At 40.4% G+C, this 65,148-nt stretch overlaps 2 protein-coding genes across 5 annotated transcripts; both read left to right on the top strand.

Moving 5' to 3' along the window:
• The first annotated feature begins 7,940 nt into the window (after positions 1-7,940).
• On the top strand, positions 7,941-21,739 carry LOC143850393 (cinnamoyl-CoA reductase 2-like). Its single transcript, XM_077359652.1, has 6 exons — positions 7,941-8,142; positions 16,502-16,671; positions 16,860-17,045; positions 17,772-17,943; positions 21,144-21,333; positions 21,419-21,739. Exons 1-6 carry the CDS (start codon positions 8,031-8,033, stop codon positions 21,555-21,557), a joined length of 969 nt encoding a protein of 322 aa, XP_077215767.1. The 5' UTR covers positions 7,941-8,030; the 3' UTR covers positions 21,558-21,739.
• A 1,311-nt stretch (positions 21,740-23,050) lies between these two features.
• On the top strand, positions 23,051-63,116 carry LOC143850379 (cinnamoyl-CoA reductase 2-like). Of its 4 annotated transcripts, none has more exons than XM_077359639.1 (3): positions 23,051-23,212; positions 27,350-27,522; positions 62,874-63,116. In XM_077359639.1, the coding sequence occupies exons 1-3, from the start codon at positions 23,101-23,103 to the stop codon at positions 63,057-63,059; spliced, it is 471 nt and encodes a 156-aa protein (XP_077215754.1). In that variant the 5' UTR covers positions 23,051-23,100; the 3' UTR covers positions 63,060-63,116. The 4 variants fall into 4 exon arrangements, 3 of the variants coding, with proteins under 3 accessions (XP_077215754.1, XP_077215760.1, XP_077215750.1); XM_077359645.1 differs by lacking the exon at positions 62,874-63,116 and adding an exon at positions 46,742-47,473; XM_077359635.1 differs by lacking the exon at positions 62,874-63,116 and adding an exon at positions 45,332-45,807.
• Positions 63,117-65,148: the final 2,032 nt, after the last annotated feature.

Below are 65,148 nucleotides of genomic sequence, written 5' to 3'. Positions count from 1 at the left end.
GTAGGATGAAAGAGACAAGTGGATGATGGTGATTGAAAGATGATGGCATAGCTTTAGAGAATTCTAAAGCAAAAAGGCCATCTAGGTCATTGATGGTAAATGGACGGCGCGGATCAATTTTCCTACTTAGGATTATATAAAAACCCAAAATGCAATTAAAAGAGGGGACTTCTAAGGTTTGGAAGGAGAAGCAACAGAGAGGAGAAAGGAAGAGACCAAGACAACATCTCCGGCATTCCTTGGTCCCCCAACCTCCACCAAAATCCACTGCCGCCCCTCTCCTCTACCTTCTCACGGCCACCTCCATCACCGCCAGTCACCTCCATCTCTAACCCAAACCCCATCTCCATCCCCATTTCTCTTCATCTTCTACCATCAGCACTCCTACTTCCCATGTTCAAAATAGCCCAAACCCATTCCATCATATACAAAAAATAAAAAAAATAAAAATCTAAAGACCACTACCAACACCATCATCCATCTCTCTCTCTCTCTCTCTTATGCCTTTGTTTTAAAAGGAAGAAGAGGATCTCATATATTTTAGGGTTTGAGAGTTAATTTTGAATAGAGAATGTAGAGGTCTGGTTTTAGGGTTTGGAAAATTCATTCGAGGAGTAAGAAGGAGAAGAAAGATAAAGTCCTGCAATAAAATGTTCGAATTTACCGGATAAGTGGATACGAATAATATCTGAATTCGAACATTATCCACTGGAATCGAATTTGGTAATAGATATTAAAATATCCGTCGAATCCGAATCCGAATTCGGATAGTGTATACTTTAATCAAATTCGGATATAGCCATATCCGCTTCGAATTCGATCCGTTTACACCTCTAGTCTTGGATGATGAGAACCAACCGAGTCTTAGGCCATGTTCGCTTAAGATTATGACAACCGATTGTGAGTGAGGTCCAAACCAATTATTGGACTCAAATTTAAAGGTAATTTTGAGCCCAATAATCAGTTTGGCACTCACAATCGGCTGTCATAATCCGTTTGATTGCTAAAGTTACTGGTTAGGCTCCTAACAAACAGGGTCTTAGACTACTGAAGTTACTAGTTAGGCCCCATTTGTTTTGGATTCTGAGAGAGAGAGAGAGGTGTAAGAATATTCCATGGAAATCTTTTTCACTGTTGCCAAACATGCCCAAAATGTATTTCCATCAGTAATCAAAATCTGCTAAAATCAACTGCTTATAATCTAAAGTTTGAAAAAGCATTATTGGTTAAGCGGTAAGGATCAACCAATGGACTTAACTGTTGGGTATATAATATAACCCATGTATGTTCTAATATAAGCCCAATAGGTAATGGACCAGGTGTAGTGGGCCCATTTGGGCTGGAGCCCATTAACCTCTTATAACCCTAGTGTATCTCTATATATAGGGGCTGGAGGCAACAAACTTGGTATTCCAAACTAGATACCTTGGGTGTAATGCTTTAAGCATCCTTGCTTAAACCCTAATACACTAACAATCTTAAAGCATTAAAATTTTAGGGGTTTCTCCGTTTGGTTTTTTGGGAAACATCGAAGCATCACAATTTGGGCGTGGGATTATACGAACACAAGAATCGGTTTGGGCGTTAAAAAATTCTTCTCCCAAAAGCTGCTGATCTTACCTTCTTTCTCAGGCGTGTGGGTTTTTTGCTCCTTCCCAGCAACAAGAACCAACAAGGGCAATTTTGCTCTCTTGAAATCTTTTGATTCACATCATATTTGCTTGGAGGGCAGCATGGGATCTCCGTCTTCCTTTCCTCTGAGAAATTTGTTTCTCTGCAATCGAAGGTCTGAATTATAAACCCTCGTTCTCTTTTGAAGTGGGTTTTATCTATTGAAGTGGGTTTGGATTAAAAAAAACGCTGTTAGATCCGAGAAGTGGAGGGTTGATTCCATTCGTTGGAATCAAGAAGAGAAGCAAAGAACCAATCAACAACGACTTGCTGAAACCCATACGATCTGCTGTTCGATTGCTTTGGGCGGATTTCTCAACCGATTTGGGTTTTTCTCTTCGATTCTTGGCTTTACCACGGCGGTGAAATTCGGTTCAACTTCTTCTTCACGGCTGTTCTTGGTACAATAATTTGGTGAATCAACTGCAAACCCAAAAATCCTTGGCCGAAACCCTATTTCAGGTTACATCCTTGGCCGGAACTCTTCTATTGCTGAAACAGGGTAATAATAATAATAATAAAAAAGAGGATTCGATTTGACCAAGGTTTGAAGGTGTGGGTTTCACTCCCACAGAACCGAGTTGGAAATTGGACAGGGTTCAAATTGGTTTAATATTTTCCGTCCCTTGTGGCTGATTCTAGGCTAGTGGCCGGTTCTTGTGGTCGTTGGTTTTCACACACCGCCGATTGGGATAATTTTCACAAGCCAGTTCTTGGGTGGTGTTGCCGCCGCCGTTTCACACCAGTTAACCCGACCGGTTCACGTGGTTCGGGTCTTGGCTTTGATTCTCGTGATTCAGTTCTTGATTTTCGTCAATCAGGTGCACTCTTTCTAATTTTTAATTTCACCTAAATATTACAATGGAAAAGAGTTATCTTCCGTTTGAGATGGTCAAACTTCAATCATTTGGAGGATCTGAGTTTACCTCATGGAAGCGAAAGACTCAATTCAGTCTAAAATACATGAACTGTTTTTACACTGTTTTGAGTACCTTTGCTGAGACGGATGAAGACGTTGATGAATCTTAATGGCTTAGAGATGAGGATTTCTGCAAAGACTACTTGTTGAATTGTCTTTCAGATCGTCTTGCAGAAACCTATAGTAAATTTAACATTGCTAAAGCAATCTGTGACAACTTAGATGCTCAATTCAAGAAGGCGGAGGAATTGTCCAAGACCCATCTGGTGGACAAATTCATGGATTTCAAGTTTCAAGAAGACAAGGAAATCACTCCTCAAGTTACTGATCTAGAGAATTTGAGATCTAAGTTGAATAATGAAAAAATAGTTGTCTGTGATTCATTTATTGTGGGTGCAATTATATATAAATTACCATCTGCATGGCATTCTTTCAAAACCGAGATGTATCGGAAAAAGGTGCAAGTGGGACTGGATGATCTCAAATGATTCATTCGAATCGAAGATGAGAATCGAGCTAGGAATAACTTGGAGATGGTTAGACAGCAACAGTCTGCTGCTAACGTGGTAACATATCCCAAGAAATTTTCTCGAAAATCCAAGTCACTTAAAAGTGACTATCCCAAGTTGGAGGCCAAAAAGACTATCTTTCAGAAAAACAAGGGCAAGTGCCACAACTGTGGGAAATGGGGTCACTTTGCTGCAGAGTGTAAACAACCTAAGAAGGCTAAATCTGACACACCACAAAAGGAAGCTCATGATGGTGGGCAGTGCTGCGCCTAAGAGTTTTATTGCCATGTTAGGCAATGGTAAGGCCAGTACTTCTTCAGACTGGTGGTTAGATACAGGAACCACCTGCCATGTTTGCAACTCGAAGAAACTACTTACGGATGCTGTTGGCGTGAAAGAGACCGTTACAGCGGCTAGTGGAGCTGAGGCAAAGGTGACTCACACTGGAACTGCGAACCTGGTCCTTTCTTCCGGTAAAATACTAACTTTAAAAAATGTTAAAGTAGTTCCTGCTATTCAAAAGAATTTAATTTCTATTAGTCTTTTAGACAATGCTGGCATGTGTTCATCTTTTTTGGGTGGTAGAGTAACTTTAACTGTTAACTCTTATTATTTTGGCTGTGCTTTCTTAATCGATGGTATGTATAGACTGAGTTTAGCAAATGAAACCGTTAGTCAGGTTAGTTCCACTTTGATTGATCCTAAGTTGTTACACACTAGATTGGGACATGTGAACTATAGAAAAATGGTCAAACTTGCTAACACTTATAATATACCTTTAGATACATCGATTAGATTTGACAGATATGAAATGTGTGCACAAACCAAGATCACTAGAAAACCTTTTCGTTCGGTTTCTAGGAGCACACAACTTCTTGAGTTAATACATTCTGACCTCTGTGACTTTAAAAGTTTCACTACTCGAGGTGGTCGGAAGTATTTAATCACATTTATAGATAATTTTTCTAGATATTGTCATATTTATCTCCTAAAATCGAAAGATGAAGCTTTTGATAAATTTAAAATTTTCAAGAATCGTATTGAAAATCAATTGAACTTGAAAATTAAGCGATTTAGGAATGATAGAGGAGGAGAATACACTTTGACAGAGTTCAAGGAATTCTGTGCCTCTCAGGGCATAATACTTGAAACTACTGCTCCTTACTCACCTCAATCTAATGGCATAGCTGAACGTAAGAACCGGACGTTAACTGAAATATTAAACTCTATGTTATTGACAGCTGGCATGCCTACTAGCTATTGCGGAGAAGCAGCTTTAACTGCAAATCACATCCTGAATAGAGTACCACACTCTAAGTTGCCCTCTACTCCTTATGAGTTATGACATAAACATCCTTGTAGATATGACACTCTTAAGACTTGGGGCTGTATTGCTTATGTGAGGATACAAGGCCCTAGGAGACCTAGAACCAACACTTGTGTTTATCTAGGTGGTGCAGAAGATAGTGCTGCTGATCGGTTTTTGATCTATCTACCAATTTGGTTATAGAATCTAGAGATGCAGTATTCTTTGAGAATAAATTTCTCAGAGATCATGGTTTGAACCTACCTGGCGATACTGAGATGGTTACAGAATCGCATGTAGAGTTTGAACAACATATTTCTGACACCGGTCCTAAACTGATTTCTACATCAGAACCTTTAACAGTTTCTACAAGAGATAGAGTACCCAAGACCTTTGGTGAGGACTTTGTGACCTACCATGTAGAGAATGATCCATCAACCTATAAGGAAGCGATGAGATCTAGGGACTCTTTGTTGTGGGCAGAAGCCATTGATGATGAAATGAGCTCTCTGTTACAAAATCAAACTTGGCAGCTAGTCGATTTGCCAAAAGGGGCTAAGACTGTGGGCTGTAAGTGGATTTTGAAGAAAAAACTTAATCCTGATGGATCCATAGCTCGGTATAAAGCACGTTTAGTAGCTAAGGGCTATACTAAAGTCAGTGGGATAGACTACTTTGATGTTTACTCACCGGTCTGTCATTTGGCAACGATAAGAATTCTTCTTGCTTTGACTTCTATTGAGAAGTATGTTGTGCATCAAATGGATGTAAAAACGGCTTTCCTTAATGGAAACCTCATAGAAGAAATCTACATGAACCAACCTGAAGGGTTTGTCATGGAGGGTTTCGAGAACAGAGTTTGTAAGTTACACAAATCTTTGTATGGTCTTAAACAAGCACCTAAATTGTGGCATCAAAAATTTGACAAGGTAGTAAAGAGCTTTGGTTTTCAGACCAGTTACTCAGATAAATTCCTTTACTATCGTTCTGTGTCGAATAAGGTTGCGATTATTTGTTTGTATGTAGACGATATGTTGATTCTTGGTTCCGATCTCTCTGTAGTGAGTGACGTGAAAACCACTTTGGCTCAAGAATTCGACATGAAAGATCTTGGTGTCGTTGACACCATTCTTGGTATGAAAATAAGTTTTGAAAGGCAAGGGATTACTCTTAGCCAAGCCCATTATATTGAAAAACTACTTTCTACATGGGGATACAGTGAGTGCAAACCGATTGAGGCACCATTTGATTATACCAAGAAGCTGATCTCTAATGACGGAGACAGTGTGAATCAGTTAGATTACTCTAAACTGATTGGTAGTCTCATGTATGCTATGAGTTGCACTAGGCCAGACATAGCCTTTACAGTTGGCATGCTGAGTCGTTTCACTAGTAATCCTAGCCATGCGCACTGGGATGCCCTTATGAGGTTGATGAGATACCTTAAGGGTACTCAAGGATATGCTCTATGTTATACTGGCCATCCTCCTATCCTGGAAGGGTATTCTGATGCATCATGGGGCTCAGAATTAGGAGACAGTAAATCTACTTGTGGTTATGTTTTTACACTGGGTGGAGCCGCTGTTGCATGGAAGTCAAAGAGACAGACTTGTATTGCTCTGTCATCTATGGAATCGGAACTTTATGCTTTAGCTTCTACAGGAGATGAAGTAGAGTGGCTAAGAGATTTGATCCTGGACATTCCATTGACCCATTTAAAGATTAACTCTTTAAGTTTGTTCTGTGATAATCAAGCTACAATTACGATTGTGAAAAACTCACTCTTTAATGGTAAGAGGAGACATGTCAGGCTAAAACATGCAACGCTGAATTGTCTTCTAGAACACGGTATTATCACTTTGGTTGATGTGCGATCAAAGGATAATATGGCCGATGCTCTTACGAAGGGACTGAACAAAGATCGAATATTCAAAACTGTGGGGGAGATGGGGTTAAAGACTGTGTAGACGTGTCTTAACTTACATTCATATTATTTTGAATTTTTCGAATCTCCCTATCTTGGCCAAGATAAGCACTTGATATGTTTCAATGATGTTTACAGTTATCTTTATGTCATTCCACATTTGATGACATGTCCTTCTTGGGAAAGGTTGTTTCATTCCAAACTTGATGATACAGCTTAACTCAATTTGGATATGATGCATGTAACATTCCAAATGGAAACATGGAATGGTTCTTTGTAAAGAAACTGTTTAGGTCTGGTTCTTGATTGAAACTTGACATTGATGCTTATTGATATTGATATTTATTTTTCAACCATTATGAAATTGTACTAAGTTCTTCTGGTAGAACTAGATACTTTTAGTAAAATACACAAATGATTGGATTCATTTTTTAATGAAATTCATATTTGATAATTTACAGGAATTGGCGAAAATGGAGGAGATTGCCTCAATTTGGATCTTGATGAGGATGACTTACTTGATGAGTGAATCCTTATAGCGCAGTGGAACTATTATTTCTTTTCCGTTGATTAAATAGTTCACCTACATATAAAACTGCTTATGTTTGAGTTTAGATTATTTCTAAAACTCTTGGTTATTCTTTAAAGTATTTTTGTTTTCAGTTGGATTACAAATCTTTATTGATATGGTGATATGGATGATTCAATAATTTTGTTTGGACATCACATTATCTATCTATTGGATTGTGCTATATGTAGAACATAGGAGGAGATTGTTGGGTTTATAATATAACCCATGTATGTTCTAACATAAGCCCAATAGATAATGGACCAGGTGTAGTGGGCCCATTTGGGCTTGAGCCCATTAACCTCTTATAATCCTAGTGTATCTCTATATATAGGGGCTGGAGGCAACAAACTTGGTATTCCAAACTAGATACCTTGGGTGTAATGCTTTAAGCATCCTTGCTTAAACCCTAATACACTAACATTAACTTCGTGTACCCCGACGACCAAAGTTGACCACGTATGTGTACAAAAAAAAATCACTTTCTGATGACTTTCCCATTTAAGTTTAAGCTGTTCTTGGGGGCTGCTGTGACAAAAACTAATTTGCTCAGTTTCCTTACTGGTTATAAAACTAATTTCCCTAGAGTTACTCTTTTTTTAACTCTCATCCCATGTGCCAAATATCAGCTCACTATGAGTCTTTAAAGCAAGCTTTACAACCATCCCAATAGCAGCATTTCTGGGAATGACCAGTCAGAATAAGGCCTAACAAATGAATAATTTATATACCCACATGTACTATTTTTGCTTCCTTCCATCTATAATGTAGGATTTGCTAGGCAATTTTGAGGAGAATTATTTCGCATCTGGTGTGGCTCTCAATCTCCACACAAAGCCCATGCATAGGGTAGGGACCACCATTTCACACCTGATGTTTGGATTTCATGGGCCAAGAATGCTAGTACTTTCTTTGTGCCATTCTAGCGTCCTATTACATAAAGTTCAACATAAAAGCCAAGACCTTATCCTCTTTGTATTCCACGTGGTGGGATATAAACACACTGAAAAGTCTATAAATAAGCCAAAGCATGGTGATATCTATGATCTATCACTTATTTCAAGAGTCTGGTTTAGAGAGAGAGAGAGAGAGAGAGAGAGAGAGAGAGAGAGAGAGAGAGAAGGGCCATTGAAATGGAGAAGGGAAGAGTGTGTGTAACAGGAGCAGGAGGATATGTGGCTTCATGGGTGGTGAAGCTTTTTCTTTCTGAGGGTTACATAGTGCATGGAACTGTTAGAGATCCAGGTACCTGTTTTGTTACTATTAGCCTTTAGACTACCAAAGTTGCATAACTCTCAGCATGTGCTCACTTGTATGATGACTAAGTAAAACTGGTAATCTAAATTACTTCTCCTATAGCAGCCTATAATCCAATTGGTTGTCTCAACTAATAAATTTTTAGACCATTTATTTTACACCTAAAAGTTCTCTTAGTTTTCAACTAAACTGGTTGAGATTGAACTTGGGTTTGTTCTTGATGAGCTTTTGCTATAAAAAATTGAGCTGGATTCAGCTCGAATCTTATCTGATTTCAAGTAGAAGCTCAAACAAATTTCAAAAATCAACCCCAGATGCTTGTAAAGGGAGATGATATCTACACTCTTATTTCGATAGCACTCACCTCCTTATTTGATACCTTTACTTTTCTGGGTGCCTGTTAAATTTGAAGGAAATTGATTTAAGGGAGTCCTAGTAGAGCTGTTGATACGGTTGTGGAGAGTCAAAGATGAAAGCAGCTCTGTAGAACATGCCAGTAGAATTTGATTAATTAAGATTTTCTACAATAGGGTTTATTTTCTTGTTGATTTCGGGAAACGATTTGGTTTGGGGGAGAAAGGGGTTAGATCGGCAGATTTATGCCTAGGGTCCATTTGGATGTACTTAGGTCCTGTTAGGATTGCAGGGATTTCTGAAAAAGTTTGGAAAGGAAAAATATTTCTTAAACTCCCTGCCTTTTTTACACACAAAAAAAAGATCATTTAAACCAACCCTATTCAATTTTTAATGGAAAAAATATTAAACATACTTATACTGTGAACAAAGGGTACGGATTTTAAATTTATAAAAGAGGGGCTATTCGGTATGAAATTTTGGGTTTTAGGATAAATATACCCCCTTGCTTTTCCCACCACTTTTTGAGCTCTAATCCCTATGTATTCTCACCTACCCATTTGACCTTTTTGTTTTCTTCTTCCCTAAGCTTTTCCAACGTGAAAACTCCATTGGCAAGTTATCCAAGCTCCATTGCCATTGTAGTTTCCAAAAAAAAACTCAATTGCCAACGTTTCCAAGATCCATTGCCATTGTAATGTTGAAAAAAAACTCAATTTGCAACATGATAAAGCTCCATTGCCATTGTTGTTTTGGAAAAAAAACTCCATTGCCACCGTGATAAAGCTCCGGTTTCCGTTGGATTTCTGACGTTTGTTTCGAACTTCCGACTCGGAAGTCTGAACCAACCTTCGGATTTCCGACGGAAACCAATTGATTTGTCATTTCTACTGGCTTCCATTCGGAAGTTCGACCATTGGTTCAGACTTCCGACTCGGAGTTTAAGGCAGGGTTCCCTAGTGGTTCCGGGGTATAAAATGTGGTTCCATAGTGGTTCTGGGGTAGAAAATGTGGTTCCCTTTTGGTTCTGGGGTAGAAAATGCCGTTCCCTAGTGGTTCCGGGGTAGAAAATGTGGTTCCCTAGTAGTTCCGGGGTATAAAATGTGGTTCCCTAGTGGTTTCGAGATATAAGATGTGGTTCCCTAGTGATTCTGGGGTATAAGATGTGGTTCCATAGTGGTTTCGGAGTATAAAATGTGGTTCCATAGTGGTTCCGGGGTATAAAATGTGGTTCCCTAGTGGTTCCGGGGTAGAAAATATGGTTCTCTAGTGGTTCCGTGGTATAAGATGTGGTTCCCTAGTGGTTCCGGGGCAGAAAATGCAGTTCCTTAGTGGTTCCGGAGTAGAAAAAGTGGTTCCCTATTGGTTCCGGGATATAAAATGCGGTTCCCTAGTGGTTCCGAGGTAGAAAATGTGGTTCCCTAGTGCTTTCGGGGTATAAAATGTGGTTCCCTAGTGGTTCTGTGGTATAAGATGTGGTTCAGGGGTATAAAATGTGGTTCCCTAGTGGTTTCGGGGTATAAAATGTGGTTCCCTACTGGTTCCATGGCATAAGATGTGGTTCCCTAGTGGTTCCGGGGTATAAAATGTGGTTCTCTACTGGTTCTGGGGTAGAAAATATGGTTCCCTAGTGGTTTCGTGGTATAAGATGTGGTTCCCTAGTGGTTCTGGGGTATAAAATGTGGTTCCCTAGTGGTTACGAGGTATGAAATGTGGTTCCCTAGTGGTTCTGAGGTATAAAATGTGGTTCCCTGGTAGTTCTGGGGTATAATATGTGGTTCAGAAGTCCCCGTCGGACTTCCGAATATTTATTCGGACTTCCGAATATAATCCAGAAGCATAATCCATTCTACTGTCTCCATTCGGACTTCCGAATTCTGGTACGAAAGTCTGGCTCGGACTTCCGAACAATTATTCGGACTTCCGAATTTAAGCTAGAAGGATACCCCATTGTTCTGTCTCAGTTCGGACTTCCGAAATTCGGTTCGGAAGTCCGAGTCCGACTTCCGAAATTTGGTTCGAAAGTCCGAGTTGGACTTCCGAACAATGATTCAGATTTCCGAATCAAAGCAAGAAGAATACCCAATTCAACTGTTTCCCTTCGGACTTCCGAAACTATATTCGGACTTCCGAGCGAGTTCAAAAATGGCAAAAAATAATTCCCATGTGCTTAAAAAACCAATGACATAGTCATGAGCACTTTTACAACCTGAACCACAAGTAGCACTCTTGGAACCATAATTTAGACTCTTGGAACCACTTAACACCTCAGAACAACTATAATATAGTTCTGAAGTAGTTCCGGGGCCAATGTAATGGTTCCAAAAGGTTTAAAACACTCATGATCAGTTTCAAAACCAATGTCATACTATTAGAATGTCCCAACCACAAGTAGCACTCTTGGAACCATCATTTAGACTCTTGGAACTACTTAACAACTCAGAACAACTATAATATGGTTCCGAAGTGGTTCCGGAACCTATGTAATGGTTCCAAAAGGTTTAAAACACTCATGATCAGTTTCAAAATACTATTAGAATGTCCCAATCACAAGTAGCACTCTTGGAACCACTTAACACCTCGGAACAACTATAATATGGTTCCCAAGTGGTTCTGGAACCTATGTAATGGTTCCAAAATATTTTAAACACTCATGATCAGTTTCAAAACCAATTTCATACTAATAGAATTGTCCCCATCACAAGTACCACTCTTGGAACCATAATTTAGACTCTTGGAACCACTTAACACCTCGGAACAACTATAATATGGTTCCCAAGTGGTTCCGGAGACTATGTAATTTTTCCAAAATGTTTAAAATACTCATGATCAGTTTTAAAACCAATTTCATACTATTATAATGTCCAATCACAAGTAGCACTCTTGGAACCATAATTTAGACTCTTCGAACCACTTAACACCTCGGAACAACTATAATATGGTTCCCTAGTGGTTCCGGGGCTTGTGTAATGGTTCCAAAGGTTTAAAACACTCATGATCAGTTTCAAAACCAATTTCATACTATTAGAATGTCCCCATCACAAGTACCACTCTTGGAACTATAATTTAGACTTACTTTGAGCTATGTTTATCACCCAAGTAGTTTAATAACTAATGGTATTTTTTTTTCCAAAGAACAATGGTTGTTTTTTACGTTGGCAATAGCTGTTTTTCATCAACTCAGGTATTGGCAATGGCTGTTTCTCACGTTGGAACTTGCTTGGTGAAGAAGAAAGAAAAGAAAAGGTGGTAGGTGAAATAGTTTAGGGATTAGAACCTACATAGTTGGTGGGAAAAAACAAGGGGGGTATTTTCGTACCTGACAACCCTTTTTTTATAGATTTGAAATGTCCACCCTTTGTTCACAATTTAGCATAAACTTTGCATTTTTTTTTAATGATTTTCCCATTTTTAACTGGGAGACCTTCAATTTATTATAACATCCCTTTAAATCAACCATAATCATATCATTTGCCTCTAAATCGTGGAAAAAAAAACCCAAGAAATTTTTTTCATCAGAAATGTTTTTCTTGCAATCCAAACAGTAAGTAAATGGAAAGGTACATAGAAGATTCCCATTTCATTTTGTTTGAATGCTAAAGATTCCAATTTCATTACTTTCCTTTTCCTCCTGATTTGAGAGGAAATTCAAGCAGTGAAAAGGATTTGCATTTGGAAAAATTACACCCGATAAGGATTGTCATGTGAATAGTGTTAGAGAAATTGAGGGTACTGTTGTTGATAGAAAACAGAAACTTGTTGCTTCAAGGCGTGATATCACTTTCTTTAAGACAAGATTCGCCCCCACCAGTAGTGTGCAAAGGGGATCCACGAATTGTCTCCAAGATACAATGAAGCCTAGTAGGGAAGCCCTACTAACGTTTGATGGCGCCTCGCACTAGCGAAATCAAACCTGAAATGCCCTTCTGAAAATTCAAGCCTTAGAGAATTTTCCAGATACTGTTTCTGCAGAAGAACAGTATCTAGAATAATAAAATAAAAGAAAACAGTATGTAGAAATACTTGGGGAATTTGTAAGAATGTAGAAGAGAGTTTAAAATCTGTCAGAATAGCAGAAGGAAATTGGTAATTCGATTCTCTAATGAAATGACCAAATTCTGCATATTTTACAGACCACCAGGTGTCTTTTCAGTGTGTAAAACACCTCTATAGGGCACCTTTCCAGAATGATTGAAATCTGATCATTAGATCGCACCCAATTGATATTGAACGGTCCTGATCGATCTTAGAGATACCAAGTGCAAGTGCGCCTAAAAAAGCGTCACTATGCGCCCTATAGCGCATTGCCCACGCCGCACGCGCGCATGTACGAACGGTGGGTTACACCGTCCCGCGGGTACAACTATGAGTTCAACCCAATGTGTAACCAAACAAGTAGTAGAAAAGTGTAGTGCTTTATAAGCTCTTCTCTTTCATTTCTCTCATTCGGTACGGGACTATCTTTTCAACTACATTTCTACATCCTTATGTAAAAGCAAATCTTTCCAAAAAAACATTTTCTTTTTCCCAAACGCTTTTGATAAAATATTTTCCAAAACACCAAAACATGCAAAATATATGATTTTGAAAATCCAAAATCACTAACAAATAGTAAGCAACCAAACAATGATAGGAAAAGGAAATGTGTCCTTTTACTTTGATTTTTCTTTTCCAATGTAAACGGACCCTTAGAGAAGTTCAAAACAAAAAGAAATGAAGATATGAAAAAAAATTGAATGCATATATATCATTCTCGTGGGTAAATGAAGATAAATTAATTTATTAAATATACTCAGTACATATCATATTTTAGTTAGGGCGCTGATATTCCCTCCGCCCCCTTGTAGGCTATTCCCCCCCCCCCCCCCCCCCCCGACGGCTGGCTAACGTTAAACGTTAGGATATAACGTATGTGTCACTTTCCCACCATTTGACATTTTGACCTCTTACTTTCCCACCATTTGACATTTTGACCTCTCTCTCTCTCTCTCCACACACACACACAGCAGGAACAGTTGGTGGGCCCAACCGAAATCGTTGGTGGAATGGTGGGCTCATCTTTGAAGAACGTAGGCCCCGCCCATACCACACCATAGGATAATCCAAACCGTCCATTTGATGGGCCATAAACGTAAATAGGTTGCGTCCCAAAATATCATTTCCATAGGCTGATCCTAGCCCTCCGATCTAAATACAAACTACATCTTATGCAACCTCTATAGATTGTAGGGTTGTGATCATCCTATGGAAATGATTTTTGGGGCACTACCTATTTACATTGTGGCCCATCAAATGAATGGTTTGGATCATTCTATGGAGTTGGTCGTAAAGTAACATTAAGGCGCCCGTCCACAACATAGGACGATCCAAGCCGTCCATGGTTTGGATAATCCTATGTAGTTGGTCGTACAGTAACATTAAGGCCCAATCGTAGGCCCCATCGATATTTTTTCATTTCAAATTGAAGCATACCGTCCACAACATAGGATGATTCAAGCCGTCCATGGTTTGGATCATCCTATGGTGTGATTCGTACAGTAACATTAAGGCCCAATTTAGGCCCCACCCATATTTTTGAAAATGAAGTGTACCCTCCAGACCTTAGGATGATCCGAGCCGTCCATTTGATGGGCCATAACGTAAATGGGTTGTGCCCCCAAAAGGGTTGGCCCATCAAATGAATGGTTTGGATCATCCTGTGGTCGTACAGTAACAATAAGTCCCGTCCACAACATAGGATGATCCAAGCCGTCCATGGTTTGGATAATCCTATGGAGTTGGTTGTACACTAACATTAAGGCCCAATCGTAGGCCCCACCGATATTTTTCAATTTGAATCGTACCGTCCACAACATAGGATGATCCAAGCCATCCATGGTTTGGATCATCCTATGGTGTGGTTTGTACCAATTTAGGCCCCACCCATATTTTTGAAAATGAAGTGTACCGTCCAGACCAAAGGATGATCCGAGCCGTCCATTTGATGGGCCACAATGTAAATAGGTTGTGCCCCAAAAATCATTTCCGTAGGATGATCACAACCCTACAATCTATAGAGGTTGCATAAGATGTAGTTTCTATTTGGATCAGAGGGCTAGGATCAGCCTATGGAAATAATATTTTGGGACGCAACCTATTTACGTTTATGGCCCATCAAATGGACGGTTTGGATTATCCTATGGTGTGGTATGGACGGGGCCTACTGAGAGAGAGAGAGAGAGAGAGAGAGAGAGAGAGAGAGAGAGAGAGAGACCGGTCAAATGGTGGGAAAACGTTAGCGCCGTCAGGCGGGGAGGAGGAATATGAGCCCCCATTAGTTATTAGTAATAAAAACTAAACGGCAGTAGGATTCAAAATTTATGATATCTTTGGTATATGACCTTATACGAAATTGGGTTTGAAGTACCATATGATTATTTACAAGTAATGGTTATAATCATTTCAGAAATGATATAGTTTCTAGCTTCTAAATCGGGGTGTCAACAGGCTGGATTCAGATCGAATCCACCAATGTCCAAGTCACAATAAGCTTGGTTCCTAATTAGATAACTCCTTTTTTGAAGCAGGAGGAATTTTTTAGATAACTCCATAGATCCTGTTTGATTTTGAATCCAATTTCATTCTAAATGAGTCTAGGAATGATAGGTACCTTAACAATACCCCATAGGCTAGAGAGCTGATGGAAAGTGTTAGGCAAGGCCCTTTAAACATGTCCCATACCAAGTTGGGTTCCACCTAGTCCCATACCTAAGCGCCCCCCACCCCAGGACCGTAACAAGGAACCAACAACAAAACAAAAAACTATTTTACTATCATTACAAAAATGATGCAAATTATATATATATATATATATATATATATATATTTGAATGGTTGATGCAAATTATATGACTACGGCCTAGTGCAAGAAGCAAACTCTCGGGAAAGTTGCCTTGTTTCCCACCAATAACTATTTTCACAGGAAGGCAAAATAGAAACTTCAGGTTTTAGGAATACCTAAAGTATAAAATGCCTTGAAGCTCACTAGCTTGGGTGTGGGGGCTAGGGCTTTTGGGAGTGAGAAAAAGAGAGAGAGAAAGAGACGAGGGAAAAAGAGAAGAAGAGTAAGGGGTTTTTCTTGGGGTTTTCCCTTTTGGGTTCTTCCTCGTAGATCGTGCTCTCGCCCATGGATGTAGGCATCTTGGCCAAACCACGTAAATCTTGGTGTTCATCTTGTAGTTTGTGTTTATTTTACCTTTTCGTTAATTTTGCACGATCGGATCGGATTTGCCTAGCTGATTTTCTCAACATGAATAATTTAGATATTTTCTATAAAAAATTTACAAACCCGAATCAATTCGCAATGGATTTGATCTTCTTAGAGGGAAGGTCAGGCTCTTAATCCACTTCGAGGGAAGGATCGGTCCTCCTTTGTGCACAAATACACAATTTTTCTTCATTCTTTTCTAAAGAGTGAATACATGTTATTTATAAAGAGAATACTCACTTACCACTTCCTCTAAAACTCTTACCCTAGCTAATCCAGAAGCCCTAATCTTTATCTTTAAGACTCCTCCACATACCAGACACTACAAAGCAAATCCTATGAATTGCTAAGACCTAAACTAATTTATTCCACCACAAGTGGGTCCCATCTAGGCACGTAACAAAAGCAATTATTAAAATATCCTTATAATTTATATTATATTATCATATCACTAAAATATCCTTGTAATTTGTAATTTGTCTGACCCTAATTAGGTTTTTGAACATGTCCGAAAGATCCCAAATATGGATCCATAATTTTCACATATGTCCGACGATCCGGGTCCATTCGGGCTTCTACTTTCACAGAGGCTTTCATATTCCATTTGCAAAATAATGTGACTACTAAATTCATTTATCTTTAAAAACATGTATTTGGAAATATTTTTAATTGACAATCCATATCAGTTTCTTCCGCCTCAGATTTTGTTCAATAACACCTCTCCAATTCCACCAAAATCTTTGTCAGATAATGCGAAAAATGCCCATCTGAAGAAGCTAGACAAGGCGGCAGAGAACCTACAACTCTTCAAAGCAGAACTGCTAGACTATGATTCTATATATGCTGCCATTGCCGGATGTAATGGTGTCATCCATGTTGCATGTCCAGTTCCGTCTCCCAATGTTCCCAGTAAAGAGGCAAGATTATATCGGAATTAGGCCATTCAATTAATTATGATGGAGATTGAATGCAGCTCATAATTCAACCTGTTATTTATATGAACTACTATTCCTTTGCATAGAGGTTTTTAACATATTATAGTGCAGAAAGAGCATTTATTTGAGAAATTTCTTGCATCAATGTGCTCACATTGACTGTCTTGCAGATTGATTTTGTAGAGCCTTCTGTCACGGGTACACAGAATGTTCTCAAGGCATGTTCCGCGGCAAGAGTAAAACGGGTCGTAGTTGTGTCTTCTATTGCTACTGTTATGATGAATCCAAATTGGCCACGGGATAGAGTCATGGACGAGAATTGTTGGTCTGACATGGAATATTGTAAGAAAATTGAGGTAACTATTCTTTGCACAAAATCTACCATTAAATGGCTTTAGTTTGCTAAAACTTAGTAGTTTACTACTAAATTTGAAATGCTTATATGATCCTCATGAAGGCTCACTACATATATTAATAGAATCTTCTAGATGATTACTGAAACAAGTGCTTGAGTTCTTGTTCAATAAATATTTTGCATTTATGCCACAACATATGAAAAAATAAATATCTTTCAAAAATTAAATATTTTTGCATTTATGTTACAACATATGAAAAAATTTGAATTCAGAACTATATGAAAAAAGGTGTTGATAGATGTCTACTCCTTTAAGGGGCATGCTTGTAGTTATCTCTTTCTATGTGTTAGTCGTATGCGATGAGGAATATATGTATTTCATCTCCTTATTTGTGTGATTGTATACATCAGGGAGAATTGATCATTTCTATTTCTAGGTAATGGCATAATTTTCTTCATCAGGAAAAGTTGGATATGTTATTTTGGGATTTTTGAAGAATTCTTCAAAAAAATTCATTTTTTTTTCCATTTCATGATTTTCTTAGAAAATATTTTACAAAATAGGGATTGCAGGCAAAATCCTTTTATTAAAGAAAACTCACATTGTATGGATGGCCTATATAATATGGTTCAACATCCTTTTAACTCACGAATTTATTTTGATGTACTGGTTATGTGAAGAGTATCTCTGTGTAAAAGCTAAGCTCCCCATTTCATTTTATTCCAGAATGCGTTTGGCTGGTACTGCCTTGCCAAAACAGCAGCAGAAAGAGAGGCTTTGGAGTATGGAGAGAAAAGTGAGCTCGAAGTTGTAACAGTTTGTCCAGCCTTGATTTTTGGGCCACTGCTACAACCGAACATGAATTACAGCAGCATGATATTCACCGATCTATTGAAAGGTTACTCATACTAAAGCATTCCATTTTCTTGACTTTAATAACATGGTAATGAAATTAATTATTAAGTATCGCTTGGCAAGTGTTGTGGAAAAGAAAATTGTGGATCTAAATGCATTTATGTTGTTTTCCTCTTTCTTGTTATGCATTTGATGTAGTTATTAGTAGGAGTGGACATGGTTCCCGTTCGAACCGAGGAACCGAACCGAACCGGCACATATGGTTCGGTTCGGTTCGGTTCTATATGTATATGGTTCGGTTCCGGTTCCGAAATACGGGAACCGGTGCAGATTCGGTTCGGTTCTGGGTTTCGGATTCCGGAACCGAAAACCGAACCGAGAACCGACCCTCACCTTAAGTTCTTAAAATCACCCCCCGCCAATTTGATAAAATCACCCCACTATCTATATAAAGTTATAAACACTCTGGACTGCCAGAAAAATGGAAAATGGTACAATAAAAAAGTGCATGAGAGGCCTGATATGCGCCCACCCATGTCAGATACTGTGATCTGAACCCTTTATTTGGTAGAGATATTAAGCTTGTTCACAACATAATGGTGATGGTTGGTTGTGAGTCCTTCAGTGAGATATCTTTATGTTTTTCTCTTGAGTTGTGTAATATAGCTTGGTCCTTGCGTGAAACTTGTAACAGCTTGATGGCTCTTTGGTTGTCACAAGATGTGAGCATCTGAGCTCTAGTGAAGCTCTTCTGGGAGGTCCCATAGCCATGTAAGATTGGTTGTAGTCAATTAGTCATGACCATCGCTCTATATACAGCTCTTATACTCAACTTGGAGATTGTCTTCTATTTCTTACTATTCCAGGGGATCAAATAATCATTTGTCGATACAAATCAGAGTAACCACTCACTTTTGACTGCCTTTTCTTCGGAAACTGTATAGAACAATCCAAATCCACAGTCCCTCTCAAATGCCTCAAAATACATATAGCAGCATGTTGCCATTCTTTTCAAGGATCATGTAAATGCTGGCAAACTTGCTTCACCACAGTCCCTCTCAAATGCCTCAGTGCTTCGTTGTGTATGTGGATCGTTGATTTTATTGCTTCCTTTCCACTGAAATTCCTATTGTCAATAGTGGAAGGATCCCACGTGGGATCTGGTTGAGTTGCCAAAAACCAAACATGTGTTTGGGTGTAACTAGGTATACAGTATCGAGCAAAAGACTAATGGATCAATACAGCAATACAATACCCAACTGGTAGCAAAAGGGTTCGTACAACTATATTAAATCGACTATTCAGAGACATTCTCTCCCATAGCTAAGTTCAGCTCTACGGCAACCTTCTTTCCTTAGCCGACAACAATGAGTAGCCTCTTCATTAGTTAGATGTCTAAAATGCCTTAATGGTAATCTGTAGGAATAAGTCTTCATGGATCTTCCATATTTTTTTTAAGCTAAGACGGAGAAAGAAAAAGTGTGTATGCTAAAGAAAGTTGTATGCACTCTAAATAAATTAGGTCGAGTATGGCTTGACAGAGTCATTTCGGCAATGGCTCAAAGCAGGTGCAAGCATGGTTTGAAATTTCGACCCAAATCCGAAATTTCGGGTTTCGGTCGAGACCGAAATCGAAATGGGGTAAAACCCGAAATGGTCTAAAATTTCGACCAAAATTTCGTTTTTCCTGAAATTTCAGACCAAAAAAATCTGGAATTCATCTATTATTTAATATTATCCCAAAATTTCAGCTCTACTGAAATTTCAGTCAAAATTTCGGTAATTTTGGCCAAAATTCTGTATGACATAAAATTCTTTCTTAATTGATTTCGTCTGATTTCAGCAAAAATTTTGGTTTCGGCGAGGACCGAAACGCATTCCGAAACCGAAATTTGAAACCATGGGTGCGAGAGATGTGCAAATATTTTCATTTTCATCAGATGAGTTGGAGGGAATAACACTACCATGGATGATCAATGACAATAAGGCCATTCAAGCTCTGAAATATCATTTTGGGTGGGCATTTGACATCAAAGATCTTGGTCCTCTCAAATATTTTATAATGATTAAAGTAATTGTTTCTAAGAGTGGTATCTTCATATCAAAGAAAGATAAGTTGGGAATGTTATTTATTTTACCATTACTCACCCAGAAACTGTCTTCCTTGAGACTATGGTTAGCAGATTTATGCATTCTTCTCAAACTGCACATCTAGAAGGTGTTCAGAGCATCGTATGCTAGCTTAACAAAATACCAGGGAAAGATATTATATATGTTAGGAGGGGTCATTTGACTATAGAGGGATACACCGATGTTGATTGGACAGGCTCATATACTAATGGATGATTATTTTTTTTTTGAAAAGTGACAATTTTATTGATACCATGGAAATTGCAATGGGGACCAGGGGTCCCAACTTGCAATACTAATGGAAGATATGTAAGCGGTCATTTCACCTTGTTGGGGGTAATCTAGTCTCGTGAAAAAAACAAAAGAGAAAAGCTAGTAACGTGAAAGAGCAAGAAATGGGCTATGATGGAGAGATCTAGTGTTTGAGGCTGAATACAGGGCTCTTGCTAATGCAACTTATAAGCTTTTGTGGCTTAAGATACTCCTCACATATAACCAGGTGGACATTCCCACGAAGCTCTATTGTGATAACCACATGAAGCTCTATTGCTATAACCAAACACTTGTTCACGTCATAACCAAGATTTCCATAAAAATCAAAGCATATAGAAGTCGATTGTCACTTTCTGAGAGAATAGGTTAAGGTCAAGATCTTTACTGTCTTGTATGGCACATCAAAGGATCAGCTTGCTAGCATACTCACCAAAATTATTCTGCCTACAAAGGATTATTGGCAAGCTAGACATATTCGACATTCACAATCCAGCTTGAGGGGGAGTGTTGAAATATAAAGATTTTAAGATCTATTTTCATCTTGCACCATGTAGCTAATACATTTCATCGCTAGCTTGAATAACTTCTATTTTGGGATAGTAAATCTACGGACAGCTGTGTTCTATTCCAAATCAATCCTAACAGTTATGCCTTTAGCTTTTTGTGATGTTACGCTAATATTTAGATGTTTTTTTTATGGCTGATATGTTAAGAAAATCAGCTGCTATCCATCTTTTGTTTATTTTTCTTTAAATGCTCATGATTATTCCACATGATATGCTACGGGAAAGGTTTTTTTTTTTTTTTCAATGATTATCTCGCATAACTATGTAACAACAGGATTTGAGGAAGTCGAAAACGATTTCCGGGGGTTGATAGTCGATGTCCGCGACGTAGCTGAAGCCTTGCTTCTGGTATATGAGAAACAAAAAGCATCTGGACGATACATATGTTTAGCTCATTCGATTGGAGTCCGCGATCTGGTTGAAAAGTTGAGGAGCATGTACCCTAACTACAATTATCCCAAGAAGTAAGTTTCTTTAGTACAATAGTTCAGCATAATACCTCTTATCCCCACTTATACTATACCCATTTATTTATTTTTCTACTGGCAGTTATATGGAGGCAGAGAAAGAATTGAAGATGAGTTCAGAGAAATTGAAAAGATTGGGTTGGAAATACAGGTCATTAGAAGAGACCCTTGCTGACACTGTTGGATACTTTCAAGAGGCAGGTCTTCTGGATAAGGATTAGAGTACTTTCAACTATCTTGATTGTCTTCTATAGCCAACATATGTAACTTATTCTCAATTCCAATATGCAAAACTTTGATCCTTATTTGAATTTTTCAAGTGGGGAGTAATGCATGCTCTAGATTGCAAGTATTAAGTATAGATATTTGAAACTTATTATTTGATAGTAACCATTAGCAATTACAGATCGATGTGGTTTCTTGCATGTGGGATCAATTACATAATACCAATGTTGTGATATTACATGGTTGTATTTTACTGCTGCTGAATTTTGTTCCGGTACTTGGAGATCACAATTTACCGCAAGCTTACAATAAAACTGCTTGAATAGTGTACTCCATAAAAGACCATTTGATTATAATGGTGATTTTTGGACAAAATTTTCATTTTTTGCAGTAAAACAATGTTCACTATAATTGCATATTTATTAATTGAATCAACTAGCAAAGAATATGACTATTTACTAACAAATCTTACTCTTGAGACTTGCAAGAAATACACTCGTTGGTACGTCGCCAAAAGGTGTAAATCCATCGCTATATTTTTAGCAACTGATATTGTTCCGGCCCAACAAATGGCGTTGCTAAATGGATATGGGAATGGATTTTGTGATGGTAAAAAATCCGCCACTTTATTTTTTGGAAGCTCGACAGAATCCGTCGCTACTTCCATTTTAATGGAAAAAAACAAATAAAAGTGGTTGTTTTACTTTTGGATTATGAGAACCAATCGAGTCTTAGGCCATGTTCGTTTAAGATTATGACAACCGATTGTGAGTGAGTGCCAAACCAATTATTGGACTCAAATTAAAAGGTAATTTTGAGCCCAAAAATCGGTTTGGCACTCACAATCGGCTTTCATAATCTAAAGCCAACAGGGCGTTTGACTACTAAAGTTACTGGTTAGGCTCCTATGAAACAGGGTCTTAGACTACTGAAGTTACTAGTTAGGCCCCATTTGTTTTGGATTATGAGAGAGAGAGAGAGAGAGAGAGAGAGAGAGAGAGAGAGGTGGTGTGGTGAGTGAGGCGAGCATTTGATGGGGTGGAAAATGAGGAAAATAAAAACCTAATCTAAACAAGGAAAATTTATTTGCTCAGTTTCCTTACTGGTTATAAAACTAATTTCCCTAGAGTTACTCTTTTTTTTAACTCTCAACCCATGTGCCAACTATCAGCTCACTGTGAGTCTTTAAAGCAAGCCTAGAAAGCCTAGCAAGCTTTACAACCATCCAAATGCAAGGATTTCTGGGAATGACCAGTCAGAGTAAGGCCTAACAAATGAATAATTTGGACACCCACATGTTCTCTCCTCCAGCTCATTCTTGGAGGAGAGAACACCCACCTCACATGAAGTAAATTAATAAGACAAAATCGGCTAAAAAGTAATAAGACAAAATCTGCTAAAAAGTGAGCCTATGTGGCTGTTCTCCCCTTCAAAAAGTGAGCCTATATGATCTATCATTTATTTAGAGAGTCTGGTTTTGAGAGAAAGAGAGAGAGAGAGACAGAGAGAGAGAGAGAGAGAGAGAGAAGGGCCATTGAAATGGAGAAGGGAAGAGTGTGTGTAACAGGAGCAGGAGGATATGTGGCTTCATGGGTGGTGAAGCTTTTTCTCTCAGAGGGTTACATAGTGCATGGAACTGTTAGAGATCCAGGTACCCTTTTTGTTACTATTAGCCTTTAGACTACCAAAGTTGTAAACTCTCAGCATGTGCTCACTTGTATGATGACTAAGTAAAACTGGTAATCTGGAAACTACTTCTCCTATAGCAGCCTATAATCCAATTGGTTGTCTGATTGTCTCAACTATTAAATTTTGAGACCATTTGTTTACACCGAAAAGTTCTCTTAGTTTTCAACTAAACTGGTTGAGATTCAACTTGGGTTTGTTCTTGATGAGCTTTTGCTAAAAAATTGAGCTGGATTCAGCTCGAATCTTATCTGATTTCAAGTAGAAGCACAAACAAATTTCAAAAATCAACCCAGATGCTTGTAAAGGGAGATGATATCTACACTCTTATTTCGATAGCAGTCACCTCCTTATTTGATACCTTTACTTTTCTGGGTGCCTGTTAAATTTGAAAAAAATTGATTTAAGGGAGTCCTAGTAGAGCTGTTGATACGATTGTGGAGAGTCAAAGATGAAAGCAGCTCTGTAGAACATGCCAATAGATTTTGATTTCTGGGAAACGATTTGGTTTGGGGGAGAAAGGGGTTAGATCGGCAGATTTATGCCTAGGGTCCATTTGGATGTGCTTAGGTCCTGTTAGGATTGCAGGGATTTTCTGAAAAAGTTTGGAAAGGAAAAATATTCTTAAACTCCCTGCCTTTTTTACACACAAAAAAAAAAGATAATTTAAACCAACCCTATTCAATTTTTAATTGGGAGACCTTCAATTTATTATAATATCCCTTTAAATCAACCATAATCATATCATTTCCCTCTAAATCGTGGAAAGAAAAAAAAACCCTAGAAATTTTTTTCATCAGAAATGTTTTTCTTGCAATCCAAACAGTAAGTAAATGGAAAGGTACATAGAAGATTCCCATTTCATTTTTTTTGAATGCTAAAGATTCCAATTTCATTACTTTCCTTTTCCACCTGATTTGAGAGGAAATTCAAGCAGTGAAAAAGATTTGCATTTGGAAAAATTACAGCCGACCAGGATTGTCATGTGAATAGTAAGCAACCAAACAATGATAGGAAAAGGAAATGTGTCCTTTTACTTTGATTTTTCTTTTCCAATTTAAACGGACCCTTAGAGAAGTTCAAAACAAAAAGAAATGAAGATATGGAAAAAAATTGAATGGCAAATGAAGATAAATAGGTTGTGCCCCAAAAATCATTTCCGTAGGATGATCACAACCCTACAATCTATAGAGATTGCATAAGATGTAGTTTCTATTTGGATCGGAGGGCTAGGATCAGCCTATGGAAATAATATTTTGGGACACAACCTATTTACGTTTATGGCCCATCAAATGGACGGTTTGGATTATCCTATGGTGTGGTATGGGCGGGGCCTACGTTGTTCAAGATGGGCCCACCATTCCACCAACGGTTTCTGTTGGGCCCACCAACTGTTCCTGTTGTGTGTGTGGGGAGAGAGAGAGAGAGAGAGAGAAAGGTCAAATGGTGGGAAAACGTTAGCCAGCCGTCAGGGGGGGAGAGGAATATGAGCCCCCTTTAGTTATTAGTAATAAAAACTAAGAGGCAGTAGGATTCAGACTTTATGATATCTTTGGTATATGACCTTATACGAAATTGGGTTTGAAGTTCCATATGATTATTTACAAGTAATGGTTATAATCATTTCAGAAATGATATAGTTTCTAGCTTCTAAATTGGGGTGTCAACAGCCTGGATTCAGATCGAATCCACCAATGTCCAAGTCACGATAAGCTTATTTCCTAATTAGATAACTCCTTTTTTGAAGCAAGAGGAGGAATTTTTTAGATAACTCCTCAGATCCTGTTTGATTTTGAATCTAATTTCATTCTAAATGAGTCTAGGAATGTTAGGTACCTTACCAATACACCATTGGCTAGAGAGCTGATGGAAAGTGTTAGGCAAGGCCCTTTCAACATGTCCCATACCAAGCTGGGTTCCACCTAGTCCCATACCTAGGCGCCCCCCCCCCCCCCCAGGACCGTAACAAGGAACCAACAACAAAATAAAAAACTATTTTACTATCATTACAAAAATGATGCAAATTATATATATATATATATATATATATATATATATATATATATAGAGAGAGAGAGAGAGAGAGAGAGAGAGAGAGAACGGTTCCTACACATATGTGTAGAGAGTTCTCTACACACTAGCTTAAAATACAGTGGGGGCCCAAATTATTTGGGTGATCCAAGCCATCCATTTTAAAGCCCTCACATAGATAGGGTGTCTACAAAAAATCAGATCCATAGGATCATCCCAACCCTACGATTTGTGGAGGTAAAATAGATGTCTTTAAACCTTCACAAATTAGTCCATTTTTTGTCTCCACAGTTCGAATGGTCAGGATGATCCTATGGATCTGATTTTTTGTGGACACCCTATCTATGTGAGGGCCTTAAAAATGTGGCCCCCACTGTATTTTAAGCTAGTGTGTAGATAACTTATCTACACATGTGTAGGAACCGTATATATATATATATATATATATATATATATATATATATATATATATATATATATATATATTATTATTTTATTTTTTTTTGAATGGTTGATGCAAATTATATTACTACCTAGGCCTAGTGCAAGAAGCAGACTGTCGGGAAAGTTGCCTTGTTTCCCACCAATAACTATTTTCACAGAAAGGCAAAATAGAAACTTTAGGTTTTAGGAATACCTAAAGTATAAAATGTCTTGAAGCTCACTAGCTTGCGTGTGGGGGCTAGGGCTTTTGGGAGTGAGAAAAAGAGAAAGAGAAAGAGAGGAGGGACAAAGAGAAGAAGAATAAGGGGTTTTTCTTGGGGTTTTCCCTTTTGGGTTCTTCCTCGTAGATCGTGCTCTCGCCCATGGATGTAGGCATCTTGGCCGAACCACGTAAATCTTGGTGTTCATCTTGTAGTTTGTGTTTATTTTACTTTTTCGTTAATTTTGCACGGTCGGATCGGATTTGCTTAGCTGATTTTCTCAACATGAATAATTTAGATATTTTCTATAAAAAATTTACGAACCCGAATCAATTCGCAACGGATTTGATCTTCTTAGAGGGAAGATCAGCCTCTTAATCCACTTCGAGGGAAGGATCGGTCCTCCTTTGTGCACAAATACACAATTTTTCTTCATTCTTTTCTAAAGAGTGAATACATGTTATTTATAAAGAGAATACTCACTTACCACTTCCTCTAAAACTCTTACCCTAACTAATCCAGAAACCCTAATCTTTATCTTTAAGACTCCTCCACATACCAGACACTACAAAGCAAATCCTATGAATTGCTAAGACCGAAACTAATTTATTCCACCACAAGTGGGTCCCATCTAGGCACGTAACAAAAGCAATTATTAAAATATCCTTATAATTTATATTATATTATCATATCACTAAAATATCCTTGTAATTTGTAATTTGTCTGACCCTAATTAGGTTTTTGAACATGTCCGGAAGATCCCAAATATGGATCCATAATTTTCACATATGTCCTACGATCCGGGTCCATATATTGGGGCTTCTACTTACAGAGAAGCTTTCATATTCCATTTGCAAAATAATGTGACTACTAAATTCATTTATCTTTAAAAACATGTATTTGGAAATATTTTTAATTGACAATCCATATCAGTTTGTTCCGCCTCAGATTTTGTTCAATAACACCTCTCCAATTCCACCAAAATCTTTGTCAGATAATGCGAAAAATGCCCATTTGAAGAAGCTAGACAAGGCGCCAGAGAACCTACAACTCTTCAAAGCAGAACTGCTAGACTATTATTCTATATATGCTGCCATTGCCGGATGTAATGGAGTCATCCGGATGTAATGGAGTCATCCATGTTGCATGTCCAGTTCCGTCTCCCAATGATCCCTGTAAAGAGGCAAGATTATATCAGAATTAGGCCATTCAATTAATTATGATGGAGATTGAATGCAGCTCATAATTCAACATGTCATTTATATGAACTACTATTCCTTTGCATAGAGGTTTTTAACATATTATAGTGCAGAAAGATTCCTTTGCATAGAGGTTTTTAACATATTATAGTGCAGAAAGAGCATTTATTTGAGAAATTTCTTGCATCAATGTGCTCACATTGACTGTCTTGCATATTGATTTTGTAGAGCCTTCTGTCACGGGTACACAGAATGTACTCAAGGCATGTTCCGCGGCAAGAGTAAAACGGGTCGTAGTTGTGTCTTCTATTGCCACTGTTATGATGAATCCAAATTGGCCACAGGATAGAGTCATGGACGAGAATTGTTGGTCTGACATGGAATATTGTAAGAAAATTGAGGTAACTATTCTTTGCACAAAATCTACCATTAAATGGCTTTAGTTTGCTAAAATTTAGTAGTTTACTACTAAATTGGAACTGCTTATATGATCCTCATGAAGGCTCACTACATATATTAATAGAATCTTCTAGATGATTACTGAAACAAGTGCTTGAGTTGTTGTTCAATAAATATTTTCCATTTATGCCACAACATATGAAAAAACAAATATCTTTCAAAAATTAAATATTTTTGCATTTATGTTACAACATATGAAAAAATTTGAATTCAGAACAATATGAAAAAAGGTGTTGATAGATGTTTACTCCTTTAAGGGGCATGCTTTGTTAGAGGAATTAGGTCAAGCAAGAGGTTGCTTGAAGCATTACACCCAAGGTATCTAATTTGGAATACCAAGTTTGTTGCCTCCAGCCCCTATATATAGAGAAACACTAGGGTTATAAGAGGTTAATGGGCTCCAGCCCAAATGGGCCCACTACACCTGATCCATTACCTATTGGGCTTATATTAGAACATACATGGGTTATATCCCTGAGAGGCACATAATTCCTTGATCTCTGTCAAAGTGTATTCTCCTCCTCGATCACTCCTAAATCGCTTAATTTTCAAGTTCAATTGATTTTCAACACGATTCTTGAAAATTTTAAATTTATCAAAAGCTTCATCTTTCGATTTTAGGAGATAAATATGACAATATCTAGAAAAATCGTCTATAAATGTGATTAAATACTTCCGATCACCTCGAGTAGTGAAACTTTTAAACTCACAGAGGTCAGAATGTATTAACTCAAGAAGTTGTGTGCTCCTAGAAACCGAACGAAAAGGTTTTCTAGTGATCTTGGTTTGTGCACACACTTCACATCTGTCAAATCTAATCGATGTATCTAAAGGTATATTATAAGTTTTAGCAAGTTTGACCATTTTTCTATAGTTCACATGTCCCAATGTAGTGTGTAACAACTTAGGATCAATCAAAGTGGAACTAACCTGACTAACGGTTTCATTTGCTAAACTCAGTCTATACATACCATCGATTAAGAAAGCACAGCCAAAATAATAAGAGTTAACAGTTAAAGTTACTCTACCACCCAAAAAAGATAAACACATGCCAGCATTGTCTAAAAGACTAATAGAAATTTCTTTTGAATAGCAGGAACTACTTTAACATTTTTTAAAGTTAGTATTTTACCGGAAGAAAGGACCAGGTTCGCAGTTCCAGTGTGAGTCACCTTTGCCTCAGCTCCACTAGCCGCTGTAACGGTCTCGTTCACACCAACAGCATCCGTAAGTAGTTTCTTCGAGTTGCAAACATGGCAGGTGGTTCCTGTATCTAACCACCAGTCTGAAAAAGTACTGGCCTTGCCATTGCCTAACATGGCAATAAAATTCTTAGGCGCAGCACTGCCACCATCATATGAGCTTCCTTTTGTGGTATATCAGATTTAGCCTTCTTAGGTTGTTTACACTCTGCAGCAAAGTGACCCCATTTCCCACAGTTGTTGCACTTGCCCTTCTTTTTCTGAAAGATAGTCTTTTTGGCCTCCAACTTGGGATGTTCACTTTTAGGTGACTTGGATTTCCGAGGAAATTTCTTGGGATATATTACCTCGTTAGCAACATATTGTTGCTATCTAACCATCTCCAAGTTATTCCTAGCCCGATTCTCATCTTCGATTCGAATGAATCGTTTGAGATCATCCAGTCCCACTTGCACCTTTTTTCGATACATCTCGGTTTTGAAAGAATGCCATGCAGATGGCAACTTATATATAATTGAACCCTGTGGACCCCGATCCTGAGGACGGTGCCGAGGGACGCGAGCTCCCTCCTGCAATCCTCTAAGATCTCCACAAAGTGAAGGAGAGCTCTGCCAAGGAAGGCTGTGTGTCCTAAGGAAAACAATGTGATCACTAACGCATCCTAGACCTAGTCATCAGTCGGCGATGTGAATCGCCAACTGACCGGACGGAGGCGCTCCTAGCTAGGACAAACTCCTAACTCTAACACAAACACACAACAAAAGACAAACTCCTAACTCTAAAACAACATAAACAAGCACACAACAAATAAAAGACAAACTCCTAACTCTAACACTCTCTATCTAGGACAAATTCCTAACTCTAGAGGAAGATCTTGTTGAAAACAAGGTTTTGAAGAAAAAGGGTTAAAACATTTATTTACAAAGTTTGGCTGGACTTGAGATAAGAATCTCAAGCTGCACTACGTACCTCGTGGAAGAGGATCAAGCCAACGTAGTTCGAAACGAACTCTCAAACTACGCTTCTAAAAGAAACACTCAACACTTTAGATTTTTTTTAAGGTTTTTTATATTTTCAAATGTTTTTTTGATATTTTTAAAGTTTTCAAATGTTTTTTTGGATTTTAAAGCTTTTCCAATGCTCAGAATCTTTAAATGTTTTCAATCTTAAAGGGAACACGCAAGAACAACCATAAACTAGGGCAAAGCCCTAAATCCAAAAGGGGAAACCCCGAATAAGCAACTAACGCCTCAAAGAGACGAACCACAACAAGAAAGATAGTGTCCCAAAAAGAGAGAAAACGATCCAAGATCCCAAGCAAGCAAAGCTCTAATAAGACTGAGTTAGTCTCCAATAAGAGCGAAGTAATCAACAACTCTAAAGGAGAAACTCCGAACTAACAACACTAAAGGGGGGGAACAAATGAGTCAGAGACTCTCTAATAACACTACCGAGTTAAAGACTCAACTCTAAAAGGAGAGGCCACTCTAACATGAGGCTAGGTAAGCCTCCTAAAGGGGAAACTCTCTATATGAGACGAGGCTTGTCTCCGAGACACAAATGACGTAAAAAGGAATAAGAGACCCTGTGCATATTTGGCAAAGGTAAAACACCCAGCCGGGCCGGACAGCTACCTAGCCCTAGGGTGCAACAAATGTGCAACCCAATACCCATAAGGGTAGGGGTATGAAGCCAAGCCGAGTAGGATGTTCTCCCAAAACCAAACGGCGCACAAAGAGGAGGTTTAACAAGAGAATGAGACCGGGCGGGTCTAAAAGGAATAAGAGACCTTGTGCATATTTAGCAAAGGTGAAACACCCAGCCGGGCCGGACAGCTACCTAGCCGTAGGGTGCAACAAATGTGCAACCCAATACCCATAAGGGTAGGGGTATGAAGCCAAGCCGAGTAGGGTGTTCCCCAAAACCAAACGGCACACAAAGAGGACTAACGAGAGAATGAGACCGGGCGGGTCTCCCAAACACACACAAAAATGGGCTCCAAGTAACCTTATCATTGCCCTTGCAAAGGGGGAAGCAAGGCTAAGACTCACCCTTATTTTAAATAAAATACCACTCTTCACTCAAATTTTTGAAAACCTTTGATCCAATGTCCGATCCGATCTGACAGTTATTTTACTCTATTCAAGTAGAACATCGTATTAAATTTTGGGACGAAACGGATTTGAAACACTCATGCAGATCGTGATTTTAAGCATACACATTTAATAATGAATTAAAATCATTTAAATGCTTAAAAATCATGCAAAAATCTAAAGAAAATGATGATGTCCTTTTTATCTCTTTGAATACAAGCGGGCCCCACATTAGCGGGTCCCACACGAGCGGGTCCCACACCAGCGGACCCCACACAAATGGGTCCCACATCAGCGGGCCCCACGCAAGCGGGTCCCACATAAACGGGTCCCACACACAGCGGGTCCCACATCAGCGGGCCCTACATAAACAGGTCCCACACAAACGGGTCCCACACAAACGGGTCCCACATCAGCGGACCCCACATCAACGGGCCCCACACAAGCGGGTCCTACATAAACGGGTCCCACACACAGCGGGTCCCACATCAGCGGGCCCTACATAAACAGGTCCCACACAAACGGGTCCCACACACAGCGGGTCCCACATCAGCGTAAACGGGTCCCACACAAACGGGCCCTCATAACTAGAAATATCAAAATCTCAGAAAATCCAGCGAAGACTTCCTTTCACAGTAGTTTTTTTCTCTTATTATTATTATTATTATTTTTTAACCAAATTGTTAGGAACATCCATTAAAACAACGAAAGCAGATTCCTATTCAAATCTACTCAAATACAATCAACTGAAACATAAACTTTGTATATAAAAAAAAAATCACACAGGAAAAGCTAACATCCAGAGAAAACATGATTTAAATTTCCAGTTCTAAGCATAAGCATTGAAAGTATATAAAAATAAAATGAGAAGAATTATGAAGGGAAATACCTTCTTTTACAAAGATCGGAGAAGACGATCGGAGCTAAGGTTTGGATCGGAAATGAATCGGAGATGGATCGGAGAAGTATCAGAGAAGGATCTCAGATCGGAGCTTAGATCGGAAAAAATGAATCTCAGATTTGCAGAAAAGGCCGGAGGAAAATGGGGGAAGACGATCAGAACACGGCCGGAGAAAATGGAAGCCGTAGGATTGGAGGTGTAGAGGTTGCCGGAGAAGGCGGTGGTGGCGGCCGTTGAGGGAAGAGGAGATGAAGGTTGGATCTCCGGCGGATTTGCCGGAGATGATGAGCTCTCTCCCTCTGCAATTCTCTCTTTCTCTCCCTCTTTCTTTTTTTTTCTTTTTTTTCTTTTTTTTCTTTTCCTTGGTCTTTCTCTGGTTTTTTTCACTGTCCTCTCTCTCGTTCTCCCTTCTTTTCTTTTCTTTTTTTTGGTTTCTTCTGCCTCTTTTTTTTTCTGGTTTTTCTTCTTCGCGAGAGAAGACCCATCACGAGTCATCATGAGGGGAGAAATGAGAATTTTTTTGTCCCCCTCTTGTCTCCCCAAATTCCCTTATATTTTTGCAAAAAAAATAAAAAACAATAATCAAATGCATTGGATGCCATAAAAAAAATCAAAACATACTCATTACATGCAATTTAAAAACAAGGGAAATGATGACCGTCCTTATTCTCTCTTTGACCATAAGCGGGTCCCACATCAGCGGGCCCCACACCAGCGGGCCCCACACGAGCGGGTCCCACATCAGCGGGCCCCACACAAGCGGGTTCCACACAAGCGGGCCCCACACAAGCGGGTCCCATATCAGCGGGTCCCACATCAGCGGACCCCACATCAGCGGGCCCCACACAAATGGGTCCCACATCAACGGGCCCCACATTCATTCATTTTCCGTCTGACCTCGGGATTTCATTCGAATACGCGGGTTTAGGGTCCTGCCAAAATGGGGTGTCTACACTTAGCTCGTTCGCTAGGCAAACGTGGTCGGATCTTGACGAAATTTCACAGGGACCTTGGTGGGACCCTAAGCTAGCTCAGGGTGCAATTTGGGACCCCAACTCACTGATTTGACGAGACTCGCACAGACAACGCAAACTTGGGTCTGGTCAAAATGGGGTGTCTACAGATGCCCCTCTTTGGCAGAGCGTGTGTAACACGCGAATGGCAAAGCTGAACAGACAACGCATTTTGATCGACCCGAAAACAAAAGAAATTTTTTTGGGATTTTTCGGTTCTAAGAACGATACTTACAAGGATAAAATGGATTTTGGTTTTGAAATTCAACACTCAACATGACTTATGAGTAATTTGGTAAAAGGCGGGACACATAACTCGGCAATCAAAACATAAGAGAAACTCTCACCATACATAACATAGTAACATACCAAAGAAACAAACGCAGGCATACCTAAATCCACACGTGGGTGGCGGCGGTATACTGCAGAACAACGAATCATGTAAAACATGACCCAGGCTTTCATTACGAACAACAAAAATAACAAGATAGAGTTGCGGTCCAACTTTTTACCAAACTAGACAAGAAAGAACAACAGTTGAATGAAAATTTTGATTAAGGGTCCATGGTGATAAGCCACGAAGAGCCTTGAAAGCGGGAATCAAGGGTCCACGGTGATAAACCGTGAAGAGCCAAGAAAGAAGGAATCAAGGGTCCACGGTAATAAGCCGTGAAGAGCCAAGAAAGAAGGAATCAAGGGTCCATGGTAATAAGCCATGAAGAGCCAAGGAAGCAAGGATCAAGGGTCCACGGTGATGAGCCGTGAAGAGCCAAGAAAGAAAGAATCAAGGGTCCATGGTAATAAGCCATGAAGAGCCAAGGAAGCAAGGATCAAGGGTCCACGGTGATAAGCCGTGAAGAGCCAAGAAAGAAGGAATCAAGGGTCCATGGTAGTAAGCCATGAAGAGCCAAGGAAGCAAGGATCAAGGGTCCACGGTGATAAGCCGTGAAGAGCCAAGAAAGAAGGAATCGAGGGTCCATGGTAATAAGCCATGAAGAGCCAAGGAAGCAAGGATCAAGGGTCCACGGTGATAAGCCGTGAAGAGCCAAGAAAGAAGGAATCAAGGGTCCATGGTAGTAAGCCATGAAGAGCCAAGGAAGCAAGGATCAAGGGTCCACGGTGATAAGCCGTGAAGAGCCAAGAAAGAAGGAATCGAGGGTCCATGGTAATAAGCCATGAAGAGCCAAGGAAGAAAGAGTCAAGGGTCCATGGTAATAAGCCATGAAGAGCCAAGAAAGAAAGAATCAAGGGTCCATGGTAATAAGCCATGAAGAGCCAAGGAAGCAAGGATCAAGGGTCCACGGTGATAAGCCGTGAAGAGCCAAGGAAGCAAGGATCAAGGGTCCACGGTGATAAGCCGTGAAGAGCCAAGGAAGCAATGATTAAGGGAAGGATCAATGACATGTAAAAGATATGAATGGAATGACTATGAATAGTGGGTCCATGATACATCTGAGAGGACACATCACGAAGAGCCACTCAGGGAGCAAGGGTTCATGGTGTACCTGACTGGTAGACCATGAAGAGCCAAGGATGAACAAGGATAATGACAAGCAATGGAGATGAATAGAATGAGTATGGATAGTGGGTCCATGATATATCTCGAAAGTCAGATCACGAAGAGCCACTCGGGAAGCAAGGGTCCATGGTATTCCTAAATGGTAGACCACGAAGAGCCTTGAATGAATATAGAGGACTAATTTATTGAATGGAGAATTGATTTTTGGATTTTTTAGATTTTTCTGGAATTAGCTTTCTCTTGCCAAGAAAATTGGGAGTATGAGTTCCTTGCTGAGGATCAGACTTAAGTACTTGACGGGGCTTTCAGGTGTTTACCCTTCTTTAACAAGTGAAAAGCATTCTGCTGAGGTTTGAAGGTTGCGGGAGCAAATTCTAAACTCCGGTGGGAAAATTGATTTTCTTTGGGAATTGACTCTTTTAAGAAAGAGGGCTCATTTGAAGAGCTCGGAGATTTGGCTCAAGACGTGCTCGCATCTCTCTTACTTCAACTTGTTGTAAATACTGGCACTGATTGCCTTTGTATGCTTGATATCTTTTATGACGTAAGTCATAAAAGATGCCCCTAGTGCATTGTACTCCCATGACAAGAGTCCCAAGGAGAGTAGAACAAAGATAGATAAAGAAATTTTGGATTTGCATGGGTTCTTTCTTTGGAATAAAGATGGGATAATGGCTAAGCTCAAAGACTTCTCCTTTCATTGACCACTATTGGAGGTTCGCTCTTTCCACCACCAACTGCATGAAACTTGACATATTCAGCCTGTCCGAGTAGGATACCTAAACCAGGATCTTTCATTTTGGAAGGTATACACCCCTTCCTTCCAGTGCCATACAACTTTTTAACCTTGAAAGAAAACAAATATGAATGAGGAATAGACTCCCAAGGACTCTATCAAAGAAGGTATAGATTATTTAAGGGACTCGACTACATTTTGATTCACCTTTAGATAAAATATGTTATTTTTTTATGGTAAGGCTAGCCACTCCTACAGTAATCTCGAAAACTATGTCAAGAGGCACTTCCTTCCGTCATCGGGATTTTCGTCATGGTTATTACCCCCTTCGGATTGCTCAGTCTTAATGCCCCTAGTTTAGAAAAGTATCAAAGCAAGTCTTGCCGACACTACTCGGATTTTGGGATCCTGCCTTGTGTAGTGGTTGCTTCTCCATCTCCTTGATTTCTCTCTTCAAAAGAAGTCACAACTCAAACTTTGAAAATTCTGCACAACTGAAGAACTCCTTCGGTATCTCATCAATTTTCAATCCAACAGACCGCTACCCTTGCCTTTGCATAAGCCAACTTCTTTGGTTAATGACTTAGCAAGCACATGATTTCATTTAGGCCGCCATTTTGGGTTTTCAACCTAGTGGGTCTTCAGACTCTCGTTCTTTTTTCTGTTTTTGCTTTCATTTGCCTTGAATCTTTGCTTGTTTCACCAGAAGGACTTTCTAGGTGGGCTTAGGTTCAAAAGGGTGGGATATTTAAAGTTCAAACGATGGAGGATCAGATCCGCGTAGTTCACCATGGGTTAAACAAAGGATGGTTTAGCTTTAGGCTTCAAAATTTTGAAAGGGGAATCATTCAGCTTTTATCCCCAAGGTTAACCGAATCTGAATTAATCAGACGCCTACGTACCCCTGAAGAGGTGGGGATCAGGTCATAACGTAGTTCAAACTTCTTAAAAAAAATGCCCCTGGTTTATATTGTGGCTAGAAAGAAAGGGTTTGATTTGACTTTTGGCCCAAAAGGTTTACAAATGGATTTTACGACGTTGGGATCTTGGCTATAAAGGTTCAAACGCCCAAGGATGGCCTCCTGATATATTTGATGTACAAGCTCTTTTGAGTGAAGAAGGTTCAAAGGCATTGAATCTTTTTGTTGAGGAGTCTGGCGGTTTTTCAGGCAAAACTTCAACCGCTGTGCTCCATTCCCACATCGAAGATCTTGAATTTATGCTTAAGGTTTCACAACCCCTTGTCTTTCTTTTTCTTTTTTTTTTCTTTTTTTTTTTTTTTTTTTTTTAGGACTCAAATTTATCATACTTCCTTGCCAGAAACTCTTCTCTCAATATTTCATCAGCTCCAAAGGATGTCTGATGTTTCGCTCTTTAAAATCTTCACTTTTCAACTGGATGTCTAAAGCCAATGAAATCTTGCTTTGAGCAACGACTGGGCATTCCCCTGGTTTATCCTTATAGGATCAAGCAAGACTACCTTAAACCCCCCTAAACAGGTTTATCAATTCTTTGCGCTCCTCGGGAGATAAAGTTTTGCCAATCCATCTTTTTCGAGTTTCGGATTTCGATACCACTATCGATAGCTTCGATTTCTTCTTCAAGTGGCTATGCTAGACGCTCTTCCTCTCGTTTGACCTTTTCAGATCTTGAGGGGAATTTCGTCTGCAATCTCATCCAAGAGGGTGTCTTTAGTTATTTAAACATTAGATCTAAGAGTGAATCATAGAACATCAAAGATTCGAAACCAACAACTTTATTGAATTGAAGACTCTTAAGTACATCAGTAACTCTTTTTTTTTTCTTTGTTTTTTGGACGCACCTCGATGGGCTCTACATTAAACTTGACAAATGACGTAAACGACAGACTCTGAATGAACACGACTGACAAACATGACACACTCTTTTTTTTTCTTTTGACATTAACATAGTAAGACTTACCAACTCTAAGAGAAGAAAGTTGGTACAAACTTAATGAAAGACAAACCTTAACAACACATGACATTTTTTTTTTCGATACAGATGAACTGGCACTGAAAATATGAGTAGTACACCTTCTTCCATGATGTCAATGACTTGGGGTTCAACCCAGATATATGTCCTGTTGACTTGATTAGGTGAAATGAAAGGAGACTGGTTCAACAAATGGGTGAGGTCAATTAGGTCAGACTCATGTCATGGAATTGACAGACACTGACTTTAGTATGAGGCAATCTTATGGAAATGTTATACACAAGTTGAAACAAGAGATAATACAAACACATCTCTCCCTTGGATAAAACCAACAGCAGAACTGTAAGAAGGATCATGGTTGGGTAAGCACATGACTTATCAATAATCCCAAAGGATAACAATCATACTGGAAATGAGTTGAGTAAAATCCGGCAGCATGACGGCCCTAAAAGGATCGTGGTAGAGTAAACTCATGGCTTATCGATAACTCTGAAAAGATAGCGATCACGCTCAAGGTGTTTATATAAAATTCGGCAGCATGACGGCTATACAGGGTGATCCTCACAACTCAACATAAGGGTAAATGAATAGAAACTCAGTAATGTAGGACTCTCAGCAAGGATACTTGCACTCAAATAATGATGGCAAGATAAGCACACAATCAGTAAGCAGAATATGGTCACCACGGAGATGTAATCACATGAAAGACTGGCAATGAATGACGACGAGATGACAGATTATGGTTTCAACAATGGCAAGGGAAATGCCACCAACCAAATCAAGAGAATGTAGATAGGAAGAATTAGACCAGGAATACCCACCGGAAATGGGTCCTAATCTAGACAATCAACTCAACAAATGGTGTAGGTACAAGAAGGTAACTAGAAATCGACTCAGCAAATAAGTTATGTACAAAGGAACGACACAACTAAACACTCGAGAGACAAAAGGCAGACCATAGTTAGAATAATGATAGAGGAAAATTACTGACCAGGTCTGAAGGCTGGGGAATGAAACAATGTGGCTAATGGATAGACCAGAAAACTTCATTGATAGACAGGCCCTGGTCTAACAGCTAGCAAAAAGAATGGATAACAAAGAATCAAGAAATGAACCCAGGCTATAAAAGGTGGTGAACAAGAATCATTGGCCTGATCCAAAACTGAAATAGTAAACGAACTCTAATCAATGATAATAGGTCAGAAAATCTCAGTAGAAAGTAGGCCCCGATCTCAACCGACAAAAACAGATATAAATCCGAGATATAGGAATAATCATATGATAAAGATGACAGGGTAGACCGCGATCTGGATGATGACCAAGCAAGAGCAAGAGTCATCGACCGGGTCTGAAAGAATGGTACGACTGAACTAGATAGAGAAACCTTATTCGGAAGGATAAGCCCTAATCTAAGAATAATATACTATACACACACATATATATATATATATACACCCTAACCAGGGGCACCAGCCCTAACCTGATCTAGCGGAGTCGAGAAAGTCTCGACTCACGACAGACTCGTGAGTGTACTAGGACTGCTGTAGCCACATAAAGTGAGCTACCCTAGTCTACAAATGGGACAAGGCTCCTAACTCTAGGCTTCACATGCGTGAGCAACACATGTTCGACCCTTATATGAATGCAATATACTTATATAAACACAGGTACTTCCTAGTTGGGTTTCACTAAGTCAGTACGTATATACATAATATATAAAACAAAATAGGGCTCCGGACTCAATCTAATGGGTACTATGCGTATGAAACATACTTAATATGTATAACAAAAGTACGTCCAATGTTATACATAGTATGCTTCATTGCTCATCGGCTGCTGTAAACACAAGTACGCCCAGTGTTTACGGCTGCAGCACCGGCGCATAGCTTGGAAATAGATTCAACAGTACCATCAGGGTGTAATGACATCCCAGTCGGGCACGCATTCAATCTATCCCGTGGAGCCAATAATAATGAAAAACAATGAAATAAGTAAAGAATAAACAATATGATAACATATGATGTGCAGTGTGTGAATCCCTTGTTTTAATTACGCACCTATCTGGTGCCCCTGGATTCTAACGATAGAATTCCCATTTAAAATGATTTTAGCTCAAATTTCTCCGAAGTTAGTAAAAATGGCATTTTTATAGAGTTAGGCAATGTTTCAAGAACTCCCCAGCAGAGTCGCCAGCCTGTGGACCCCGATCCTGAGGACGGTGCCGAGGGACGCGAGGTCCCTCCTGCAATCCTCTAAGATCTCCACAAAGTGAAGGAGAGCTCTGCCAAGGAACTCTCGAAACGGATGCCACCCTCACAGCATAGCATGAGTGGCGATATAAAAAGAAAGAGATACATCCTGATCCGGAGCCAGGGCTCGAAACCGAGATGTATCTGAAAAATAACTCAGAGTCGCCATCCATGGACATGCCATGGAACCAAAACAAATGCTCTGTTTGCAATGGATAACCAGAGATACAAAAGGTCCGTGCCTGATGACGAATGGGGAAGGGGTTAGGCGCCCCCAATTCGCCCAAGTGCAAGCACCTGGTCTCTTATGCCATTTATTATTAACTCCAAAGAAGTTTGGGTAAAAATCATGTGAAATGGGAACAATCATCAGGAATCGTCTACCTAAGCATGCATTTCCTGATGATAAAATAATAAGCGCATAAAATGAAATGAAAGATGTGTCACCTAAGCATAGCTAGGTTATGAGTGACATGCCTAATGGGTGTCTAAATTCTGATGTGCAAACACATGCAAGCTATAGCTAAAGGTACAGGATCAGTACAAGAAAGTAAGAAAACACATCAAAACATATAATAACAATACAACAAATCCTAAGACTCTAAATTATTAGCCCGAGTCCTCGGATGGTCTGGTATTCATCCAAAGAAGCCTACGTATCCCCGCCTCCACGAGAATCAAGGCAACGTAGTTCTTCGCGCCTATTCTAAGCTAAGATGCCTAAGACACCTAGACCCCTATCCTAGACTCGATCTAAAAGACCGGACTAGTTATTAAAGTTTATTGTACGATTATTTAAATTCCAGTGAATTGTGGATTTTAGGACACCCTATATGCCCTAACTAAATGCAGATTAGCCCTAGGCTAATGCAGGTGGTTCCTACAACCTATGTGTAACTAGGCTGTGTGTCCTAAGGAAAACAATGGGATCACTAACGCATCCTAGACCTAGTCATCAGTCGGCGATGTGAATCGCCAACTGACCGGACGGAGGCGCTCCTAGCTAGGACAAACTCCTAACTCTAACACAAACACACAACAAAAGACAAACTCCTAACTCTAAAACAACATAAACAAGCACACAACAAATAAAAGACAAACTCCTAACTCTAACACTCTCTATCTAGGACAAATTCCTAACTCTAGAGGAAGATCTTGTTGAAAACAAGGTTTTGAAGAAAAAGGGTTAAAACATTTATTTACAAAGTTTGGCTGGACTTGAGATAAGAATCTCAAGCTGCACTACGTACCTCGTGGAAGAGGATCAAGCCAACGTAGTTCGAAACGAACTCTCAAACTACGCTTCTAAAAGAAACACTCAACACTTTAGATTTTTTTTAAGGTTTTTTATATTTTCAAATGTTTTTTTGATATTTTTAAAGTTTTCAAATGTTTTTTTGGATTTTAAAGCTTTTCCAATGCTCAGAATCTTTAAATGTTTTCAATCTTAAAGGGAACACGCAAGAACAACCATAAACTAGGGCAAAGCCCTAAATCCAAAAGGGGAAACCCCGAATAAGCAACTAACGCCTCAAAGAGACGAACCACAACAAGAAAGATAGTGTCCCAAAAAGAGAGAAAACGATCCAAGATCCCAAGCAAGCAAAGCTCTAATAAGACTGAGTTAGTCTCCAATAAGAGCGAAGTAATCAACAACTCTAAAGGAGAAACTCCGAACTAACAACACTAAAGGGGGGGAACAAATGAGTCAGAGACTCTCTAATAACACTACCGAGTTAAAGACTCAACTCTAAAAGGAGAGGCCACTCTAACATGAGGCTAGGTAAGCCTCCTAAAGGGGAAACTCTCTATATGAGACGAGGCTTGTCTCCGAGACACAAATGACGTAAAAAGGAATAAGAGACCCTGTGCATATTTGGCAAAGGTAAAACACCCAGCCGGGCCGGACAGCTACCTAGCCCTAGGGTGCAACAAATGTGCAACCCAATACCCATAAGGGTAGGGGTATGAAGCCAAGCCGAGTAGGATGTTCTCCCAAAACCAAACGGCGCACAAAGAGGAGGTTTAACAAGAGAATGAGACCGGGCGGGTCTAAAAGGAATAAGAGACCTTGTGCATATTTAGCAAAGGTGAAACACCCAGCCGGGCCGGACAGCTACCTAGCCGTAGGGTGCAACAAATGTGCAACCCAATACCCATAAGGGTAGGGGTATGAAGCCAAGCCGAGTAGGGTGTTCCCCAAAACCAAACGGCACACAAAGAGGACTAACGAGAGAATGAGACCGGGCGGGTCTCCCAAACACACACAAAAATGGGCTCCAAGTAACCTTATCATTGCCCTTGCAAAGGGGGAAGCAAGGCTAAGACTCACCCTTATTTTAAATAAAATACCACTCTTCACTCAAATTTTTGAAAACCTTTGATCCAATGTCCGATCCGATCTGACAGTTATTTTACTCTATTCAAGTAGAACATCGTATTAAATTTTGGGACGAAACGGATTTGAAACACTCATGCAGATCGTGATTTTAAGCATACACATTTAATAATGAATTAAAATCATTTAAATGCTTAAAAATCATGCAAAAATCTAAAGAAAATGATGATGTCCTTTTTATCTCTTTGAATACAAGCGGGCCCCACATTAGCGGGTCCCACACGAGCGGGTCCCACACCAGCGGACCCCACACAAATGGGTCCCACATCAGCGGGCCCCACGCAAGCGGATCCCACATAAACGGGTCCCACACACAGCGGGTCCCACATCAGCGGGCCCTACATAAACAGGTCCCACACAAACGGGTCCCACACAAACGGGTCCCACATCAGCGGGTCCCACATCAGCGGACCCCACATCAGCAGGCCCCACACAAGCGGGTCCTACATAAACGGGTCCCACACACAGCGGGTCCCACATCAGCGGGCCCTACATAAACAGGTCCCACACAAACGGGTCCCACACACAGCGGGTCCCACATCAGCGTAAACGGGTCCCACACAAACGGGCCCCCATAACTAGAAATATCAAAATCTCAGAAAATCCAGAGAAGACTTCCTTTCACAGTAGTTTTTTTCTCTTATTATTATTATTATTTTTTTTTAACCAAATTGTTAGGAACATCCATTAAAACAACGAAAGCAGATTCCTATTCAAATCTACTCAAATACAATCAACTGAAACATAAACTTTGTATATAAAAAAAAAATAAAAAAAAAAAAATCACACAGGAAAAGCTAACATCCAGAGAAAACATGATTTAAATTTCCAGTTCTAAGCATAAGCATTGAAAGTATATAAAAATAAAATGAGAAGAATTATGAAGGGAAATACCTTCTTTTACAAAGATCGGAGAAGACGATCGGAGCTAAGGTTTGGATCGGAAATGAATCGGAGATGGATCGGAGAAGTATCAGAGAAGGATCTCAGATCGGAGCTTAGATCGGAAAAAATGAATCTCAGATTTGCAGAAAAGGCCGGAGGAAAATGGGGGAAGACGATCAGAACACGGCCGGAGAAAATGGAAGCCGTAGGATTGGAGGTGTAGAGGTTGCCGGAGAAGGCGGTGGTGGCGGCCGTTGAGGGAAGAGGAGATGAAGGTTGGATCTCCGGCGGATTTGCCGGAGATGATGAGCTCTCTCCCTCTGCAATTCTCTCTTTCTCTCCCTCTTTCTTTTTTTTTCTTTTTTTTCTTTTTTTTCTTTTCCTTGGTCTTTCTCTGGTTTTTTTCACTGTCCTCTCTCTCGTTCCCCCTTCTTTTCTTTTCTTTTTTTTGGTTTCTTCTGCCTCTTTTTTTTTCTGGTTTTTCTTCTTCGCGAGAGAAGACCCATCATGAGTCATCATGAGGGGAGAAATGAGAATTTTTTTGTCCCCCTCTTGTCTCCCCAAATTCCCTTATATTTTTGCAAAAAAAATAAAAAACAATAATCAAATGCATTGGATGCCATAAAAAAAATCAAAACATACTCATTACATGCAATTTAAAAACAAGGGAAATGATGACCGTCCTTATTCTCTCTTTGACCATAAGCGGGTCCCACATCAGCGGGCCCCACACCAGCGGGCCCCACACGAGCGGGTCCCACATCAGCGGGCCCCACACAAGCGGGTTCCACACAAGCGGGCCCCACACAAGCGGGTCCCATATCAGCGGGTCCCACATCAGCGGACCCCACATCAGCGGGCCCCACACAAATGGGTCCCACATCAACGGGCCCCACATTCATTCATTTTCCGTCTGACCTCGGGATTTCATTCGAATACGCGGGTTTAGGGTCCTGTCAAAATGGGGTGTCTACACTTAGCTCGTTCGCTAGGCAAACGTGGTCGGATCTTGACGAAATTTCACAGGGACCTTGGTGGGACCCTAAGCTAGCTCAGGGTGCAATTTGGGACCCCAACTCACTGATTTGACGAGACTCGCACAGACAACGCAAACTTGGGTCTGGTCAAAATGGGGTGTCTACAAACCCACAAGAAACGAATCACAGACATCTATTTTTTCATTATGCAACTTAGATCTCAAATTCTCTAGATCATTCACTTGAGGAGTGATTTCCTTGTCCTTTTGAATCTTGAAATCCATGAATTTGTCCACAAGATGGGTCTTGGACAATTCCTCCTCCTTCTGGAATTGAGCATCTAACTTGTCCCATATTGCTTTAGCAGTGTTAAATTTACTATAGGTTTCTGCAAGACGATCTGAAAGACAATTCAACAAGTAGTCTTTGCAGAAATCCTCATCTCTAAGCCATTGAGATTCATCAACTTCTTCATCCGTCTTAGCAAAGGTACTCAAAACGGTGTAAAAACAATTCATATATTTTAGACTGAATTGAGTCTTTCGCTTCCAAGAGTAAAACTCAGACCCACCAAAGGATTGAAGTTTGACCATCTCAAAAGGCATAGAAATCTTTTCCATTTTAATATTTATATGAAATAAAAAACCTGGAAAGTGTGCACCTGATTTGGAGAGAATTCAACCGATGTGAATGTGTCCACTAGGTGCTACTCCAAGTGAAATCCCAACCAAGAAAAGTGTTTCGGCCTCCACGGTTTCACCCAAATCCGAAAAACACAAGGTCTCGGCCACCAGGAGTTTTTGCAGACAATGAGTTTTTCCACAAAAAAAAATTTGTTTTCGATACTTTCCGACAACCCCAAACGAGAAGAGGGTTTGGCCAAATTGCAGGTGAAGGATTCAAAGAGTCAACCAAAGTGGAAGAGAGGCACCACCGTGATGTGGGTTTCCTTTGATGAAGAACCACCACCGAATAAAATTCCTTCTCTGGTTCTCTTATTTGAACCCAATTGATGAGGGTTCGATGAGAAACACAAGAAACATAATCGTTTGCCCTGAGATCAAGACCCAAACAAAACCCAAGAAACAGAATCGTTTTGAAGAAGAAACCCACGATTTTGAGGGTTTGATCGAGAGGCAGAGGTTTTTGGTCTTGCCGAAAGGAGATGATGAGGACGATTCTCGCGCAGAATTTCCTTGCCCTTTTTCACCGTCAAACAAGAAATCACCAAAAAACCCACTTCAAAACGATCCCAAAAATCGATCCACTCCCAACAACTTTTGTGGGAGATGAAACCCCACTTCAAATAACGATGGGAGAGAGAGTCTCACACCCCCATGAGATGCAGACAAAAACCAAAGCCCACGTACGAGAGAGAGAGAGAGAGAGAGAGAGAGAGACAAACCCACAACCAAATCTGTTTGTTTTTGTCGGAGTAAACCCACGCCAAAAAATCGTTCGTATGTGCGGGAGAGATTGACGACTACTGAAAATTAGGGTTTGATTGTAATGCTTTAAGATTGTTAGAGGAATTAGGTCAAGCAAGAGGTTGCTTGAAGCATTACACCCAAGGTATCTAATTTGGAATACCAAGTTTGTTGCCTCCAGCCCCTATATATAGAGATACACTAGGGTTATAAGAGGTTAATGGGCTCCAGCCCAAATGGGCCCACTACACCTGATCCATTACCTATTGGGCTTATATTAGAACATACATGGGTTATATTATATACCCAACATGCTTGTAGTTATCTCTTTCTATGTGTTAGTCTTATGCAAAATATTTATTGTGGATGGCCTTTTAATATGGTTCAACATCCTTTAGGGCCTGTTCAGTTGCGCGGAGGAAACAGAAAGGAAACGGAAAGGACGTGGCAGAAGGAAACGGAAAGGAAAAGAAACTGCTAAGAAAGCAGTAAGAGTGCACGTTCAGTTGTCAGGAAACGGAAAAGAAACAATAAAGAAACAACAGGAATGTGCATTCAGTTGCCAGGGAAACGGAAAAGAAACATCACAGAAGTGGTGGAAATATCATTTTCAATGAGAAATTATACGGAGTTAATTTGTATTTTTTCAGGTAAAAATATGGGCAAGCAAGCATTAATAATTAAGAAATCAAGGTACTTATTGGGAACAAAAAAAGCCATGTTTGGAAATGTTGAAAAAATATTTTACAAAAAGGGGGAATATCAGCGCCCTTCTTTTAGGGCAGTGATAAATCGACTCCCCAAATGGATAAATTGACTCCCCATGTGTGTATCTCTCTCCTCTTTCTCTCTCTCACCTAGACGAGAGAGAAAGACACATGGGGAGTCGATTTATCAATTTGGGGAGTCGATTTATCACTCCCCTTCTTTTATTGGTTAGACTTGAACAGTTGTTAATAGAATGCATAACAGTTGTTTATTATCTGTCTTCGTTGATTCTTGTGAGTTGGAGTCATCAACTGATCTGGTTTCTAAGGTTTCTTCAACAAAGATGATGGAGTAGGGTCGACGTAGTGTTGTCTCCGAATACATAACAAGCATGAATACCTAACAAGCAGACTAAAAAAGGGTCAGTATTGGATCCCTACCCCTTCCTGAATTCTCATAGTGCAGATACTGTATTTACCACTGCCTTTTTGATGTTATATATCATGTGATTGTGATTGCTGAGGCACTTGAAGACTAAGGTTTGCATCTCTCCTAGCTAATTACAGATTCTTTTGAATCAAAGAAACGATTATATACTGCCAAGTGACTCTGTTATTCTTGGACTTAAATAAGCTATAGATGTTATCGATGCTCGAGCAGTTAGGAGCCCAAGTATTTCTTCATTGCAGTCATGGGTTTGATGATCCCAGCTTACTCAATAATGGAAGTGAAAATATGAAGCACCTTATGTTAATAGTTTAGCCCAAAACAGTCGCTTTTATCTTTTGTTGAAGTAATATCGCACTCATTTTTGGCTTTTATCATTATTTTACTACTGACCATTAAAAAATGCTTATTGTACTACCAAGCCTCACTCCGTTAATAAGCTAAAACAATTGTGTTTACAATGGAATTTTTTTCTACTACTCATCCACCTAAGCATTTCCAGAGGGTAACTCTTGGTTCTGGTTCATGGTTGTTGCAATGTTTCTGTACAGGGTTTTGTTTTAATTATAGATGCCTTCTCTCTATTTTCTCTCTTTTCGTAGGGTGAACTGAGAAATTTCCTGATACTTATTGTCTTGCTTTTCATTTTTCAGTAGCAGGCAGGAAAGAAGAAAGTGCGAAAAGGCATAATAAAAAGAGGAGATTATGCAGAACCTCAATTCAGGACTGAACTTTTAGTGCCAATTGCTTATTATCATGGCTCATGTCTTGCTTTAGCTCCTTCCACTTCGCCATATCAACGAATGGGATCGGTTTACATGTCCAAAAGTCAGTAGCTGTCAAAAAAGGGCACCAGCTAAAACAAGATACCACTGGTCTTTCAGTTCTTGACACTAAGAATGAGCAGTCTTTAAAATCTAATGGAAAAAGGGTGCTGTCGTTGTTGAAGCTGGGAATAGGTTTGAATTTGAATGCTTCTATTTAACAGAGGAATATCTTGATGTAATCTGATTGTGATAACCATTTTTTAGCATTGCCTTTCTAGAACTTACCACTGTAGTGAGGGTTCACTGGAGAGCCATGAGAGAAACTATGGAAATCTATGGCATTGCATCCATGCAAAAGAGATCTCTCAAGGACCACATTAAGGCCTTTGGTTGCAGCCATGCCGCTTAGGGCATCAACTGGTTTGGAGGAAGACGATTAGACGACGATGAACATACATATGAATATCATTATGGACTTTACTACCTAAACCATTGGTAAAAAATAGTACAGTTCCATTTTGTTTGTAGCTTTGCCTTCATGGATATTGAAACCTTACTTGCTTGTAACTTTTTTACTTCTCCAATCAAAAGAAATAAATTCATTCAGTTCCTTTCTTCTCTCTTATGAATTCGAACATGGAAATGCAATATACATGGTTGATTCCAACAGGAATGCACTATTCAACCACAATGTCCATAAGATACTAAAAAAAAAGATTTTTCAACAAATCAAGAGATGTTAAAACTTGAATAAAATAGTTTGCAAAGTCAAGGATCCTGGTGGATTCAAAAGATTACAATTACTTATGATTATGCCTGCCTCAAACCCACCATAAGCCATAATTAAACCTACAACCCAAACCTCTTGAATCTCATATTTCAAATAAAAGAGGGTGTGAACATTTAATTTAGATATGAAAAGGTGAAATGATGACTTTCAATTCTTTCAACCACCCATCCCATTTGATAATTGGATTGCCACAACGGCCCAATTCCAGAAGGTCAATGAGAACCATAGTTGTGTAAATTTTTATTTTTTTAATGGTAGATGGATTAAAACAAGATCAAGAAAAGTGAGTCTCAAAACAACAGAATCAAGGTGGGAAGGATTCAAATGCCTATATGATATCTCTGACTACTCTGGATCGAGCAAGCTTGTATGAAGTTATGAAGTGCTATTGGCAGATTGCAACACATGCCAAAACTCAATGTCATGACCCTCCAATAGATTTTGCAACTTTCCACAGTTAACTAGATCCCTCTTTCATCTATCTAACAACATTAGACCCCTCTTTCATTAGATCCCTCCCAGATTCTTAAGGTTCGAGTTCAGACATAAGAATGCGAGAATCTGCATTTTTATCCTTTCTGGCAATGAAATTAGTTTAACATGAAACTGACCTTCCTCAAGCAATGCAAGTACTATCGAGAAAGAAATTTACAGGCCCTTTATCCACCTCCACTGTGATAACTGTATAAACTTGTGTGTGCTGAAAGGAATCCTTTTTTTTAATGGTTTAGGAACTTTATTGAAAGGCAGAGCGCAACAGGGAGTCTTGACCAAGATGTATAACTGAATAAAGTTTTCTAACTGCTGTGGTGAAGTGTTTTTATGAAACAGCATGTTGAAAACGAGCAGTTTCACCCATTTCGCTATAGCCACCATACACATCCATCTAATGTAAACCATAAAAAAATACTGGAAAAGCAATGAGATATGAAATGCATAAAGCATACAAGAGTGATGTAGGACGTCTGACTGCCAACCTGATGCCAACATAATTTTATATTCTCTCTTTTTTAAAGTTGAGATCAAATTCATAGGAAAGTGGCAAAGTATAACGTCTCCACAATATTTGATCCTAAGCCCCCTAAGCCTACCAAATAGTCCACTAATACAAAAAAATACTCAAAAAAACTTAAGAAGCAGATTTTAAAAGCAATATAATGGAACCAACAAGAACGAGGGAAACCCATGGTAACACTCTTTGTGGCACCACCTCTGCCCTTTCATTTCGCAACTCCTCTACCTCCTCAACCCTTTCGCTGCTCCGATACCTGGCTCTCTCCAAATATGCATCTAGCTGTGACTGAGCCTCCGCCAACGTCCCAAATGAGCGGTAGCATGCTCCGCTAAATTTGTCAACTTGCTCATGGCACTCTGGCCAAGTGTAGTAAATCCCAGGCCTCCTACCATTAAAGACAGCATAGTACTTCTGCTTCCCCATACTCACCTAACAAAAAGACAACATATTTTCGATGAAAAGATATCAAAGCATCATCCAAATGTCAAAATAGAAAATATGCACCGTCTGCCATTAACCGCCATCCAAATGTCAAAGATCCCATACAGATAAAAATAACTACCGCCATAATTACTAACATCCAAAATAAAAGCTACCACCATAGCTACCAACATCAAAAATAAATAACCACCATCCAAATAAAACAAAGTGTCATAAAAGCATTGTTCATATAACAGTAAGTACCACCATAACTTGTCTCAATCATCCATCTGTTGCCTGATGAAACGAGCCATCTTCCTTCGGATGTACGACCTCCTCTCATCCTCCTTGTACATGATGAAAAGATGCGCATGAGATGGATTTATTGTGAGGTACTCTGTGGTCCTCAACAATATATCCTGCGAAAAACCCCCAACCCCTCTAACAGCTTCGCGAAGCTGTGCAAGGTAAGCAGGGGCACGATCACCTGTGAGGGCATCGGCAACCTTGTCCATGCTTGTTGAAAGACGCGACATACTATCCAAATGTGCCCCACCCTGGCGAGTCCTCTGTCGTCTGGTACCATCCCGTCTTAAGGGAGATGTCTCACTACCACCATTAGTAGGATCTGGTTCTGGAGATGGTTGGTGGTGAGACATGGGGGTATGGTCATCTGCAAAGTCATCCCCAATGTCATCAAGACTGACTGGCTGCGAACTTGCTATGCTTGGATTCTCACGCGTCCTAGCCCCGGCCCCTTTCGCGAACTCATCTCCAAAGATTTTGCACATATCGTCATGCAAAACATGATGGGTAGTGAAGTGTTTCTTATGTTTTGGATGAGCATGTTAGAAGGAGCATAAAAAATAAGAAGATATTGGATATGGTATTACTATAAGAAGATTGTATCTTGAGAGGAAGTGTTTCTTACAGCAACGTAGTCATCGTAGACCTCTTTCTCGCAGGTGACCATTTTGGTCTCATTGTCGCAACCAAAATTGCTTCTACTCAGGATGATGCAAACACTCTTGTATGTTTCTTTCATAGTCTTGATGCGGTTTTTTATGTGCTCCTTATTGAGTTGAAGGTTGAAAAAAGCATTCATTGCAGTGGCCGCAGCTACATAAGCATGATCCTTAAAACCATTTGGGATTTTGTACCCCTCTGCGATTTGAACTAGAAGGGTATCTACGAGCACTGTAGACACCCCATTTTGACAGGGCCCTAAACCCGCGTATTCGAATGAAATCCCGAGGTCAGGCGGAAAATAAATGGAATTAATTAGAGCAAAAGAGAATGTGGGGCCCGCTTGTGTAGGGCCCGCTGATGTGGGACCCGCTTGTGTGAGATCCGCTTATATTCAAATTTCTTTCAATCATTTTTTTTTTAATTTAAAAGGACATGAATGGCATCCGATGCCATTTGTGATGATGGTTTTTTATTTTTTTTGAAAAAATCAAGAGAAAATTAAGAAGTTAGGGGGGACAAGAGGGGGACAAACAAAGATGATGATGACTCTCCTCATGATGGGTCTCCCCACTCAAGAGGAGAGCTTGATCTCTCGCACAGGAAAACAGAGAAGAAACCGGGAGACAGAACCAGAACCAGAGAGAAAAAAAAAAAAAGAGGAAAAACCAGAAAAAAAAAGGGGAGGAACCAGAGAAAAAAAAAGAAGAAAACCAGAGGGGAGAGAGAGAGAGAGGGAGATCTGTAGAGAGAGAGAGAGAGAGGGAGAGAGAGAGAGAGAGATCTGCAGAGAGAGAGAGTCTTCTCCTCCGGCAACCCAGCCGGAATCCGGCGAGGCCAAAGCCATCTCCGACCGGCCATCCACCGATCACCACCACCATCATCCGACCCTCCATCCACCACAGACCACCACCTCTCCTCCTCCGGCAACCCAACCAGATTCCGGCCACCTTCTCCGGCATCCTCCCAACCAACCACAGGAGCTCCACCGGCATCCGCATCTCCTCCACCCCACCTCCAGTGGGCCCCACATCAGTGGGTCCCACATCAGCGGGCCCCCCACAAGCACACCGACTCTGTCAACACCTTCCTAGATCTCTTGTTCCTCCTATAGCTGGCGTAAGTTCATTTTTTTATTTTATAAATTATTCATTCTTTGCACTGCACGGGTCCCACAGCGGGTCCCACAGTGGGTCCCACAACAGCATGTCCCACAACAGCGGGTCCCACAGCGGGTCCCACATCAGCGGGTCCCACATCAGTGGGTCCCACATCCCTGGGTCCCACATCCGTGGGTCCCACATCCGTGGGTCCCACAGCGGGTCCCACATCAGCGGGCCCTAGTAGCGGGACCCAATGCCAGCGGGCCCTAGTAGCGGGACCCAATGCCAGCAGGCCCCACACAAGCATGTGGCAGTCACCTCATTTTTCTTTTTATAAATATGTCAGCCCCCTCAAAAAAAAAATAACAAAAACATTTCAAAATACTTGAAAACAACAAAAACATTTCAAAATACTTGAAAACAACAAAAACATTTCAAAAACACTTGAAAACAACAAAAACATTCCAAAAACACTTGAAAACAACAAAAACATTCCAAAAACACTTCAAAATCCAAAAACATCAAATATTCAAAAACACTCAAAAGCGTTTTTCGAAAAGCTGTTCCGAACTACGTTGGCTTGATCCCTTTCAACAGGGTACGTAGTGCAGCTTGGGATCCACATCCCAGGTCCAGTCAAACTTTTCAATAAAATCATTTAAACCCTTCAAAAAAAAAAATCATTTCAGCATCCAAAAATACCTTTCAAGCTTTTCTCAAAAATGCAAAAAAACCAAAAATGGGCAAGGATGGTGATTGCCAGATCACTCGGAGCCTTCCTTTTATCTCATTTCCGATTTTGATCGTGGTTTGCCGGTTTTATCGGTTTTCTGACGCTTTACCGGTTTTTGGGACGGGCGATGACGTAGCGTGGCCCCTTCACAGGGATTGTCCTCGCTGAGTCCAACGATAGGCCATGACGATCGCAAGACTTATCCGATCTTCAGCGGATCAGGATCGCTGAGCTTGATTCCTTAGAATCGCTCCCCTGAGCCTATCGTACATTCCCTTTTCTTTTCCCTGGCATTCTCGGTCCTCATGTACCGTTGATTTTCCGATTCATTTATTTCCTCGCATCTTTTAGCTTATCGTGTGTTTGTCTTTGGTTCCTTGTGTGCTTATTCGCAGCTTGCTTATTCCTTATGCATTTAGTTTCACATGCTTATCTGTAGATATTTACTGCTTTTCTGCTTATCATATCTGCTTTTACTTGCTTAACTGTAGTTGTGCATGCGGATATTATTGCTTTCCTAGATGTGATGGGATAGGAGTAGATGCGGTGAGCTAGGATTTGGATGTTTATTTTCTTTTGCCCATCCCCGGGTCATGTATGCTTAGATAGACGTTTTCTCGGGGATGCTCGTTCCCATTTCACATGATTTTAACCCAAAACTCTTCAAAATTAATTAAAAATGGCATAAGAGACCAGGTGCTAGCACTTGGGCGAATTGGGGGCGCCTAATCCCTTCCCCATTCGTCATCAGGCACGAACCCTATTTTATATCTCTGGTTATCCGTTGCAACAGAGCATAGTATGGGATCCTTGGCCCATTTTCCTTTGATGGCGACTCTTCTTTGTTTAAGGTACGCCTCGAATCTGGGCTAGTCCCCCGAATCGAGAGGTATCTCACTTATATCGCCACCCATGCTGTGAGTGGCACCATTTCGAGAGTTCCTTGGTAGAGCTCTCCTTCACATTTGTGGAGATCTTAGAGGATCGGCGCGCGGGATCTCGTGTCCCTCGCCCAGCCGCCCTCGGGATCGGGGTCCACAGGCTGGCGACTCTTCTGGGGAAATCTTGGAACATTGCCTAACTCTGTAAAAATGCCATCTTTATTAATTTAGAAGAAATTTGGGTCAAAACCAAGTTAAATGGGAACTTTATCGTTAGAAATCCAGGGGCACCAAGTAGGTGCGTAAATAAAACGAGGGATTCACACACTGCACAACATGCATTATCATATTCTTTATTTCTTTCATTGTTTTTTATTGTTGGCTCCATGGGATAGATGCAGTACATGCCGGAGGGTAAGTCATTACCTGGATGGGATTATTGTATCTATTACCAAGCTATGCGCCGGTGCTGCAGCCGTAAACACTAGGCGTACTTGTGTTTACAGCAGCCGATGAGCAATGAAGCATACTATGTATAACATTGGGCGTACTTTTGTTATACATATTAAGTATGGTTCATACGCATAGTACCCGATAGATTGAGTCCGGAGCCCTACTTTGTTTTATATATTATGTATATACTTACTGGCTTAGTGAAAACCAACTAGGAAGTACCCGTGTTTATATACATCTATATTGCATTCATATGAGGACGAACATGTGTTGCTTACACATGTGAAGCCTAGAGTTAGGAGCCTTGTCCCATTTGTAGACTAGGGTAGTTCACCTCATGTGGCTACAAATGCGGTCCTGGTACACTCACTTGTCTGTCATGAGTCGAGACTTCCTTGACTCCGCTAGATTAGACTAGGGTTGGTGCCCCTGGTTAGGGTATATATGTATGTACATATATTTATTACTAGATTAGGGTTTACTTCCTAGTTAAGTTTTCCTTCATAATCTAATCAATTATTCCTCTCTCTCCATTCTATGGATTATCATCAGATGCTTGGCTCTTTTAGTCATGATCTATCTCCCATGTGCTTGATCATTTGATTGATCCTGATCAGATGTACTCCGCATGTCGATTATGAGTCTATCTTGCCATTATCATTACCGGAGTGTGTTCTTGCTGAGAGCCCTGCTTTATCTTGACCATGACGGCATACTCTTCATATTTAGTTGCTGAGACCCTCCTAGTATAGCCGTCATGCTGCCGATTTTTTTAGAACCCTTCAGCATAATCATTATCCTTTTGGGTTCGTTGACAAAACTTGTGCTTACCTTACCACATCTCCTGGTATAGCCGTTATGCTGCCGAATTTTTTCCAAATACCTTGAGTGTGGTCATCATCCTTTTTGGCTTGTTGACAAACCATGTACTTGTCGTACCACCTCTTCATGTACAGTTGTTATGTTGTCGGATTTTTATCCAAGGGGAAGGATGTGTTTGTGCTACCTTTTGCTTCAACTTGCACATTACATTGTCATGCGATTAATTCTCATTGAGCCTAGTGTTTATGGTGTCCATGACAGGAGTCTTAGTCACTCGTCTACCATCAACCCCAAAAAAGCTTTCATCTCTAAACTTTCCTGGTCTAGCCAGTCTGCTGTACCTATTTCCTCTCACCTTGCCCAGATGGTTGAGTCTACTGAGAGTCTCGTCCTGACCAAAATGAGGGAAATGATGATGAAATTCAGGACCTGATAGACGGGGATCCCCTCACTCTTCTCGAACTCAAATGCTTCCGAGAACTCTGCACCTAACTATGTTGCACCTTTTCCACCCACCAGGGGAACCATTCAACTCATTCAACCCTTCATGGATCTTACCACCTTTACCTATACCACCCTGGGGCTGGGAAGTAGATTGATTGCAGAAGGAAAATGAAAGATGTCAGAGCTGGAGCTCCTTGAAAACATCATGCCAGAGAAAGCCTCGCCATTATCAGGTGTTGAAAATCAGTTTGAGCCAGGTCTACAGAAACCAAAGAGGCCTCCCCTTCCGAGATTCCTATTCCAGGGTCGAACTCCATAGTCATCACCATTGTGGAGGAAGGCGATGTCCATGAACTTCCAGCGCTAGTCTATTGTTTCAAGAAAAAAAAAACCAAGTCTCACATCTTTGAAATTCGTTCTTTGTCGGCTGCATACCATCTCTCTTGTCAAAGTGGGTATGTCTAAATAATTGTGTCAATGTCAAGTCCGAGTGTGTTGTGTCCGTTGATCTTTCTTACTGTGAGTCAGTGTCCAGTCCTCTGTTGAGTTTGGTGTAGAGCCCATCGTGGCGTGTCAAATATCACTGATGTACTTGAAATCTTCTATGAATTGAACATATGATTCCAGTGTTGTCAATATTCTTGTGTATTCGCTCTTGGATCTAATGTTAATAAACAAACTAAGACACCCTCCTCGGAAGAGGATGCAGATGAAATTCCCCTCGAGATCTGAAAGATGGTCAAACGAGAGGAAGAGCGTCGAGCAAGGCCACTTGAAGACAAAATCGAAACTGTCGATGGGGGTATCAAAATCTGAAACTCGGAGAATACGGATTGGCAAAATTTTATCTCCCAAAGAGTGCGAAGAATCGATAAGCCTACTAAGAGGGTTCAAAGTATTCTGCTTGGCCTTACGAGTATAAATCGGGAGCATGCCCTTAGTGCTAGTCAATGAAAGACTCCCTCAGCTTTAAACATCAGGTCGAAAAAGCAAATTTTTCAAGGACGAATACAAGACATCAAGTGAAGATGATCAAAAGAATTAGAGAAGACTTTCAGACAACAAAGTCATAATCATAAGAACATGAGCCTCAAAAGAATACTTGGGCTATACATTGCGATGTAATTTCAAGTTAAAGCATTCAAGGTGTAGGGGCATTCCTCACATCCAAAAAAAAAAATCATTAGAAGAAAACGAACATCCAAAAGAAAGAAAGATGGAATCCAGAACAAAAAGGAGAAGGGAACGTGCCCCTATGTCGACTCCTTAGAAATATCAGAACCCCCAGAAGTCAAATCAGTTTTAAAGCATCTTCAACATATAGAGATGACCCTGAGTCTTAGAATACTGAGCATCAGTGCAAGATCCCAAAGACAAAGTGGGAATTCAATCAGTCAAGTTTGCGCAGTACAGATGAAGTCTTGCCGGGAAATCCCGCTAGACTCCTTAAAAAAAAAAGGAGAGAGAAAAAGATTCAAAGCCGTTGAACCTCAATCACTTCAGAAGCCTGTTCACCAGAAGGCCATCATTGGCTGTTCGAACTTGCAACACCAAAAATCCCAAATTCGAAAAATCCTTTTGCAAACTCCTTTGGGCCTTAACAAATCAACATTCTTTTCAAACACCCACAAACCAGGGGCATTTGTCTCTGAACTATGCAGACCTGATCCCTAGTTCTTCGGGGGTACGTAGGCAGCCTGATCTTCCAGGTTCGGTCAACCTTTGAGCTAAAAGCTAAATCATTCTTTTTCAAACCCCAAGCGAACTGCGTGGACTTTATCCTCCATTTTTTGGGGGTACGAAGCCCAGATCCAGTTGAAATCGTTTGAACCAAAGAAATATCCAACCCTTTTGAGTCCAAGCCCACCTAGAAAGTCCTTCTGGTGAACAAGCAGAGGTTCAAAGTCAAGAAGAAAAAGAGACGGAGTCTGAAGACCCGCTAGGCTGAAAACCCGAAAGGGCGGTCTAGGCAAAATTTAGGGTCATTCACCCGCTAAGTTGACAACTGAAAAGTCGGCTTAGGCAAAAGTTAGGGTATCAAGCCCGCTGGATTGAAAACCCGAAAGGGCGAACCAGGCAAAAGTTAGGGCAAGCGGTCCGTCAGATTGAAAACCTGAAAAGGCAATCTGGTCAATGGCAATGACTTCCAACGAAAAAGCGAATCATCGAGATGGAGAAAGAACCTTCAACCGGAGCAAAATCTCAGAGTCCAAGGAGTGCCAGCAAGCTTACTTTGACGCTTCTCTAAACTAGGGGCATTGAAACCGAGCAATCCGAAAGGAGATAATAATCATGACAGAAATACCGAAAGAGGAGATTAATGCCTCTTGACACGGTATTTGAAATACTCTAAGAGTGGCTAGGCCATACCCTTAATAAATAACACATTGGATCCAAAAGTCAGCCTTCAGTGAGTTGAGTCCTTGGAGTTATAGTCATCTTTGGATGAGTCCATTCAAATCCATTCCTACTTTTCATTCATTTTCTCTTCCCTTTGAAGTCAAAGTCACTGGCGTTTAAAGAACTGCAGCACGTCCTCCAAGCGATGAAAAAAAAAAAAATTTCAGAGTAAGTCCTGGTTTAGGTATCAGAAAGAACCAAGAGTCATCTTATTCAAACCTACCAGAGACCTTAAGCCTCCAGAAGTGAGCAAAGCAGGAAGGAGATTCTTAGACTCAGCCATCATGGTGATTGTGTTACTCTCGCCATACCGAAAAAAAAAAAAAAAACCATGCAACTTAAAGCCTTCACAGAAAGAAGCATCTTTCCTTCAACCTCCATTATTTTACCTCCCTAAGACTCTTGTCATGGAAGCACAAGTACACTAGGGGCATCTTTTATGACTTGCGTCATAAAAGATGTCAAGCACACAAAGGCAATCAGTGCCAATGTCTCTAGCAAGTTGAGATGAGAGAAGCTCGAGCACATCTCAAGTTAAACCTCCAAATTCCCCAGCTAGGCCTACTCCATAGTCAGCTCATCAGCAAAGCTAGTCCCCAATGGAGTCTAGCATCTTACCTCCCGGAGATTTCGCTGGCAATTGCTCAAAGCATTCAATCCCCAGCAAAATCCAATTCTTTAAAAAAGGGTCAGTATCCAAAATCCTAGCAATTCATGAGAGTCCGGTCCTCAGCAAGGAACTCGCACTCCCATTTTCTCGGCAAGAGGCAAAGCAATTCTCAAAGGGATCAATCCAAATCCATCAATCCAAATCAATCAATCCCAATCAATCAATCCCGAATCCATCAATCCAAATCAATCAAATCAATCAACCAATCAAAAGCGGGAGAGTATCAATCTTTTAATAAGAATATTACTCCTCGATCGAATTTTCATCGCTTGTTACTGCGTGAGGGTTCCGCATAACAACGCTTTCCATTTTGATTAGTGCGTGAGGGTTCCGCCTAATTAAATTCCACCTTTTGTTACTGTGTGAGGGTTCCACATAACAAATTTCCGTCGCTTGTTACTGCGTGAGGGTCCGCATAACAACGCTTTCCCCTTTGATTAGTGCGTGAGGGTCCGCCTAATTAAAATTCCACCTTTTGTTACTGTGTGAAGGTTCCACATAACAAATTTCCGTTGCTTGTTACTGCGTGAGGGTTCCGCATGACAAAGCTTTCCCTTTTGGTTAGTGCGTGAGGGTTCCGCCTAATTAAAATTCCATCTTTTGTTACTGTGTGAGGGTTCCACATAACAAATTTCCGTCGCTTGTTACTGCGTGAGGGTCCGCATAACAACGCTTTCCCCTTTGATTAGTGCGTGAGGGTCCGCCTAATTAAAATTCCACCTTTTGTTACTGTGTGAGGGTTCCACATAACAAATTTCCGTCGCTTGTTACTGCGTGAGGGTCCGCATAACAACGCTTTCCCCTTTGATTAGTGCGTGAGGGTCCGCCTAATTAAAATTCAACCTTTTGTTACTGTGTGAGGGTTCCACATAACAAATTTCCGTTGCTTGTTACTGCGTGAGGGTTCCGCATGACAAAGCTTTCCCTTTTGGTTAGTGCGTGAGGGTTCCGCCTAATTAAAATTCCATCTTTTGTTACTGTGTGAGGGTTCCACATAACAAATTTCCGTCGCTTGTTACTGCGTGAGGGTCCGCATAACAACGCTTTCCCCTTTGATTAGTGCGTGAGGGTCCGCCTAATTAAAATTCCACCTTTTGTTACTGTGTGAGGGTTCCACATAACAAATTTCCATTGCTGGTTACTGCGTGAGGGTTCCGCATAACATAGCTTCCCCCATTGATTAGTGCGTGAGGGTTCCGCCTAATTAAAATTCCATCTTTTGTTACTGTGTGAGGGTTCCACATAACAAATTTCTGTCGCTTGTTACTGCGCGAGGGTCCGCATAACAACGCTTTCCCCTTTGATTAGTGCGTGAGAGTTCCGCCTAATTAAAATTCCACCTTTTGTTACTGCGTGATGGTTCCGCATAACATAACTTTCCATTTTGATTAGTGCGTGAGGGTTCCGCCTAATTAAAAATTTCCATTGCTTGTTACTGCGTGAGGGTTCCGCATAATAACGTTGTCCCCATTGATTAGTGCGTGAGGGTTCCGCCTAATTGTTCTAATCTCATTTTCAGTGCGTGTGGGTTCAGCCTGTTTCTCTAAAATCCCGTTTTTCAGTGCGTGTTGGTTCCGCCTGATTATTCAAAGTCCAAATTGTCATTCAATCAAAATTCAATCCCTTTTGTATCTTTTCATTTCAAATCTCGGGCCGGTCAAAATGTGTTGTCTCTTTAACTTTGACAGTCGCGCGACGAGCACGCTCTGCCAAAGAGGGGCATCTGTAGACACCCCATTTTGACAGGGCCCTAAACCCGCGTATTCGAATGAAATCCCGAGGTCAGGCGGAAAATAAATGGAATTAATTAGAGCAAAAGAGAATGTGGGGCCCGCTTGTGTAGGGCCCGCTGATGTGGGACCCGCTTGTGTGAGATCCGCTTATATTCAAATTTCTTTCAATCATTTTTTTTTTTAATTTAAAAGGACATGAATGGCATCCGATGCCATTTGTGATGATGGTTTTTGATTTTTTTTGAAAAAATCAAGAGAAAATTAAGAAGTTAGGGGGGACAAGAGGGGGACAAACAAAGATGATGATGACTCTCCTCATGATGGGTCTCCCCACTCAAGAGGAGAGCTTGATCTCTCGCAGAGGAAAACAGAGAAGAAACCGGGAGAGAGAACCAGAACCAGAGAGAAAAAAAAAAAAAAAAAAAAGAGGAAAAACCAGAAAAAAAAAAAGGGGAGGAACCAGAGAAAAAAAAAGAAGAAAACCAGAGGGGAGAGAGAGAGAGAGGGAGATCTGTAGAGAGAGAGAGAGAGAGGGAGAGAGAGAGAGAGAGATCTGCAGAGAGAGAGAGTCTTCTCCTCCGGCAACCCAGCCGGAATCCGGCGAGGCCAAAGCCATCTCCGACCGGCCATCCACCGATCACCACCACCATCATCCGACCCTCCATCCACCACAGACCACCACCTCTCCTCCTCCGGCAACCCAACCAGATTCCGGCCACCTTCTCCGGCATCCTCCCAACCAACCACAGGAGCTCCACCGGCATCCGCATCTCCTCCACCCCACCTCCAGTGGGCCCCACATCAGTGGGTCCCACATCAGCGGGCCCCCCACAAGCACACCGACTCTGTCAACACCTTCCTAGATCTCTTGTTCCTCCTATAGCTGGCGTAAGTTCATTTTTTTATTTTATAAATTATTCATTCTTTGCACTGCACGGGTCCCACAGCGGGTCCCACACACAGCGGGTCCCACAGCGGGTCCCACAGTGGGTCCCACACACAGCGGGTCCCACAGTGGGTCCCACAACAGCATGTCCCACAACAGCGGGTCCCACAGCGGGTCCCACATCAGCGGGTCCCACATCAGTGGGTCCCACATCCGTGGGTCCCACAGCGGGTCCCACATCAGCGGGCCCTAGTATCGGGACCCAATGCCAGCGGGCCCTAGTAGCGGGACCCAATGCCAGCAGGCCCCACACAAGCATGTGGCAGTCACCTCATTTTTCTTTTTATATATATGTCAGCCCCCTCAAAAAAAAAAAATAACAAAAACATTTCAAAATACTTGAAAACAACAAAAACATTTCAAAATACTTGAAAACAACAAAAACATTTCAAAAACACTTGAAAACAACAAAAACATTCCAAAAACACTTGAAAACAACAAAAACATTCCAAAAACACTTCAAAATCCAAAAACATCAAAAATTCAAAAACACTCAAAAGCGTTTTTCGAAAAGCTGTTCCGAACTACGTTGGCTTGATCCCTTTCAACAGGGTACGTAGTGCAGCTTGGGATCCACATCCCAGGTCCAGTCAAACTTTTCAATAAAATCATTTAAACCCTTCAAAAAAAAAAATCATTTCAGCATCCAAAAATACCTTTCAAGCTTTTCTCAAAAATGCAAAAAAACCAAAAATGGGCAAGGATGGTGATTGCCAGATCACTCGGAGCCTTCCTTTTATCTCATTTCCGATTTTGATCGTGGTTTGCCGGTTTTATCGGTTTTCTGACGCTTTACCGGTTTTTGGGACGGGCGATGACGTAGCGTGGCCCCTTCACAGGGATTGTCCTCGCTGAGTCCAACGATAGGCCATGACGATCGCAAGACTTATCCGATCTTCAGCGGATCAGGATCGCTGAGCTTGATTCCTTAGAATCGCTCCCCTGAGCCTATCGTACATTCCCTTTTCTTTTCCCTGGCATTCTCGGTCCTCATGTACCGTTGATTTTCCGATTCATTTATTTCCTCGCATCTTTTAGCTTATCGTGTGTTTGTCTTTGGTTCCTTGTGTGCTTATTCGCAGCTTGCTTATTCCTTATGCATTTAGTTTCACATGCTTATCTGTAGATATTTACTGCTTTTCTGCTTATCATATCTGCTTTTACTTGCTTAACTGTAGTTGTGCATGCGGATATTATTGCTTTCCTAGATGTGATGGGATAGGAGTAGATGCGGTGAGCTAGGATTTGGATGTTTATTTTCTTTTGCCCATCCCCGGGTCATGTATGCTTAGATAGACGTTTTCTCGGGGATGCTCGTTCCCATTTCACATGATTTTAACCCAAAACTCTTCAAAATTAATTAAAAATGGCATAAGAGACCAGGTGCTAGCACTTGGGCGAATTGGGGGCGCCTAATCCCTTCCCCATTCGTCATCAGGCACGAACCCTATTTTATATCTCTGGTTATCCGTTGCAACAGAGCATAGTATGGGATCCTTGGCCCATTTTCCTTGGATGGCGACTCTTCTTTGTTTAAGGTACGCCTCGAATCTGGGCTAGTCCCCCGAATCGAGAGGTATCTCACTTATATCGCCACCCATGCTGTGAGTGGCACCATTTCGAGAGTTCCTTGGTAGAGCTCTCCTTCACATTTGTGGAGATCTTAGAGGATCGGCGCGCGGGATCTCGTGTCCCTCGCCCAGCCGCTCTCGGGATCGGGGTCCACAAGCACCTTGTCCATTTGGTCATTCCAAATGACATTCTTCCCCCTCTTCTGTGAGGTTTGTGGCACAGTTGTCATTCTGATTCAATATACACATATATGTTCGTTAGGAGTCAGACATCCATATAACAACCTGAGATGTATAACAACTTGAATAAATACACATACAAGCATCAAAAGATACAGCATACATCATCCAAAACAACTAGCTACTATCTTCCTTGAAAATTTTAATCCATCACACTAATAACAACATAGTTACTTGAATAAACACACATACAACCATCAGAACATAATAAAGTTACTCGAAACAGTAAAAGAGTCATATAACCATGAAGTTGTAAAACAGTCAATGACGTCTACTGAAATCATTCCACATCTGTGGGGTAAGCGTGTTTCTAATTTCCTCTCCTGCTTTTTTGTCATCATCCCTTGATTGAGGAGTGGAGATCGCACCTCGATCTTGAAGTTGCAGACGAAGGAGAAGGAGAAGGAGAAGACGGGTTTTAGGGCTTCGTTCGTGGTGTCGCTTTTTTTGACGGAAGTCGCGGAAAATAAAATGGAATCCGAGTATATTTCACGGATTCGAACCGGCGGAAAATGCCCTGCCACGCGAGATTATTCGGATTCTAGGTGGGACGCGAGAAATCCGACCGCTTTCTGACTTTTGCCAACTAAACGACAGCTTACGCTCGTTTCCACGGAAAAGGCCCCCCATTTCCGTTTCTTTTCTGTTTCACGGCACAACTGAATAGGCCCTTAAGGACAATCCTTTTATTAAAGAAAACTCACATTGTATGGATGGCCAATATAATATGGTTCAACATTCTTTAACTCACTAATTTAATTTGATGTACTGGTTATGTGAAGAGTATCTCTGTGTAAAAAAAGCTAAGCTCCCCATTTCATTTTATTCCAGAATGTGTTTGGCTGGTACTGCCTTGCCAAAACAGCAGCAGAAAGAGAGGCTTTGGAGTATGGAGAGAAAAGTGAGCTCGAAGTTGTAACAGTTTGTCCAGCCTGGATTATTGGGCCCCTGCTACAACCTAACATGAATTACAGCAGCATGATATTCACCGATCTATTGAAAGGTTACTCATACTAAAGCATTCCATTTTCTTGACTTTAATAACATGGTAATGAAATTAATTATTAAGTATCGCTTGGCAAGTGTTGTGGAAAAGAAAATTGTGCATCTAAATGCATTTATGTTGTTCTCCTCTTTCTTGTTATGCATTTGATGTAGTTATTAGGGAGTTAATGTCTTCTTTTATGAGTAATGCTAGCTTCACAGGTGCCCTTGTAAAATAAGGGGCAAAGGGCGCCCCTATTGGTCAAAAACCATTAAAGACCGTTCTGATTGCAATTTTCTGTGCCATCTTTAATGGTTTTTGACCGAGGGGGGCGCTCTTTGCCCCTTATTTTGCAAGGGTGCCTGTGAATCTAGCATTCCTCTTCTTTTATTTGTTTTCTTACCCATAAGAGCATGTACATCCACTTCATCTCCTGTACATGTAGGCGCAAGTCCATTCATCGAATGTTACATATAAGGAGAAAAGGGAACAAATTGTATGGGAGTGAAAACTTAATCATATCAAAAGTCAAGCTACAAGTTAACTCGCTGGTATACCACTAATACTAAAATTCGACCACATCTAACATTCCTCCTCAGCCTAACATATTCCTCAAGACATATTAAGCTTGTTCACAACATAATGGTGATGGTTGGTTGTGAGTCCTTCAGTGAGATATCTTTATGTTTTTCTCATGAGTTGTGTAATATAGCTTGGTCCTTGCGTGAAACTTGTAACAGCTTGATGGCTCTTTGGTTGTCAGAAGATGTGAGCATCTGACCTCTAGTGAAGCCATCTAAGATTGGTTGTAGTCAATTAGTAATGACCATCGCTCTATATACAGCTCTTATACTCAACTTGGAGATTGTCTTCTATTTCTTACTATTCCAGGGGACCAAATAATCATTTGTCTATACAAATCAGAGTAACCACTCACTTTTGACTGCCTTTTCTTCGGAAACTGTATAGAACAATCCAAATCCACAGTCCCTCTCAAATGCCTCAAAATACATATAGCAGCATGTTGCCATTCTTTTCAAGGATCATGTAAATGCTGGCAAACTTGGTTCACCACAGTCCCTCTCAAATGCCTCAGTGCTTCGTTGTGTATGTGGATCGTTGATTTTATTGCTTCCTTTCCACTGAAATTCCTATTGTCAATAGTGGAAGGTTCCCACGTGGGATCTGGTTGAGTTGCCAAAAACCAAACATGTGTTTGGGTGTAACTAGGTATACAGTATCGAGCAAAAGACTAATGGATCAATACAGCAATACAATACCCAACTGGTAGAAAAAGGGTTCGTACAACTATATTAAATCGACTATTCGGAGACATTCTCTCCCATAGCTAAGTTCAGCTCTACGGCAACCTTCTTTCCTTAGCCGACAACAATGAGTAGCCTCTTGACTAGTTAGATGTCTAAAATGCCTTGGTAATCTGTAGGATTAAGTCTTCATGGATCTTCCATATTTTTTTTAAGCTAAGACGAAAAGAGAAAAAGTGTGTATGCTAAAGAAAGTTGTATGCACTCTAAAAAAATTAGGTCGAGTATGGCTTGACAGAGTCATTCCAGCAATGGCTCAAATCAGGTGCAAGCATGGTTTGAAATTTCGACCCAAATCCGAAATTTCGGGTTTCGGTCGAGACCGAAATCGAAATGGGGTAAAACCCGAAACGGTCTAAAATTTCGACCAAAATTTTGTTTTTCCTGAAATTTCAGACCAAAAAAATCTGGAATTCATCTATTATTTAATATTATCCCAAAATTTCAGCCCTACTGAAATTTCAGTCAAAATTTCGGTAATTTTGGCCAAAATTTTGTACGACATAAAATTCTTTCTTAATTGATTTCGTCTGATTTCAGCCGAAATTTCGGTTTCGGTGAGGACCCTCACCGAAACGCATTCCGAAACCGAAATTTGAAACCATGGGTGCGAGAGATGTGCAAATATTTTCATTTTCATCAGATGAGTTGGAGGGAATAACACTACCATGGATGATCAATGACAATAAGGCCATACAAGATCTGAAATATCATTTTGGGTGGGCATTTGACATCAAAGATCTTGGTCCTCTCAAATATTTTATAATGATTAAAGTAATTGTTTCTAAGAGTGGTA

The sequence above is a fragment of the Tasmannia lanceolata genome, unplaced genomic scaffold, assembly GCF_043159265.1.
Source record: "Tasmannia lanceolata isolate RefF3 unplaced genomic scaffold, GAP_Taslan_0.1 ptg000003l, whole genome shotgun sequence".
Lineage (NCBI taxonomy): Eukaryota > Viridiplantae > Streptophyta > Magnoliopsida > Canellales > Winteraceae > Tasmannia > Tasmannia lanceolata.
Note: the sequence above shows the minus strand (reverse complement) of the source record. Positions and strands in the feature narration are given on the sequence as shown.

Coding starts and splice junctions, on each gene's coding strand:
- LOC143850393 (XM_077359652.1), top strand. CDS start 8,031: ATGGAGAAGGGAAGAGTGTGTGTAACAGGAGCAGGAGGATATGTGGCT. Junction 16,672..16,859: donor CCAATGTTCCCAGTAAAGAG/GCAAGATTATAT, acceptor ACTGTCTTGCAG/ATTGATTTTGTAGAGCCTTC. Junction 21,334..21,418: donor AACTACAATTATCCCAAGAA/GTAAGTTTCTTT, acceptor TTCTACTGGCAG/TTATATGGAGGCAGAGAAAG.
- LOC143850379 (XM_077359635.1), top strand. CDS start 23,101: ATGGAGAAGGGAAGAGTGTGTGTAACAGGAGCAGGAGGATATGTGGCT. Junction 23,213..27,349: donor TGGAACTGTTAGAGATCCAG/GTACCCTTTTTG, acceptor TTGATTTTGTAG/AGCCTTCTGTCACGGGTACA. Junction 27,523..45,331: donor AATATTGTAAGAAAATTGAG/GTAACTATTCTT, acceptor AACATCCTTTAG/GGCCTGTTCAGTTGCGCGGA.